The sequence below is a fragment of the Salvia miltiorrhiza genome, chromosome 3, assembly GCF_028751815.1.
Source record: "Salvia miltiorrhiza cultivar Shanhuang (shh) chromosome 3, IMPLAD_Smil_shh, whole genome shotgun sequence".
Taxonomy (NCBI): domain Eukaryota; kingdom Viridiplantae; phylum Streptophyta; class Magnoliopsida; order Lamiales; family Lamiaceae; genus Salvia; species Salvia miltiorrhiza.
In genome coordinates this window covers 24149129-24220374 of record NC_080389.1, presented here as the reverse complement: position 1 = coordinate 24220374, position 71246 = coordinate 24149129, and the positions used below count along the sequence as shown (strand labels likewise).

The 71246-nt window shown below is 40.5% G+C and overlaps 5 protein-coding genes, 3 long non-coding RNA genes and 1 other non-coding gene across 9 annotated transcripts; 3 read left to right on the top strand and 6 right to left on the bottom strand.

Moving 5' to 3' along the window:
• Positions 1-3345: 3345 nt before the first annotated feature.
• On the top strand, positions 3346-6290 carry LOC131015685 (uncharacterized). Its single transcript, XR_009098655.1, has 2 exons — positions 3346-3523; positions 6051-6290. It is a non-coding gene; the product is annotated as an uncharacterized LOC131015685 (long non-coding RNA).
• Positions 6291-21562: 15272 nt separating this feature from the next.
• Positions 21563-21668, bottom strand: LOC131019239 (small nucleolar RNA R71). The gene has a single exon (XR_009100159.1). It is a non-coding gene; the product is annotated as a small nucleolar RNA R71 (small nucleolar RNA).
• A 5812-nt stretch (positions 21669-27480) lies between these two features.
• Positions 27481-29293, top strand: LOC131015684 (uncharacterized). Its single transcript, XR_009098654.1, has 3 exons — positions 27481-27784; positions 28422-28483; positions 29002-29293. It is a non-coding gene; the product is annotated as an uncharacterized LOC131015684 (long non-coding RNA).
• Positions 29294-37241: 7948 nt separating this feature from the next.
• LOC131015683 (uncharacterized) lies at positions 37242-40177 on the top strand. Its single transcript, XR_009098653.1, has 2 exons — positions 37242-37454; positions 39306-40177. It is a non-coding gene; the product is annotated as an uncharacterized LOC131015683 (long non-coding RNA).
• Positions 40178-42999: 2822 nt separating this feature from the next.
• On the bottom strand, positions 43000-44020 carry LOC131015682 (uncharacterized). The gene is made up of 2 exons (XM_057944104.1): positions 43681-44020; positions 43000-43616 (listed from the first exon to the last, which is right to left on the bottom strand). Exons 1-2 carry the CDS (start codon positions 44010-44012, stop codon positions 43019-43021), a joined length of 930 nt encoding a protein of 309 aa, XP_057800087.1. The 5' UTR covers positions 44013-44020; the 3' UTR covers positions 43000-43018.
• A 41-nt stretch (positions 44021-44061) lies between these two features.
• Positions 44062-45287, bottom strand: LOC131018558 (uncharacterized). The gene is made up of 2 exons (XM_057947272.1): positions 44160-45287; positions 44062-44067 (listed from the first exon to the last, which is right to left on the bottom strand). Exons 1-2 carry the CDS (start codon positions 45285-45287, stop codon positions 44062-44064), a joined length of 1134 nt encoding a protein of 377 aa, XP_057803255.1.
• A 2159-nt stretch (positions 45288-47446) lies between these two features.
• LOC131015681 (probable CCR4-associated factor 1 homolog 11) lies at positions 47447-48255 on the bottom strand. Its single transcript, XM_057944102.1, has one exon. The coding sequence runs from the start codon at positions 48238-48240 to the stop codon at positions 47461-47463; it is 780 nt and encodes a 259-aa protein (XP_057800085.1). The 5' UTR covers positions 48241-48255; the 3' UTR covers positions 47447-47460.
• A 3052-nt stretch (positions 48256-51307) lies between these two features.
• LOC131018556 (dynamin-related protein 4C-like) lies at positions 51308-56918 on the bottom strand. Its single transcript, XM_057947271.1, has 3 exons — positions 55621-56918; positions 55074-55538; positions 51308-51628 (listed from the first exon to the last, which is right to left on the bottom strand). Exons 1-3 carry the CDS (start codon positions 56860-56862, stop codon positions 51308-51310), a joined length of 2028 nt encoding a protein of 675 aa, XP_057803254.1. The 5' UTR covers positions 56863-56918.
• Positions 56919-57017: 99 nt separating this feature from the next.
• LOC131018555 (glutathione S-transferase T3-like) lies at positions 57018-58901 on the bottom strand. Its single transcript, XM_057947270.1, has 2 exons — positions 58107-58901; positions 57018-57047 (listed from the first exon to the last, which is right to left on the bottom strand). Exons 1-2 carry the CDS (start codon positions 58899-58901, stop codon positions 57018-57020), a joined length of 825 nt encoding a protein of 274 aa, XP_057803253.1.
• Between the last annotated feature and the right edge of the window lie 12345 nt (positions 58902-71246).

The window sequence follows — 71246 nt, the reverse complement described above, 5'->3', positions numbered from 1 at the left end:
TTATTTTGTTTGGTTTTTTCTTTTTGCTCGAGCTAACGGCGACGACGTCTAACCGGCCGTATAGCTCTTTACTCTTGGCAATCTGGCGACGGCGTCTCACCGGCCTATTGCCTCTGTTCTGTTTTTCGAGGGGCGAGAGCCGGGTTGGTTTCGGGATGATGGTTAGGCCGGAGTTTCGGAAACTCTCCCTTCCGCTCTCTCCCTCTTTTTTTGTCATTTTCTCCTTTCTAGATGGGTACTCTTTTTCCTTTTTACGGTTTTTCCCTCTGGGTTTTCCGTAAAAAGGTTTTAACGAAGCTCGGCCCTTAGTCTGCTTTCTTGTGCTCTCAAGGGTTCCTTAGGTTTTTTCTTTTTCTTTTTTAATAAAATTGCATTTTAATAATTCTTACTTTTCACTTTTTCACCACTCTCAATACTAATTATAACACCTTTTCACCTTTTCACCACTCCCAATACTAATTATAACATATTTTTCTCCATTATCAATACACTTTACCATTTTCCTTAAAACCCGTGCCGTCCCCAAAGAGGAACTTATTTTGGGGACGGAGGGAGTATAATTTTTTAAAATTTTATTTTTTAGCGATAAATATTAGTGAAAATAGGGGAATCTACCCACTTTTATAAGATGTCTTACAAAACTACCCACCCAAGCCCAAAGTCAAAAAGTCTTCGCCTGACATGCTTGGTTTTTTGTAAAAGGTCTCACTCACGTCACTTTCACAATGGATTTGGTTCAAAATCTGATGAAGAGACAATAATTGTCCAACTCACGTCACTTTCACAATGTAATATATACTGTATGTTTCAAAAGTTATAAAAAAATTAGCTTACGTTTGTGTTATAAAAACATTAGTAAGAGGACTAAAAATTTCACTATTATGTATATTATGCAACAAAAAAATATTCTGAAACCAATGGCGTAATTAGCGCCGGAAATTCATAGCCGTGAACAGTAGCCGCTGGTACAAAATATAATCTTTCCGGCTATGAAATTCCGGCGGCTAATTACGCCATTTGTTTCATAATAAATTTTTGTTGCATAATATACATAATAGTGAATTTTTTAGCCTCTTAGTAATGTTATATTATAACATGAATACCTTAATTTGGAGTTTTTATTAATTTTTTTTTATATAGTACAAGAAGTATGCATTGATGTGAAATATGAGAGATACTGAATCTGCAAAAAATTGGATTATAGTGGGGTAATAATACTCACTTTATGCATGATTTAATTGAACATAAAATAATACAGTAAACACATAAAATAATAGGCTATTTTTGAAGAAAACATTTGAAACTCCTGGACTTTGAACAAAACAATATTTTAGAGCTAAAAGAAGATTAGCCGCCAGAACTTGATAGCCGGTTGTACTAGCCGTGTGAAAATTTTCACCCACAGCCAGTGACGCCGGCTACGATTTCGTGGCGGCTAAAATTATTTTTGGGAAAAAAATATCAGTTTGGCAAGAATATTGTAAACGGATCAAAACTGTAAAAATAACAACGATATTGTAGACAGGGGGAGCATGATAAAATCTTATTTCAAAGTCTAATGGAAGAACGAAATAATATACATTTCGAAACTGCTTATCTTTAGAACCCTTGAACAACAACAAAAATTAATGTTTTGTCGCTTAGAAATAATTATCATGTTCTTTAATATAAACTCAAATTAGTTTTAGAGTACTGCTAAACACACATAATATGGGCACACATAATACCCTTGAAAATTTATTACTTAATTTAAATTATTATCATTACTAAACTACCCTTAATTTATTTTTGGAAAGTTCTAAAGATTTTATTATCATTACTAAATATTGGTGTTTAATTTATATGTAAAAAGTTCATTTAGACTTAAACTTGTAATTTGTATGAATTTGATAAATTAAGTTTGAGTTCAACAATTGAGTATGAACTAGGAACTATATGTAACATTAGCCGCCACAAAATGTGTACCTAAGTTGTAGCCGCTACTAGTGAAATAGTAAATGGCTAATTCTCACGGATAGACATTTGTGGCGGCTAATTGTTTTATTTTGGTTTGTTGGACGTTGTTAAAGAATATTCAATTCTAATACTTGTCAAATTCAAACAATAAATCAGACTTACTTAGCAATGACCACTATTTACATGTCACAACAACTATGAGTTGAAATTATGAATGATAATTTGGGAAAATGAACAACTTGTACTAAGAAATTTAGTATATACCATAACAGCACTTGAAATTATTGGATTATGCATGAAACATGTCATTTAAGTTTAATAAACAAATTAGCCGCCACGAAAATGTAATATATACTGTAGCCGCTAGTAGTGAATCTCATGGAGGCTAATCCACACAGCTACATATTGGTGGCGGCTAATTAGTTTATTCATCTTATCTAACAGTTTTATATATTTCACAAGTCATCATGGCAGTAAATATAGATAAGACGATACTAAAATGTAATGTCAAAATGTTGGTGCATCAAAATAGTCATAAGGAAAAAAGCTGTATTTTCTGGCGGCTAAACATTTAGTTATGATTATATAATTCTTAATAATATTTAATAATATAAAATATATTTTTATATTCGGAAAAAAAAGGCTACTATTTTATGGCTAAGACAGTAAAAAAACACCTAATTATCTAAATCTACGATTAATTCTGTAACACCCGGGCTTTTGATGACGTGTTAATTGCTTAAGTTTGAGTAATTAGGGTTTAGATCCCTTGTTTGATTTACTTTGTAAAGAGATGAAGAGTTATATGAAGTTTTGTTGTTATATTTTAAAGATGTTGAGATGTTCTTTTGATGATGTGAGGATGATGTGGGATTTTATATCCGTATTTGAGTTTGAGTATTTGAATAATTCTAGATAACTATTTGAATGAGAACGGTGAACTCGGAAGTGAAATCTGAGTCCGTTAAGACGTTTTTGAAATTTTTGACTTTTTGACGATGAATAGTAAAGTACGGCTATTTCGTCTTTTTGTCGACTTTGAAAATCTTACGTGCACGTCGTCGAGAAATATTCTTAGTTTTTCGATACGAGTCCAATAATGAAAGTTTTTATTTTTGGACGACGAGTGAATAGTAAATCGGGATTTCTCGATAAACGTGTAAATCTCGTTTATCAGAATTTTGAGAACGAGCTTGTATTTTCTATATTTATATAGAATTACGAGTGTAATAAAAGTGAGTAGGAGTTGAGAGGGCGAGTAACGAAGAGTATGGGTAGTTAGTCGTTAAAACGAGACGAGACGAAACGAGATATTTAACGACTAACGGGTTAATATCCTAAATATCTAACCTACCCTACCCCTAACCACCCCTCCAACCGCCCAAACTCACTCACTCACACATATTACACGTTTGTTTCAGCCAAACACTTTTAACTCACACACACAACACCTAAAACACACACTAAACTCACGCATAACACCATTGTTGAGGAGTTGGAGCTTTTGACCTCCGATTTGAGCACCGAGACGAGCGCCGATCATCTTTTCGATCACGTATCTAAGTAGGTAAGATCTCTACCTACGTTTTGATGGTTTTCTTTTCGATTTTCGTCGACGTCGAAAAACGTCGATTCTCGACTTTATTTTGGAACGACGTCGGATCGTCGTGAAATTTTAGTATGTTGTTCTTGGGTAGATGTTGAGCATGTTTAATGAAGGGAGTAAGAACGGAACGAACCGTAGCTATGAAACCCATGAGGGCAGCCCCGTTTTTCACATATTAGCTTGTCTTTCGATTTTTGTTTGATCGTTTTGACTTGATATTTGTGCTTAGGGGTATGCTAGAATCGATATATATTAAATTCGTATTTTTCCAAGCACGAAAATTGTATAAATTTTTGGAGTATGATTATTTAAATTCGTGAAGTTTGAGACGTTGCATAATGAATATTATTGCGTATATGTGTTCTACGATGTCACATGAGCATGCTAATTGATTTACAATTTATGGATGATAATTGTTGAACGAAATTAAAACTGGAATTCTGTCAAAATTTTACAGCAGTTTCAAGCTTATGTTTCGATGAGTTTTCATTGCTTGATGGCTCTGAAATTTTAGTATGTTTATCTATGATATGTGTATTTCGTCGCTGCAAAATTTCATGTCTTTTGGATGATGTTTGGTATTTTAAAGATATTTTGAAAAAATCCTTGACAGAATCTGTCAACTGTTGGTAGACTTCACAAAAACGTTTATATCTATTAATCCATGAAGGATTTTGCATCACCGTTTTTTTTAAACGAAACTAGACTTCAATACTTTTCTAAAAACATAAGATTTCGATTTTTATGACCTCTGAAACAGAGCAGTTTATTATTTCAAAAATGCCCTGTTCTGCTGTCATATTTTTCCAACAGTAAAAGCGTATGAGTTTCATTGTTTATTTGGCAGATCATATGAACGTTTTCTCTTGTGAAATTTTAACCAAATCTTCAAGGATACCTTTAGTTTTGGCTGATTAAATTTGATGGAATTTTATTAAGGTTTGCCTTGGTTTCTAATGGCCTAAACAAAATTGGCAGAAACTGTCAATCTTTGACAGCCTGCACTAAAAGAGCAATATCTCCAAAAACCTTTAACCTTTTTGGTTAACTACCATTTTTAGAGTGAACTACACTTCATGGAGTTTTTGAGATCAATTGGTATGAGAGTTTATGATGATTGAGTTGGTTGTTATGAATTTTTAAAGATGACACAAAAAACAGCAAAACTTTCTAGAAAACAACTTGATTATATTTGTTTTGATGGATGATACGATATGACTAAATGGTGTGAGTTGTGAGAGTTATGATTAACGCACATAAATGTTGGTATCTGACACTCGAACAATTGGTGTCGAGTATAAATGATAGTTTACTGATAAAGAGTTTTGATGATTTTGAATTGTTTGGTTTGCGTTGAAAAGATGTCAAGATGTTAAGTTTTGAGTCGAGAGACGAGTTCACGTAGTGAGATTCACGCGTTGAAATCTCGTGGCTGACATTATATATGAATAGGTCATGTCGAAATTTTTAGTGAAATTAGAATTTGAGCATAGTCAATTCTTGTTGACCTGTGACTCAAATACATACCTAATGGTAAGTTTAACTTTCTAATTGGTTAATTAGACGAGATGAGAGCGAATAGATCTGCTAAGAAAGTGGACTTTTCGATGTGTTAAATATTTCTTTTAATTGAAGCGCTGCTAATTATAACATAAGGATGTTATAATTAATGAGTAATGACGAGAGATAATAATTGTTATATTGATTAACAATCAAGAGAGATGAACATTAGAGATACTAATGTTTCATAAAAGAGATTAGATTATTAATCGAGGTTTCTTTTATAACTTCTCACCAATTCTTCATAACGATGAAGGTCCTTTTGGGAAGTAACGACTTGAGGGAGAGAGTGACGTTACTCATTGATACAGAGACACAACGAGGTGGGCATTACTTTTACTATACGTATATAGAGATCCCCTGCGTGTCGTAGGCCTCTTATACGAATGAATGCATGAGATGATTTAACTGTTAATTTCAGTTTTATATATATCTATCAAATGAGTTTAATGTTACATTTGAGCAAGTTATTTCGTTACAAAATATTTGAGTTAAAGTTATTTCAAGTATTGTCTTGCCATAAAATGTTTAAATTTTAGTATGATATCTATCTGCTTTGGCTTTGCCAATGATGCAATCGAATTCGGGTCCTGAGCAGTTGATAGCTATCCTGCCAGGGCTAGTGTACACCAGTGACCGTGAGTCATCTAGCGGGTTGGCCGGTCAAGTGACCGTGAGAGGTGGCCACCTCTCCGGCACACAGTTTCAGATATGATAGATTACAAAAGAACTTAGTCTGATCAGACGAACTTTAAGAATCACAAATGAACTTAGTAAGCTTGGGCCTTTTTAGCGAAAAACTCCCTTGCTGTACTGATTATGATGGCATGACAATTTATAGTTTTGAAGCATGTATTTTTATACCTAGGCATACGTGCCCACTGAGTGCTTTTGTACTCAGCCCTGCATATGTTTTCTAAATGTGCAGGTTGAGCTGATGTGATGATGGTGCTGCAATGAGCGGAGTCTCCAGGGTTGTTAATAAATAGTTAACCTGTCTAGAATATGTCTTCATACATATGTCTAGCTACTTTCCGCTGCAAGATGTTGTTGATGTTATAGTATGTTATGTCATACTTTGAGTCTTAAGAGAATGGTTGCATATGATGTATAACTTGATTAATGATATTAATTAACTTTTATGCAGTCTTTCATAGACTGTTTTCAATTGAGTATTAATGAATAAAAATGACGAGTTTTATTAAGATGAGTAAGTTTTACGGCTATAAATGACGCCCCTTTTCTTCCCCTTCTTCTTTAACCCCATCCCTAGTCGTGGATCACTCGGCCTAACTATCCCTAGTTAGGGCGGGCTGTGACAAATTCTATACTAAATCTTTTCGATATAACATATATCAAGATAATATTATACAATATTATTTTCCAAATAACATATTATCTAAATGAATTATAGCGAATAATCTAAACATATAGAATAAATATATTATTAATTCAACCAAATAGACAATATTATTTTCGAAACAATTCATATCCTTATTCATATCAAGATAAACTAATATTAATTCAACCAAATTCCGAATTTAAGTATCACCAAATTCCAAATTCCGAATTCCAAGGCATTCATATCAAGATAAACTAATATTAATTCAACCAAATTCTGAATTAATATCAAGATAGCTAATATTAATTCCACACAAATTCCGAATTAATTCAACACAAATTCCTTGGTCAAACATGCCTTCAATTGCCTTGTGAATTTTCCGATAAAGCCGTGTATATCCCCCCAATACTTCTTCCGCGATTCGCGCCTATTGTATAGCCGTACAAATTGTCCAATCACCCTTTAAGTTTATAATTAAAATAAAAAAATAGGTCTTCATGTATAAATAGAAGAAATAGTAGTAAATTAAGGCTACAAAAATACTAATATTCTATAAAATGATATTAATTTTTTTTAAAAAACAATAAACACATTAGCCTCCAGTACTGCGTAGCCCTACGCTGTAGCCGTGAGTAGTTTCTTACCCACGGCTATTTCAGCCGGCTACACATTTCTGGCGGGTAATTTTTTATAGCTCTATTATGTTTTATTGATTCATAATATATGATTTTATAATTTTTTTATCCAACAATTGCTATTATTTTATTTGTTACAATATTAATTCATATTCAATCAAATAAACTAAATAAATTTAGACTTATTGAGTTTATTTGTCAATCTCCTTCTCCTGAATTTACTGCAAAGGCATGAGATTCCCACCCTATAAAGATGCATTATAGCCGTATGAATTGTCAATCACCCTTTAAGTTTATAATTTTTAAAAAAATAGGTCTTCATGTATAAATAGAAGAAATAGTAGTAAATTAAGGCTAAAAAATACTAATATTCTATAAAATGATATTAATTTTTTTTTAAAAAACAATAAACACATTAGCCTCCAGTACTGCGTAGCCGTACGCTGTAGCCGTGAGTAGTTTCTTACCCACGGCTATTTCAGCCGGCTACACATTTCTGGTGGCTAATTTTTTTATGGCTCTATTATGTTTTATTGATTCATAATATATGATTCTATAATTTTTTATCCAACAATTGCTATTATTTTAACGTGTCCTTATTTTTTCGAACTTAAGGCATTTTAGGGTTACAAAGTGACTTAAGTTAGCAAATAATGTCATTTCCTCAGATTTAGAGTCATATTTAACTACCTCTCTTACACATTATCTTACATAATTGTACTTGTGTAAGAAAAGTGTAAGAACTTTTACGGAAAACTATGCAAACCTATCACCATCAATTGCAAAGTGGGTAGTTTTATAAGACAGCTTATATGGGTGAGTAATTTTGTAAGATAAGTAATCAAAGTGGGTACTTTAAATTCCGCCCCTAAATATTAATTAGAGTTCATAATATTAATAGTTTTTTTTTTATTTTAACAACTAATAATTATAAAATAGACAAATTAAGAGTGGTACATGCTAGTACACACTAATTATGGACAAGATGATCTCATCGCTTTTATACTTCCCTCCTTCAAATATTTTCCTTTCTTCTCATCTTGGTCTATCTTTCTAATTTATTTTTAGAAACAATTTCATTAGTTATTACCTTTATAATCTTTATTTTTTTTATAGAACTCATTCACCACTTTTCAAATACACAATTAATTCTTATTAAAACTCATACCACTTTTCGCTAGGAAAATGTTTGAGATACGGTGAGTATTTTACATTTAAAATTACTTGAAGATCAATTATTTAGCACCCTTCATTCTTTGAGATATGAGATGTGAAGTGTAGACTAGGACACAAAACAAAACAAGAATTTGTAAGATAAAAAATGGAGCACGGATTGTGTACCAAAGGTTTTTGACAAGGTCATGGAGTTTATAATTTATTAAGTTAATATTATTATTAATTTAAAATGTTAAAATTTGAGTTAGGTTTCAAAAGTAAGATTATAAAATTAAATGACCAAACACTATTTTTTATTTGGACAATTGGAAATCAAGAGTCATCCTCGAATTGAGATTCAGTGTACCATATTTGATATCTCGTTTGTGGTTCATCTTCAATTTTATTTTTTTCCTTATCATTTTTTTCTCCAGTTTCAACTTTGTGGAGTATCTTTTAATTAATATCTATGATTATTAACTAGGGTTTATTCCATCTAATTAGGGTATACAATTAGTTTTTATCACTTAATTTCACGTTTATTAGCTAATAATATGTTGATAAATTAAAAGATGGTATATAATTTTTTGAAATAAAAGTTACGTATAATTCATAGTATTAATAAATTTTATTTCCATCAGCAATACTTTTAATAATAGCTATAAGAGTGGGAAATAGTGGCACACATTGTGGAACACTGAATTTCACCTTGACCGCTTTAAATCGTTCTTCAATAATTTGTTTTTAATTCTATTCATGATCGTACTCACATCGGCACCCCAAAATGGCCTGACCCTCTCAATCGAGTTGCGATTTGTTGCTTTTGTATAAGGAGGTTCGTCTTTCTTCTCTTCAATCATTTGTTTGTTTTTGTTTTTTTTTTTTTGCAAATTTATTAAATAACGAAAAAAGAATGAGTACAAAGTACAAAATACCTCAGGTATACTGAAGGGGATCAATAATTTGTTTTTAATTATATACATGATTGTGCTCACATCGACACCCCAAAACAATGACCGAGTTAGAAATTTGAATTGGGGTGCAACCAGAGGCGAACACACAGACGGGTGTTTAAGTTCCCCCAAAACATTTTATTTTTTCAAAATTGTCAAATTATTGGTATTTAATTTAATTTAAATTAAATTGTACTCCCTCCGTCCACCAAAGATATGCCACAATTTCCTTTTTCGCCCGTCCACAAAAAATATGTCACATCCATTTTTAGTAGTAGGGTCAACACCATTCCACTCACATTTAAAGTGGGACCCTTACTCCACTATCAACTTCACTCACATTTTATTAAAACCCGCGCTGAAAGAAAAGTGGCATATCTTTGGTGGACGGAGGGAGTATTTTGGAAGACAATGATGAAGGATAGTTTGTTGGTAAGACACTTTTCTTCCAATCAATAGGTTGGGGGTTCGAGTCACCTAAAAGTCTAGAGTGTAAGTGTGTTTTTTCTTTCTTTATTGTTACAATTTTTTTTTATTAAAAAAAGAATTGTATTTTGGAAATTTCAAACTCAAAATTTTGGTAATATAGTCACTAATAAGGATTTTTTCTGCGTGTGGCTTAAGGTGCGATGCGGGTTGAAAACTTGAATAGTGGATAGCGCAGAGAAGATTGAAGTCTGGAGAGGACGTCTGTATAGTGAAGAAGATCTTTTTCTTTATCTTTTTAAGAATGAAGAAAAGTAAACTTGCTCACAAACACAAACAAATTTACATGTGAAGTAAGCAAAAACACCTTATACAAATGAGTTATACATTTTATCAAATAGATTGCATGCACTACGTATGAGATTTAATTTAAATAATGAAAGTGTTGTAGTACCTTATAATTGGATAGAAAAACTCAAGACGACAGGCACTACAAAAAAAAAACGGAGATGCGGCGATAATAAAATTGATTTTCTGACGATAAGATTGAACGGGAAACGTAAGACAATTTAGGGGTTAAACAGCTAATTAAGGGTACACATTTAGTATATTAAGGAGTAATTTTTAAATATTATACTAATAAAGAAATTTACATAATTGATATTCATAATCTAATGGTTGAGACTTAATGTTTGACAATCATTGTGTAAATATTTTAATTCTATGTAGAATACATCTGAATTCACAATGTAAATGTGTGAAATGATGAATTAACCGTAGTTCTTGATGGTCTAAGGATTGAAAATGATTCATGTTACATTGTACAACAATTGTATTTGCTATTTTACTCTTCTCATCTTCCTATATTATATAAAAACTAAATTATTGAAATCGTGTGTGTGTGTGTGTGTCTATATATATATATATATATATATATATATATATATATAGGGATAGGGTGCGGTTATAGTGAGAACCACACTTATCGCGAGAACATAAGAATCATTAAAATCAATGCATCTACTATATAAATTAATGCATTCGCTATTAAATTTAATGCATCCGAAAATAATAAATTTTTTGCTCCCTTCAGGATTCGAACCCAGGATCTGCATTCATCCACCAAGATGATGCATCCACCGTAGATCTTGATGATCGAATGGTTTAAAATAGTTCTCTGTTCTAATTTTATTTAGTGGTTCTTATTTGAACCTCTCCCTATAGGGATATATATATATATATATAGGGAGAGGTTCAAGAAAGAACCATAAATAAAAAAAGAACGGAGAACCATTTTTAGCCATTCGATTATCAAGATCTACGGTGGATGTATCATCTTGTTGGATGAATGCAGATCCTGGGTTCGAATCCTGAAGGGAGCAATTTTTATTATTTTTTTGAGTGCATTAATTTTAACAGCGAATGCATTAATTTTTATAGTGAATGCATTAGATTTGATGGTTCTCACGTTCTCACAAATAATGTAGTTCTCTCTAGAACCACACCCTATATATATATATATATAGGGGAAGGCTAAAATAAAAATCAAAGTTAGACTATAAAATAGGAACCATTTTCAGCCCTTGGATCATCAAGATCTGCGGTTAATTCATCACCTTGTTGGAATAATTTATGGTCCTGAGTTCGAATTCCACAGGTAGCAAAAAATTTAATTTTCATAATTCATACATTTACACAGCGGATTCATGGGTGTTCTACATATAATTCATACATTTTAATTAGTTTATAATTTATAGTCTAAGAGGAGTTTTATGAATAGCTCTCCCCTATATATATATATATAGGGAGAGGTTCAAATAAGAACCACTAATAAAATAAGAACGGAGAACCATTTTAAGCCATTCGATCATCAAGATCTACGGTGGATGCATCATCTTGGTGGATGGATGCAGGTGCTGGGTTCGAATCCTGAAGGGAGCAAAAAAATTATTTTTTTCGGATGCATTAAATTTAATAGCGGATGCATTAATTTGTATAGCAGATGCAGTAATTTTATTGGTTCTTATGTTCTCACGATAATTGTGGTTCTCACTATAACCGCACCCTATATATATATATATATATATATATATATATATATATATATATATATATATATATGAATTGGTTCACTTGAGATTTCTAAATATTTTGAGATTTTGAGATAAGTGAACATATAAGTACATTTTGATGAACTTGTCAATTGATTTTTATGAATGCGCGTTGGTCTGGGGTTGAATCCCTGCAAGTGGCGTATTTTTTTAATAAATTAAATAAATTTATATGTTCATCAGTTATGTTGGTTACGTTCGTTTTTTTTTTTTTTTTTGATTTGATATGTTCATTTATCTCAAAATATTTAAAATCTCAATAGAAGCTAACCTTATATTATTGGGAATTTATAAAATTTGGTTCACTTCTCAAAAAATATTGGTTATGATTTCTTACAAAAAATTGGTTCCACGAACAATCCTCCGAGAGATTGAATTTTTTGAAAAATACATTTGATTATTTATTAATAACAAATATCATATTAAAATAAATATACCACACGAACTAAACTAAATATATAAAAAGTATTATAAATAAATATAGAATAAAAAATATATAAATTGATTATTGATACTGATGTTGTTCGTCCATCGGACGAAAGGTGTAGGAATATTAAACTTAATTAATACTCGATTTGCCCGAAGATCGTCTCTTGGATTATCTTAATTCACCATACATCGATTAAACCTAGCATGCTCCTATTAATTTAAGTGTTGCACCTTGGAGTTTGAAATACCTGAAGAATTCTTAAGAATTCATCAACTCGTCGCTGAACAGGTCAGCCAACTTCAATCCTTCGTTTGAAGCCTCAAACATCCTCCAATCGTATTTTACTCAGAAATACGACTTCTTCCTTTTCGAAAGAGCTTTCCGTGGCCGTCTGTTTCGTCCAAATCCGAGTTCTGTAGAGGAAACTATGGCCGTTCTTCGGAAACTGCCAGAACTTGATTTCCTGCGAAAAATTGACTCCAGCTCAGATACTAAAGCAATCGCATTCCCATCGTTCAATGACCCAGTTATACTAAAGCAAATTTTTAGCATACAATGCGTCTAAAAACCAATCACCTAACACTTTTCCCACTTATATTTAAAGTTTCCTAAGTGGGTGGCCACAATCGCATTCCCATCGTTCAATGACCATTTGCGATAAGTCTTTTGTAAAAAGATTAGTAGGTTTCTCCAATATGTGAGAATTTATTCTATTAGCACATAACCTCGATTTACGAATAATCAAATAACTTGGTACTTACTCTCCATGTGTTTGACCCCTTGTGGTTCTTGGATTCCTTAGAGTTTACAACTGCACTTGAGTTATCACGAAGGTGATCCTCTCACGCAAACTAGAAATCACTATTAGATCCTGGAGATAGTGGTCAAACCAAATGGTTTTACCTCCCAAGGAAAACACATAGCTCGAGGTGATTATTTTTTGTTCCGGTCAGCTTGGAAATCCGAAACCGTATAATCCAAAAAGGACCTAAGCTGTCTAACTGGTAAACTATCCTTATTCTCTAGTCAGGGACTTGAGAATATAATTTACCACAGTTCAGTGTCCTTAACTAGGACTATAGTGATATCTTACAACCATGCTAACTGCATAGAAAATATCAGATCTCGTACATAGCAATCAATACATGAAGCTATTTACTGCGGAAACGTAGAATACTGCCTTGATTTCCTCAACCTCAAAAGGCATCTTAAGACATATGTCTTTAGATAAGGAACGCCATAGCTCAAAGGTTGCAATCCTTTCTTGGCGGTATGTGATATGATCCTCGCCAACAGCTATGCGGAAGTTTTAATAACTTGAATTGAAATAAGATATAAAGTGTGAATATCCCAAAACCCCTGACCTAACCTACGTAGTTTCCTAGAGAACGGATCTCTAGACCCCAACGATGTGATCGGTGCAGCAACTCGGAGACGTTGAATGACACACGGCGAGGGATGATGACCTCGTCGATTCGTCGATAGGTTGAATTCTTGTTTGGAAAATCAAGAAGAATTCGAAACTTGAGAGAGAATAAACTCACTGTAATATTATCAAAATTCAATCGTTTTTCTTTCGTTCCATACAGCCGCCATATATATAGGCAAAATAAAACCCTAATTTAAAGAAGGAAATAATGTAAAAACAAGGAAACTTAAAAATAAGGAAACAAAAGAAACTTGATCAGCAAGTTTTGACAACTCGGGCGAGAACGCCAGCACTGGAAAACGCCCCTCTGGAAACGCCAGCTCTGTAAACGCCCACTCTGGAAACGCCCGCTCCTCTACTCTGGGAATTCTGCTTTGCTCTGGCAATTCCGCTCCTCTGCTCTGGAAAGTCGGCTTCTCTGCTCTGGCAGCTTCGACTTCGCTGCTCGGGCAGACTTGACTTCTCTGCTCGGGCACAGTCGACTTCTCTGCTCTGGCAGTTCGGCTTCTCTGCTCTGGCAGTTCGGCTTCTCTGCTCTGGCAGCTTCGACTTCGCTGCTCGGGCAGACTTGACTTCTCTGCTTGGGCATAGTCGACTTCTCTGCTCTGGCAGTTCGGCTTCTCTGCTTTGGCAGTTCGACTTCAGTTCTGGCATCCTTGGCTCTGGTCTGGCGCGGGATTCATCTCTGCTCTGGCGCGAGCTTGGCTCTATTCGGGCTGCATCATTCTCCTCTTCTTGAAGAGGATTTGTCCTCAAATCCAAGTCGTGAATGCCAATGCCGAGATCAAAAATCAGATCTTCGTTAATTGCAAGAAACGATTGATGGACCCTAGTTGTTCTCTCGTGTCCATCATTCATCTTGCCGGGATCAAAAACCCTATGCTTCGGCTCAAACGCTGAATTTTCTTGAACTTTGATCATGCCGAAATTGTTGTTGAAAATACCTCCATGCCTCTTCTCTCTTCCGAACAGCCATGTAGTTAGCATCAGCGCTGCATTACCAAAGATTTCCCTTACATACTTATCGATGTGGAACGGAACCTTCACCAATTTCATGAGCTTGATATCGCCAATATCATTTTTCCATGGCAGCGTAGGTTGTGGGAACAAGGTCAGTTCCAACTTAATTGCACCATCACAGCGCTGCTCCTTGGCAACATCCTTAGCGTCCAAATTAGATGGAATAGATTCCTCCAGCAACACTTCCTCACGTGGCTCCAACTTATGATGAGACTCATCAACTTTCACATCAACCTCGACTTCCACTTCAATTGTCTTCTCATTTTGCTCCACCGGCTGTTCCTTAGTGTTCACCTCATCCGCTGCCTTTTCGTCGATATCGCATCGCTGCTCTTTTGCAACACCCTGAACTTGTGTCAAAGCCTGTGCTGCCAAGGTAGATTTCTGACGCATATGATGTCCGAATCCCTGGTACATGAACCACGTTGTAACTCGATGGCAACCATCGGAAACTGCCGGATTGCCATGATTTGCTGAATTCACCCCCTCGGTCCGAGACCTAAAGAACTGCTTCTTGTCGTCACGTGGCGGCGCCTCACTTTTCCATTGATTCCCTTTGACAAAGGAACCGCTAGAAAATGGTTGATACTGCCTCCAAGTGCCCCGATTCTCATAGATCCAATCATCCTCATGATCCCTTGCTCCACCTCGCCAACTCTTGCCGCCATAAAATTGTCGACGAGCATTCTCGAAGTCTTCCTCGAAAGATTTTTCTTCTTTCATGAGACCCCTTCGAAAATTTTTCTCCCACTCAAGATATAGGTCTGGATCGTTCCTCCCTTGGAATGGAGGCATGGACAGCTTCCTTGGATACGAAACGCTGCCAAACACCAACTGATAAAACCCTAGAAATTTTGACCCATACGAAACCTGGAAAACTGATACCAGATGATATGATCCTCGCCAACGGCTATGCGGAAGTTTTAATAACTTGAATTGAAATAAGATATAAAGTGTGAATATCCCAAAACCCCTGACCTAACCTACGTAGTTTCCTAGAGAACGGATCTCTAGACCCCAACGATGTGATCGGTGCAGCAACTCGGAGACGTTGAATGACACACGGCGAGGGATGATGACCTCATCGATTCGTCGATAGGTTGAGTTCTTGTTTGGAAAATCAAGAAGAATTCGAAACTTGAGAGAGAATAAACTCACTGTAATATTATCAAAATTCAATCATTTTTCTTTCGTTCCATACAGCCGCCATATATATAGGCAAAATAAAACCCTAATTTAAAGAAGGAAATAAAGTAAAAACAAGGAAACTTAAAAACAAGGAAACAAAAGAAACTTGATCAGCAAGTTTTGACAACTCGGGCGAGAACGCCAGCACTGGAAAACGCCCCTCTGGAAACGCCAGCTTTGTAAACGCCCGCTCTGGAAACGCCCGCTCCTCTACTCTGGGAATTCCGCTCTGCTCTGGCAATTCCGCTCCTCTGCTCTGGAAAGTCGGCTTCTCTGCTCTGGCAGCTTCAACTTCGCTGCTCGGGCAGACTTGACTTCTCTACTCGGGCACAGTCGACTTCTCTGCTCTAGCAGTTCGGCTTCTCTGCTCTGGCAGTTCAGCTTCTCTGCTCTGGCAGCTTCGACTTCGCTGCTCGGGCAGACTTGACTTCTCTGCTCGGGCACAGTCGACTTTTCTGCTCTGGCAGTTCGGCTTCTCTGCTTTGGCAGTTCGACTTTAGTTCTGGCATCCTTGGCTCTGGTCTGGCGCGGGATTCATCTCTGCTCTGGCGCGAGTTTGGCTCTGTTCGGGCTGCATCAGTATGCATACTAAAATGAGTATTCTCAGTATCAATGTAAGACACTCGAGATAAGCCCAACATCTTTTTCTAGTGATCCCTTATAACCTTGATCACAAAGATGTATACTATACCTCCTTAGTCTTTCATATGAAATTGTTCGGATAACCACTACTTTATGTCTGATAATAACTCCATATTGTCGCCAATTAGGAGGGTACTATCTACATAAAATGCAAGGTAAACCACATCACCGATGACACGAGATGCTTCTCTTTCTCCCTCACATAACCTTAAGGTTGCTGCACATAGATGTCCCTACTTCTCCAAGGTAACGGTTTTAGGAAAACATTTGACATCCATTTGCCAAACCTTGATTGTTCAAGTGAGTTGCTATGGGTAAACTGGTCCGAATTCCTGAGCATAAGAAACTGACGAAAGAACATCATCATAAACTATACCATCACACTTGGTATAACCTTTCGCCACCAGTCTAGCTTTAAAAGCTACAACCTTGCTCATTCAGACTTATCATTCTCTTGTATACTCACTTGCAACCTATGGCTTTACTGCCTTCTAGTAGCAAGATTTTCCAGCATACACCCATTTTCTTAATGGATTGCATTACTGAATCCATTGAGGCGTGCCAGGAATAATCATTCTCGTCTCCCACTAATTCCAAGTAGATATCCGGGTCGATTTTCTTATATTCACTATCAGAGACCGAATCTAAAGATTCTCCCAAGAACATAAATCGATCGGCTTGTCCCACAACCCTCACACTAAAATGGAGTTGTGGTGGCACGTATATGTCAACAGTGTGCAGTGTCTTGTGGTACAAACTCTCGCACACTTGGCTTGGGTTATGGAATCGCCTATGTATTGCCTTCAATTTTTTGAAGCACAATATCTGACTTGGATGAATTATTATTCACATAGTCCACTTCTAAGAATCGTTTTTCATTGTTAATAACCACCTTCTGATTCTTTAGCACTAATTGCAAAGATGCATAACTCATTGACTCATCCAATAACACCTAGCGGATGGACTCGAATTTATACGGGGTCGTCCTAGGGCATTAAGGTGACTCAAGTCGTCTCACACGGAAGGCTTAACAGGGCTTCAATTGTGCTACTCACAGGAAACATGAAATAAACCTAAACACACTAATCAGAAGTTGGGTCTGACATTCACTCTCCGATTAACTAATGCGTAATTAAAATAAAGCATATAAAACTAAGTAGACCAAATATAGGAAGCAGATTAAGAACGCAGGAAAACTAATAAACCTAGGGTTCTAAACTAGCAATCTAGAAAGCAATAGTTAATTCAACAATCATAAACAACGATTATCTAGGCGAGATGAAAGAACAAACAATTCATCAAATGAACTCGAAACAACAATAAACGAACATATCTTTCCCTCCACCACACCATCTTATATAGGGATTACATGGTGTAGTAAACTGGGTTGGAATCCCAAACATTGACAATGAATCAGAAAAGATCATTCCTAACACATTATTGGCCCTTTATCCCCTTTGCCATGAATGACCCGGTCTCCATCTTTTCCTCTATACAGGATTCGCAGGTTCCAAATGGTACAACCTGGATTGAATCCAATGTACTATTTAGACATGAGCCTTTGGATCCTGTTAAGATAGATGTGACCTAATCTAGGGTATCAATATATGTGTAAGATCCTCATGAGAGATTAGCCTTAACTTTTCTCTTTCTTTTGTTCGATGATGTAAATGCAATATAAAGGTATTATGCAGACAAGTTATAGTATAAAGAGAGATGTTCAAAATACTAGAATAGACAACTTTGTCATTTCCTATGATAGAGACACCACTATCAAAAATGGCATAATATCCATCTATTCAAACTTTTGGAACATGATAAGGAACTCTAAAAAACTAAACTATGTCTTTAGAACATAAAGACAAGTCTCCAATTGCAACAACCGCGACTCTTGTCGCGTTGCTTATGAAGACAATCATCTCATCACTTTTCAGCTTCCTTGTCAACTTAAAAAGACATGCAAGGTGCAACAATCATGATCAGTTTCTCTCGTTATCCACTACGCACAACTGAGTAGAAAACGAGTTGACATGTCTCAGTTACTACAGCAAGTAAAGTACCTTAATCCTTTGCCTTGAGTATTGAAAGAAAAATTCCTCAATGCTCAATCTTTATCACACCATTACTCCCACTATTTTCCTTGTCTTTCTTGCCCCTTGGACCCTTCTTCTTCCCGTCTTTCGACGAAGAAAATGGCCCTTTTTTGGCAATAACAAGTTCTTGCACATATCTTTCCCACAAGTTCCTTAGCCGTAACTAGAGCATTCAACAACTCAAAAAGAGTATTATCCTTCTTGCTCATAACAGCGTTGAGGCGAAAGTTCTTAATTAAAAGACTCGGTAAGATAGTTCAGGATAATATCGACTTTTGCCTCACCGTCGATACTCCCACTGAGCAAGTCAAGTCCATCAAACAAGTTTGCCATGTGCATGACATGCTCATGCACTGAGCTATGCTCGCTCATAAAAATAACAAGATTACTCTCATCAAATTTAAACGAGTAGCCCAGTCCGACTCTCCGAACGTTTTCTTGAGATTCAGCATGATGCTAAGAGCATGGTCCATGCCCTGATGTTAGAGTTGCAAAATTTGTGACATTATTCTCATAATATAGCATATAACCACATTATTCGTTTTATGTCACCTTTTATGCAATTCATTTTTCCCATCAGTTAACTCATCGTTCGGACAGATAGAACGTGGAGTAATAAGAAGCACAAAATTTGTGCTAGTTCGTGATGAAGATAAACTCCAAAAATGCGTTTCCATATATATATATATATATATATATATAGACCGGTTAAAGATTTTGTGCAAGAATAAATAAACAATAGGAGACATAGACATATCTGAAAGTAAACAATTTAAACATGTAAGAACATGAAGCACATAATTCGTAACAATAATATTGTAACCTTTTGATAAAACAATATTGATTGAAACCTCCAACTGTCACACCCCAATTCTTGAAGGAATAAATACAATCGAGGTGCAACAATTTTATATGAATAACATAAGGAAAAATCCTTATTGAACCCGAATAATAAGATAACAAGTCGGGCTAGTCCCCTTTGGATCACAAGTTTTGTTTCATGCTTCTGACAACCGACATTCATTAGCATAAATCTAGGAGTTAAGAGTCTAAACTCGATCATGGATATTATTTAGTGCTACAGCGGAAGTCTTAATAGGAAGTTGAACCCTAGCCTCAGCTCCGTCCCGTCAGCACCAGCCAGCCAACCTGAAAACATTTGAAAATATTTTTGGGCTAAGTACTAATGTACTTGATTTATGCTTAATTGTTCTAATTTTAGGGGTTTGCATGTGCATATTTTAAAGAGAATCTTCTGGAAATTGGTGCGTTTTATGGTCTATTTTATGCTTTGCAGGAGATTTAGGTTTTCGAGATGAAGAGTGCAAATTTTGGAGAGTTTGGGCTAAGAATCGTGTTTTTGTGCATACTCTGGCATGTAAGAGAAGCAAAGCCCCGCTTGCCAGAGCAGTGAAATGGGAAGCCAGAGAAATGCCCCAGCGCCAGAGGAATCGAAGCGAGCGCGGAAGCGCCAGAGGAATCGAAGCGAGCGCGGAAGAGCCAGAGCGGAAGCCATTCCGCTGGCGAGAGCCGCGATTTCCGCTAGGGTGGAGATTACTTGCTGAGCGTGTCACAACTGGACTTACCTTCCTTTGCACGATTCTATTACTTTCATGGTGATCCATAGAGGTTCGAAGTCTATAAATAGGGCCATACTTTTCATTGAAAAACATTCTCCTTGCCCTAATCTTTAGTCTCCTCTAGGCAGCCAAAGTTTAGGTTTATTGCTTTCATAGTTGTAGTTTCGATTTCTGTTCTAGTTAGTTTAGTTCATAGTTCTTTAAATTCATGTTTTAGATTAATTCCCGTTTAGAGTTGTAATTACGTGACAGATTACTTCTCGAGACGATTTACTGTATTTCTTTAATTAAGTTTATTTATTTGTTTTTAGTTTCTTTCTTTAAATTCTGCAATTTAAATTATGCACTTTAAATCATGCAATTTAGTTTTATGCTCATTAGATTAGAATCTTTTAAATTATAAGTATTTAAATTCCTAGTTAGTATTTAATTTCCAAGTTCTTTTACTTTTATGAGTTTAATTCTTGCCTAGGGTTTAATAGTTTCATGCCTAGATAATTTTAAGATTAAGTTTTTAGTTAAGTTTAAATTACAAGCATTAGTTAATAATTCATTTTTGCCTAGTTAAGTTTAAGTCGCGTTAATTTACTTTCCATGTTTTAGTTTAATCATCCTTAGTTTACTGTTTTCGCGTGACATAATTAATTGCCCTTTAAGATCTTCCTTGAGAGATGACACTGGGTCAACTTATCACTGCTAGGATGTCCTTGTTCTATTGCAAGTCAACTTAGAGGTGTTTCTAGTTGAGTCAAATTTTGGCGCCGTTGCCGGGGAAAGTTTTAGGCGTTTTAGTTGTGTCGTTTTTTTACTAGCTTTATTTAAATTTCTGTTATTTTCATTTTTATCTGTTTCTTCCACCCGGTGCGTTTAATCCCTGTGTTAAGTGTTGTTTATGCAGGGACGCCGTAGTCTAAAAAGAAAACTAACTTCGCCGCTGGATAACACTCGAACATATACCAGAGCAGACGTGTTATACTCTGACTCTGATTCTGAAGCGCACTCTGAAGCCGCAAGCTCTGAATCTGCCGATACAGAGCAGAATACATACGAGGAGAAAGAAGTCATGGCGCAGAATATGGAATACATGGGAGATTTCACCAGGCCGGTGATTGTAGATACCAACACATCGGCAATCGTGCTCCCCACTGCTGTGAGAAACTACAATCTCAAACCCAACGACTCGAATTTGTTGCCGGTGTTCCATGGGATGCCAAGCGAGGATGCTCTTCAATTCATCCAAAATTTTTGCACACAAGTGCAAACGATTCCTCTGCTTAGCCTCACGGAGGACCAACTCAAACTCAAGTGCTTCCCCTATGCACTTAAAGACCGGGCGAGGACGTGGATGCTATCTCTGCCGCCCAACTCTATCACTACATGGGGAGATGCTTGTGAAAAATTTATGCTGAAATACTACCCAGGCCACAAAACGCAGGAACTGAGAACGAGGATAATGGAGTTCACACAAGGAGCGGACGAGCCATTGCATGAAGCATGGGAGAGATATGAAGAACTCATTCGTCAATGCCCTCAACATCAGTTCACCAATGTTATGTTGATGCAGTTCTTCTACGATGGGTTAGTGCAAACTGCCCAATTTATGGTGGATAGCACGGCCGGAGGTAACATAGCTCGGAAGACGGCAACAGAGCTAAAAGAGATTTTCAAGACTTTGGCCGAGAGCTCCCAACAGAAATCAGTCCGTGGGAAGAGAGTTGAGGCCAGCTCTGTAACGCAACAGTTTGAGCTGCAGAAGCAAGTAGCCGATCTTGTGAGACAAGTGGAGCATCTTAAGATAGGTAAGATGGAAACTCCTTCCGTCCCGGCGCAGAATAGCGAGCCTTGTGGTATTTGTGGAGATTTCAGCCATGGAGCTAATGAGTGCCATAGAATGGGAGAGTTTACTGCGGAGGGTGAAGCTGAAGTCTATGCCGCACAAGGATTTCAGAGCTATAATCAAATGCAGAGCAGACCTGGCTTCGTGCAAAACTACAATCAAGGGCAAAACCATAATCAAGGACAGAACTATAATCAAGGGCAGAGTAGACCGCAAAATTATAATCAAGGGCAGAACGTCAATAATGGATGGAGAGGTCAGCAGCCCTGCCCACCGCAACAAAATTTTCCCCAACAATATCCACCGAGGTATCAACAGCAAGGGAATTTTCAACCTTCGCAGCAACACGCTCAGCCCTAGAAGTCATCACTTGAAGATACGTTGCAAGCGTTTATGGAGGTTAGCAAGCAGAGCATGGAGTCTCAGGCTGCCACTATTAAACACCTTGAGACCACCGTAGGGCAACTGTCGGACGCGCTGGACCAGCTACAGCAGCAGCAGAGCCAAACTCATCAAGCGCTAGCTCTGGCGAGGATGCCAGAGCAGATTAGGCTGCCAGCTCTAGCTTGGCAGCCAGAGCAGAGGAAAGAGCCAGCTCTAGCGAGGATGCCAGAGCAGAGGAGAGAGTCAGCTTTGACTCGGCAGCCAGAGCAGAGGAAAAGGACGCCAGAGCAGAGGAGAATACCAGAGTTGATAAGGCCAGAGCAGAAACTTCATAAATCCAATACGCCTTATCAACCACCGAAGCCCAGCCCACCTCTGCCACCATCAAGTGTTGATCCAACCCAACCATTACCAAAGAAAGAAGATCCAGGGAGTTTCATTATTGGTATTGGCTTGGGTCGAGCTGGAGAATTCACGGGCAAGTCAACTTAGAGGTGTTTCTAGTTGAGTCAAATTTTGGCGCCGTTGCCGGGGATGTTAGACTTGGGGGCGGCAGTCAATTTGATGTCGTATGCTATTTTTCAAAAATTGGGCAGGATGAAAGAGGAGCTTAAAAGCACGAAAATAAGACTTCAACTAGCTAATGGGGCATATTGTAGCACTCGTGGTATTTTAAAAGATGTTGAAGTCATGGTGAGAGGAATCACGGTGCTAGCCGATTTCGTGGTGCTCGAGGCAGGGCATGGCATTATAGGAAAGAATGGGCAACTTTTTCTACTTGGTCGGCCTGTTATGGCTACTACCCAAACGCGCATTGATGTGGGTTCTGGAACTTTGAGCATGGCCGGGTTTGGTAGATCGGTAACATTCTCCGTTTTTAATAAAAAGCCTAATATTTCTAGTTCTTCAATGCATATCTGTTCTCTTGTGGAGATTGCTGACCATGAGGACAAAGTAGAAATTTTCAGAGCTAACTGTCTTTCACCAGCTCTACCAAGCGCTCCAGCCCTGACTCTTCCGCCAGCTCTGAAGTTGGACGCCAGAGTAGAAATTCCTCCGCCAGCGCTGACTACTCCAGCTATGCCCATTCCGCCAGCGCTGACTACTCCAGCTCTGCGGCTGGAGGACAGAGCAGAAATTTTACCGCCAGCGCTGACGTGCTCAACTCTGAACAACACATACCAGAATTACGCTAAGGAGAAGCTGATGTGCACCATCCCGGAAGAGGACAAAATTACACAAAATTTTCTTGATAATTTGTAGGATGAGGAGGCCATTGAAGATCAATTTTTGGCCAAGCTTCCACTCGACGTTAATGCCGCTCATGAGGTACCAACTACCGTGAAAGAGGATGCAACCGTTGAGGAAGAACAGGCTGATGTGCTGCCGTGCAAGGATGATACCGTGCTAAGAGTGCAGAGTGCACCACTTTTGGATGAGAAGAAAGAGGAGAGATCTCGACATAGCTCTTGGTTCGAGAGAATGATGAATGCGATGAGCTCTGCTTTCTCATTAAGAGGACCCGCAGCTGAACTGGAGGATGATGTGCTTTCACGAGGACTAATTCAGCTGACGTTTCATAGCGATTTTGGTTAAGGGATCCTCTAAGTCGGGCTGGCGACTCTAACTCTAGCGCTTGGTGGGAGGCAACCCACCGTGGTTTGGTTTTTAGTTTTTGTTTTTCTTGTTCTTTGTTTTCCGTTTTTGTATTGTCTTTCCTAAATTTTGGTTGCTTGCGCGGATACTTTGATGTGGTGTTCATGTTTTGACTTCAGCGCTGCAGTTTCCCTCTGCCATCAGTGCAGCCTCGCCAGCGCGCCTCTGCCATCAGTGCAGCCTCGCCAGCGCGTCTCTGCACTTTTTCCGCGCTGCACCTTTCCACCGCTGCACTTTTCCGCGCTGCACTTCTCCGCGCTGTACTTTTCCGCGCTGCACCTTTCCACCGATGCACTTTTCCGCGCTGCACTTCTCCGCGCTGTACTTTTCCACGCTACACTTCTCCGCGCTGCTCTGCCAGCGCTAATCTGATTCAGCGTGGCCACTCTTCACTCTGCCGCAGACCGCGAATTCCCCTCTTCACCACCTCACACGATGCTTCAGTTTCTCAATGCCGATAATCAGGGACGTATTCTCCACTCTTTTTATTTCTTTTGTGCCCTGAGGACATGGCATGCTTTAAGTGTGGGGGGTGTTTTATTGTGATTATGCTTTCAATTGGGCGAGATTAGTCTTTCTATGCTTAGTTTTTGGTCTCGAATCTTGCTAATTTTTATGAATTTGTGGAAGAGAAGATGGTTTTCGATGAGAATTTAGGGTTTGTGTTTGTTTGGTGGTTATTCTTGTTTTACTCTTGATATATGTTTCTTATTTGTGCGAAGAATTTGAGTTTTGTTGCAACATGATTGTAAGTTAGTAAAACGTGATTTGTCCGGTAGATGCTAGAAGGAGTGTTGTCATTGTGATTGCCTACGATCATATCTTATCTGTGAAAATGTTGGACGAATTGCCAACTTTAAAATTGCCAGCTCTGAAACATCTGGCCTGTTCTGAAATGTGATAGCTCTGAGTCTCTGCTCCTCTAGTCTAACTATGAGCATGGGAAACCACGTGAAAAGACTTTGGATTACATCCAAATGGTTTTTATTTCATGAATTATGGCTCAACTGTCGAAAATCTTAAGCACACAAAGTGTGAAAAATGGTGATATTGATTATAAAGGCGATCACATTAGGGAATTCACTTCTAGCGGAGAATTGGGTCTGATCGAATTGCTTACATTACTCTTTTGTTGCTTCTTAAACTTTGAGTTACTTGCATGATCGAGAGATATGTGTTGATTGTAAAATTTTGAATTCACTTTGAGAACGTTTGGATGGAAATTAGCATTGTTGTAATAAATCTCTTCCTAGGATTCATATGGATTTTGCTTGAGGACAAGCAAAAGGCTAAGTGTGGGGGGGTTGATTTATGCTTAATTGTTCTAATTTTGGGGGTTTGCATGTGCATATTTTAAAGAGAATCTTCTGGAAATTGGTGCGTTTTATGGTCTATTTTATGCTTTGCAGGAGATTTAGGTTTTCGAGATGAAGAGTGCAAATTTTGGAGAGTTTGGGCTAAGAATCGTGTTTTTGTGCATACTTTGGCATTAAGAGAAGCAAAGCCCCGCTTGCCAGAGCAGCGAAATGGGAAGCCAGAGAAATGCCCCAGCGCCAGAGGAATCGAAGCGAGCGCGGAAGCGCCAGAGGAATCAAAGCGAGCGCGGAATCTCATAAATAATTAGGCCCAACCCTCATGGCCCACAATCTCATCTCCTCTCTTAACACATATGCTGATACGATGATACCTCATTTTCTCTCAAAACTCTCTCTCTCTCTTTGAAACTTAACACGCACACACACATCCCAAACCAGACAGCGCCGCCGGCACTCCCTCGTTCCCGGCGAGGAGCGCCGCCTGCGGTCACTCTCCTCCCTCAATCTCTCTCCCATTCTTCCTTCTTTTCTCAAATCTCTGTCTCTCGGTTTCTCACAGAAAACTGTTCAACACACCACAAAATCCATTTCCCCATTTCTCGGCTCTTTCCCTCGGAATCTGCCGCCTCCCTTCTGGAACTCCGGCGAACGACAGATATAAGCCGCGCCGCCCTCACCTCCGGCAACCGCAGCAATGCCACAACCGCCGCCCTCTTTCCCTGCCTAATTCAGCCACCACCGCCCTCTCTCTCTCTCTCTCTCTCTCTTTCTTTTCGGAGTCCGGCAACTGCACAGCCTAGGGCTGCCGCCGTCGATCAAGTTTCCCCCAGACGAACCACAGCAGCTCCTCACCGCAGCCGTCTGTCAACCCACAGCCTGACCTCTGCCCCGACTCAACAGAACACACACACACACCAAGAGTAGTAACTGACTCGAAACCCACACCACAAAACTGAGACTTCCCCACTTTTGTTTTCTCAATTGTAAAAACATTTGATACTTTTGCTTAAACACATAAATGAGAAGATATACAAAGATATATGCATATGTAAAGTTCATTTCTTTATTCAGTCCAGTGGATGGGTTGTTGTGGTGCCTTTGTCTAAAACAAGTCATGAAAAAGGTACATGAAAGTGTAATCCGTAATTTGAAACAACTTAGAATTTGGAGAGTAGAAACCTTGATCGAGAGGGATGCTCAGTTGTTTGTGTGCTGAAATAGGTAAGGGAGATGAGCTTGATGTACATTCTGAAAAAGCTTGCTCCTGAAGTTGAGTTCTTGTAACACCCCGTACTTTTCCTCATGTTGTGAGATAGTGTCTTAACATTATTGGGAGTACTGAGATGTCGAAATACGAGACTACTTTTTTTATGAGCAGATAAGACAGTTTGTCTTTAAATAGAGATATGAGTGGACAAACCAATGATAGAGTTAGAATGATGAGATTTGAGAAATGAGTTGAGATAGAGATGCGGATTGAATTGAGCTGAGATTTTATTTTATTTCCAACTACCGGGAATAGAGTTACCGGATACCGAGTTATCAGAGATTGACTGACCTAGTAAGAAAATAGGAACAATGAGTTGGAAATAGAGTCGAGGAAGAAAGAGTGAGAAAACTTGATAAATAGAGTCGGTCTGAGAGACGTCTAGTTGTTTGTGTCTGCCGACTGCTTTGATGTGATGATATGTGAATTTACGTGACTGATTGATTATGTGATTTTGTTATGTGTGTCATTATGACCAAGTTATTATGATTTTTATTCGAGACTTTAGCACTTGGAATTTTGAATAAGTTTCCAAAGCAAGTGCAGTTTATTTTTACCGAGAAATCGAATGATGCCGGTTTATGAAAATTTTTCCAAGCATAATATTTTTTTTTAATTTATTCTTCCTATGAGGAATATTATAATTGAGTGAGTGCACTAATATTAGTGCTATAATTATTTTATTTGATCACATGAATAATTATACTATGGTACTTTATTAATGAGTAACATTTCCATAGTTATTGTGATTATTAATTGATCACCCTTCTCACATTTTTCTTTAATTTCCCTACCATGTGACTAAATACCACAAATTGCCAAGTGTATTAATTGAGAGAGTGTAGAGATTAGTGAGAGAGTGTAGAGATTAGAGAGAGAAAGATCAAGGCAATTAATGCCCAATATTCACTAAGATTACAAATCTTTCATAAGATTTCCAAATCCATTTCATATCTTGCAAATTTCTCTCTCTCCTTTCCTCCCTAACTTTCGACCACCACCTCTCTCCCTTCTCTCTCACATTTCCACCATTGTCAACCATAGATGTGACCTCCGAAGCTTCACAAAACTATGCCAAACACATAAATCACAATCAAAATCTTACCTAAACACCTCCTATCAACTTGAATCCAAGGAGAACCTTGAAGATTGGCTTCAAGACTAGAGAGAGAAAGTTTGATATTTGGTGTAAACTTGGGTAAGTGATCTCTATATTCATATATTAGACTTGTATGAGATTGTATGTGAATATTCTTGAGAGTTTGAAGCAAGAAAATCACCCCCTTCATTTTTTTAAAATTTTCGATCAAATGGGTCTTCAACCCTTCAAAAAATTTTCTTCTTCTTTCCTTGAATTGGGGTGAGAAAAGTGATCTATGTGATGTTTGGTGATGATTGATGTGTGTTTTGAAAAGCTATGCTTTGAGATGTAAAAATCGGATGAGTTTAGTTTACCCAAAATTGGGAACTTTTGAGTTGATGATTTAAATGATGAATTGATGATGTATATGAGTCCATGAGATGTATATGATGATGATTGATGGAGTAAATTGAGTATATGATGTCAATTGATGATTTTGATATGAGTTAGTTTACTAAAATTAGGGATATTTGTATCTATGCTCTAATTTGTAAATTGATGGAGTATATGTGAGTTTAAAATGAATCCTTAGAAGCCGAGAATACCTAGGGATTAAGTTTTAATGGGTAAATAGACGTTGAGTAAGAAGTTATAGTTAAGATGAGTTTGGATTTAGAGATTGAGTTTCTGACTAAGGTTTGTTGTATCACATGAACCTTCGATGACGATGACGATGTGATGATGACATATGAAGGCCCGAGCGAGACGAAGAAGTAAGTTGCCTGATTTCTTTCCAGGATTAGCAAAGGACTTCAGGTGGGCAATATTTTGAGTATACGTATATCATTCGAGCTTTCTGAAATGATTTAATGATGTTATGAGCTTATCAAATGATTTGAGATAAATGATGTTTGAGAACTGTTTGACTTGCCAATTTTTGATGTTGAGCTTGTATGTTACCCTCTACTGATGAGATGAGACGAATTCGGTCCTGCCACAAGCGGGATTTTGTGCACAGAGGTGACTGCGAGCCGTCTTCGGGTCGGCCGGTCACGGTACTTGAGAGGGAGGCCTACTTCTCAGTACCTTTGATGATGATAAGTTGTAGATGTGGTACATACATGATGAGTACTTTGATAGCGCTATCGTTTCTTTATGATATCATGATTATGAAAACTGCATGCACAGATTCATTTATGCTAACTTTTTTTCTGTGTGTTGCTGAGATGTGACAAGTTTCAAACCTATAGCTCTAAGAGCACCTTTCTTGTTTTTCGGCGTTTGCCCACTAAGTATTATGTACTCACGCCCTGCATGTATTTCTAAATATGCAGACTAAGCGAGGAGCGAGATTGGTCTGGTGCTGGTGGGGAATTGCTGAAGGATGTATTTACTTTATCGTATTTCCATTTTGACGATAAAGTCTTGATGATTGATATACTTTGATTTTCTTTTGAATTTAAGCAATGTACTCACGGTTATATGTCTTCATACATATAATCGGTTCGCCTTTTGCTGCGATACTCTGCATATTATGATTCCTTACGAAAAATGAGCGATACCTGTTTTGTTTTTGTTCGTGAAATTCCTGATAATTAAAAAGTTATAACGACATTGACGATTTTACCCTTGGGTTCATTTATGATGATTTCCTTAACACCTTTTGATGCGAGCTTCCGCTTGATGTTCGACCTATTCTTCTTATCTTTTATTCTTTTAAAAATAGTCGTATCGATACTCGTGCCTCACTATCACTAGTGTCGGGAATCGGGCTGCGACAGGGTGGTATCAGAGCAGGTCATCTGCTCTGAGTCTATTGCTTGACTGAGTTGAACCTTTGATTGCTTTTACTCCTTTAAAATTGAGTACTAGCCTAATTTGAATTCTTATGCTAATTTGAGAGAGTCAGTTCAAAACAGAACCCCAGCACCCCATCTCCTCCAGCTTAACGAGGTAAGAGGTTGATGTTGTTTCTAGTTGCTTTCCTGTTGAGAGCTGAGTTTGATTCACTAATGAGTCATGTATTGTTTTAATGACGAAATTGTTTAAGATGATGAATTCTGATACGAGGCAGTTGATGTGGAATACGAGGGGAGATGTTGAGGCTAGTATAGCCGATGCCCTACCGTACCAAACGAGGATGAAGTCGAGAAGAGGCAGCGATACAGAGACGATATAGTGAGGTGATGCGTCGTTGGTTCAGATCTACTGGACTGAGAGAGGGCGATACTCTTGGAGAGCTTCTAGCGCATTACCACCGTTGTTGGTTGAAGGCTAGTATCCACGGGATAGATGAGGCTGAGGCTATTACTCACCTGATTCCACAGCTGCCACCCGAGTGGCAAGACTGGGCGGCTTCGCTGGTGCCGCAGTATATCAGGAGGACTGAGTTCGGGCGGTTTGTGAGCGCCGATTTTCGTGGTTTCATCGCGACGTTGAGCCACCGCTACCTTGCTTATGGCGAGCCACCTTCACCGCCGTATGGAGAGTCTGAGGGACCAGCCCAGAGAAGGGAGCTTGTTGTTGTGCCCCCACTTCCCGAGGAGCCGTTTCCGATTGCCCCTCTACCCCCAGCTGATCCGATTCCAGTTTCTTTTGAGCTGGATGTTTCAGAGCCGATGGTCTTCGAGGCGTACTCTCCAGTGGTAGAGCATGACCCGTTTGCGTTTCTACCCCTTATTCCTTTTCCCAGCGCTGAGTTACCGCCTTGGGATTTGACACTGGCGACGGCACCTTTGCCATTGCCACCTGTTGAGTCGGCGCAGCCGATTGTTTCTATTGAGCCTCAGATATAGTATGTGCCCTTTGATCCTTATCCGAGGGTTGCCCCGTTGCCTGAGCCGGGCACTTTGGCTTTTCAGACGTATATACACTCGATTTTATATCCACCGTCCCGAGACGCCCAGGAGGGAAGGTCTCGGCCAGTACACCTGGACAGTGAGGAGGAGGACCCGGATGAGGAAACTCCAGAGATGACGGTCGGCCACGGACGGACCCAGCCATTATAGCGTCATATTACTGCCGACGGAGTCGAGACATGGGTACCTGTTCCCGAGGTGCCGATTTATGGTCCTATGATGGACACCGACGTCGAGGATGAGCCGAGCGATGATAGTGTCTACCGACTGATCGACGAGTACGAGAGTCAAGAGTCGGAGCCGAGCGAGGAGACGGAGCCGAGTGAGGAAATGGAAGTTGACGATGCGACGAGCAGGATTTCAGGAGATGACGACTAGCGATCACGTGTATCTAGTAGACGCGAACATATGTATAGATGCATATATGATATATGTATATATATAGGTAGAGAGGCATAGTATATTGTGTACGTACAGATAGTATATATCTATAGGTGCTTAGTACCTATGATGCTTGTATAGCTAGAGCATCATTTTAGTGTTAGGACCTTTGTACATAGGATCCTACTTTTGTAAAAGACCTCGAGTGAGAGGCAATTTTCCCTATATATATATTTACAGAGATGTTGATGATTAGTGAGTTTCACTATCTTTATCAGAGCTTTGAGAATGATGATGATGTTGATGCATGATGATAAATGAGAAATAGAGATTGATGAGAATTATGAACGGTGATAGACGAGAAATAGAGTAGACAAGAATTTTGAGAATTTTGAGATCACAAATGAGATATAGAAGTGAGAAAAAGAGAATTTGTATTTTGTAACGACGAACGGTTAGTTTAGAAGTCGATAGTTATATAACTCTTTTTCCTTTATAGTATACCTCCGAGAAGAAGAGGGAACCGAAGGAACATAAACCGAGAAGAAGATGAAGAAGAGGAGCAGAGAAACCAACTGTTGAGATAATACGACGAGAGTTAGAGATTTCATCGCGATTTATAGACACGACCCTAATAGGACGAATGTATAATGGAGACCTCATGGGATGCATAGATACTATTGACCAATTGTACTTCGCAATAGAGGTACTTTCACCGGGACCGCGCGTATTATCGCTAGAGTAGTCATGAGAGTAGACTTATTGAGTCCCTATCCCGCTTGGTCGTATTTAAATTTTTCTGCATCCATTTGAACTCCAACAGGAGATGAACTATTTGCTATTGAGAAAATTTTTCCAGATCCACTGTGTTTGAGCCTGAGCCGTTTGTGTTGGAAATCCTTACCCCTTGCTTTAACAGTGGACAATTTATTCATTTTCCACTTAGTGGATTGTTTCTACCTCCAGTATTGATTTACTTCTATCATATCATATCTCAGTTTTTATTCTAGATTCTGTTCTAGCTTTTGACCTTACCTTGATTGTAACTTCTTCATTATCCTTGAAATAGCACTGGCTATTATGGAATCATTCCATTACTTGAGCTCGTCTTGTTCAAGATCAGGCATTTCTATTCATCACATCCTATTACCCTACCACATCCGACAAGAGTTAGGAATGTCTAGGTAACTAGGATGGTATAACAAGAAGAATGTTTGGAAGAAACACGATTTATGGGAGCAGCTGTAGAATATAATTATTACGGGACGAGCACGACTGTTTGATTATGGATTTTCTTATATTAGCCAAGTCTGTAGAAAGCTAACCATTTCGAGGATGAGAAGAAGTGATGCTAAGCCAGAATAGACTATAGCAGATTCAAGAAGATCGAGATGATGGGTTAGAGCAGATAATGTTTTCCACGATAGCAGACTGGGATGATGATTAGTATAGAAGTAGCATCGTCGTAATAATAGGGGATGTTTTATTTTCGTTATGCCCCGCAATTAGTAAGAGTTCTCGAAAGAGAAAATTTTCTTATATGTCTATATGACGATGACCAGAGAGTCTCTATGCTTGAGTAGAGTTTTGAGCTGATGTTGCGATGATAGACATGAGATATGTCTTTGACGATGAGTTATGAGAATTAGTTCTAAGGTTGTTATATGTTCCCTTAGACTTTTGTCGAGAAAGAGAAACCGAATAAAGAAAGAAATAGAGTTGATGATATGAGATAAGGCAATAAAACCGTAGCTGAATGCGATCGGCAGTTTCGCGACTTGGTTCGGTATGCCACATATCGAGAAGAGATGAACGAGAAGATGTCAGAATTGTTTCGATCAGGTTTGAGATAAGAGGTACGAGACGATTTAACGAGTCAGAGTGCGGTAATGTGTACTGAAGTATTAAATAGAGCATTTGATATAGAACTGGCAAAGCAGCCAGAGAACGTGATTTGAACTTCAGCACCCCAAACGAGTTGGAGCACTCCAACGTGCAATCCACCTTTTTCTGGACGAGAGCAAGAAGGAAAGAGAAAATGGGATGACCGAAGTCAAGATCCCAAGAAGCCGTGGCAGAGTCAGAATGCGCCACCGCGATATCAGAACTGAGACAAACGGCCTTATGTTGGCCCAACTGCCGCAGAAGCAGTAAACTTTCAAGGACCGCAAGGGTTATCGACTTGTCGAAGAGCAATAAATTACGTCTGAGAGAATGCAAGATGAGACAGAATAGCTGTTACACCTGCGGAAGGGTCGGGCACTACTCGAACCAGTGTCCGAATCGTCAGCAAAGTGGAAGCGGAGGACGACCGAGTCAGTTTCGGCCACAACTCAAAGCAATGGAGGGAATCCTATCGCTACCGCCACTTCTACCACAGCAACAACAGCCAGCCTATCGACCACATCAGTCAAGAAGGCAACCACCAGCCCCGCAGGCGAATCAACCGCATCATCAGAGACTGTTCGCGCTTGAGTAGAAAGCACCAGACAAGAATAGAGGAAATTTGTCAGATATAGGCGAGTTAAATGATGTGCCCATAGTATTTTTGTTCGAAACCGTATGTAGAGCCTGCTCCACAACCTCTACAGAGTAGCCACACTTATAGGCAGAATTACTACGGTTTCATCTGTGTACCCCAACTTAGAATTCGAGTTAAGATCGACTAAGCTCGACGCTAAAAATCTGAGACTGATGCATAGGTGGCACTTGGGCATAAATTTTGGGGAATGGATTGGTTAGATGAAAACCATGCGTAGATACAATGCAAGGAGGGACGAATATCTTTTCAGCCACCTGGCTAAGAACCTACTTCCTTCATTGGTATTGAGAGTAAATGGAAGAAGACGCCGATCATCTCGGCACTGCAAGCAAGAAATCTCTTGCGAAGAAAAGATACAACCGCGTACGTTGTATACCTGAACCAGAGAGACGAATCCAAGGCAAATGTTGATGACGTACCAGATGTGCAAGAGTATAAAGACGTTTTTCCCTGAGACTTTACCAGGATTACCCCAGATCGACAACTCAAGTTTACGATCGATTTAGAGCCGGGCGCAGCACCGACGTCGAAAGCGCCATACAGAATGGCCCCCGCTGAGTTGCAAGAGTTGAAGCTGCAACTACAAGAACTTCTAGATATGGGTTTCATTCGACCCAGTGTTTTCCCGTGGGGAGCACCAGTTCTTTTTGTCAAAAAGAAGGATGGAAGCTTGAGGCGGTGTATCGATAATTGAGAGTTGAACAAAGTGACGTTAAAGAATAAGTATCCGTCACCCTGAATCGATGATCTGTTCGATCAACTACAAGGAGCGAGCACTTTTTCAAAGTTTGACTTGAAAACGGGATACCATCAGCTGAAAATACGATCGGAAGATATTTCCGAAGACGGCATCGCGTATGCAATATGGCATTACTATAAACTCAAAGATGTTTGGAGGAAATGCCTTCCGATTGACGAATGCTCCGGCAGTATTCATGGATCTCATGAATCGCATTTTTCACGAATACTTAGACAAGTTCGTGATAGTCTTTATAGACGATATCCAGATTTACTCGAAGAATAAACGAGAACACGAAGAGCATTTGAGGATTGCGTTAGAGAGATTTCGAGCTGAAAAGCTTTATGCGAAGCTAGTAAATGCGAGTTTTGGCTTGAAGAAATCAATTTTCTCAGCCATGTTGTTTCCGCAAGAGGAATTGACGTAGACCCAGCGAAAGTTCAAGCGGTACAGGAGTGGAGATCGCCAACCACACCGCACGAGATTTGCAGTTTTCTGGGATTAGCAGGGTATTATCGACGTTTTATTGAAGGCTTTTCAAAAATCGCTAAGCCATTGACGCACCTGCTAAAGAAAGAAGTCAAGTTTGTCTGGAGGGACGAATGCGAGCGAAATTTTCAAGAGCTGAAAAAGAGGCTCACTATAGCCCCTGTGTTATCTGTTCTGAAAGCAGATAAAGAGTATGCAGTTTATACTGATGCATCGAAAAATGGTCTAGGATGGGTACTGATGCAAGAGGAAGAGTTATAGCGTATGCTTCGCGACAATTGAGACCACACGAGATGAGTTATCTAACGCATGATTTAGAATTAGCAGCCGTAGTGCATGCTTTGAAGACCTGGAGACACCATTTCTATGGAGCACGGTGTGAGATATACACCGACCATAAAAGTCTCAAATAATTCTTTGAGCAAAAAGATCTGAACGTGCGACAACGAAGATGGCTAGAGTTTGTGAAGGATTACGATTGTGAAATAAATTATCACCCTGAAGAGGCTAACGTTGTAGCTGACGCGTTAAGCAGAAAGAATCAGGGAGAGTAGGGATTTCTCCTTACTCGAGAAGAGAACCTGATCAAGGAATTAGAGAAGATGAATTAGAAGGTAGTGATACCACCACAAACGACAGAAATAGTAATTTCTGCACTGAACGTTACACTTGACTCACGATTGAGAATAGCCACAGCTCAGAGAGAGAGTATGAGAAGATGGAAAGGTTGCGAATAAAGATTCGAACCGAGAGAGTAGAGAATTACCAAAAAGGAGGCAGATAATGCCATTTTGTTTAAGGAAAGAGACTGTGTGTGCCTGATATAGAAGAGCTGAAGAATGAAATTTCGAGCGAAGCTCATGATACCCCTTACACCGCACCTGCGGAAAGTATAAAGATGTGCCAAGACTGAAACGACGCTTTGATAGGGGAATAAGAAGCGAGAGATGGCATCTTTCGTAGAAAGATGTTTGACGTGTTAACACGTGAAGGCGCCACTTTGGCAACCTTATACAATTACACCTATTAGAAACTTCCACAATAGAAGTGGGACCACATAGCCATGAAATGTGGCATTGATTAGCAAAATCGAGAGAAGAAAATCAAACAGTTGAGTAATCACTGATAGATTATTTTGACGTTAGAAACGATGTTTGTATGAGTTTTTCCCTATCTCGGGGAGCATGTTATTTTCGAGTTAACAAGAACTCAAATCGAGATATATATATAGGACCTTATGATGTATTAGATTAAGTAGGCCATGTGGCCTATAAACTAGCGTTGCCTCCGAGCTTCGCGAACGTCCATGACGTTTTCCATGTTTCTCAAATGAGAAAGTACGTGTTTGATCCAAACCACGTCATCCATCAAGAAGAAGTATCCCTAGAACAAGATTTGAGCTATGAAGAGAGACCTGATGCTATGCTGGACCGGAAGATCCAACATTTGAGGAACAAGTCGATTCCTTTGGTGAAAATCCAATGGAGACATCACGGTCAAGAAGAATCAACATGGGAACTTGAAGAGAAGATGAAAGAGAAGTACCCAGAGCTTTTACCCGAAGGTGAATAACTCAAATTTCGGGACGAATTTTTTTTTAAGGGGGGTAGGATGTAACACCCCGTACTTTTCCTCATGTTGTGAGATAGTGTCTTAACACTATTGGGAGTACTGAGATGTCGAAATACGAGACTACTTTTTTTATGAGCAGATAAGACAGTTTGTCTTTAAATAGAGATATGAGTGGACAAACCAATGATAGAGTTAGAATGATGAGATTTGAGAAATGAGTTGAGATAGAGATGCGGATTGAATTGAGCTGAGATTTTATTTTATTTCCAACTACCGGGAATAGAGTTACCGGATACCGAGTTATCAGAGATTGACTGACCTATTAAGAAAATAGGAACAATGAGTTGGAAATAGAGTCGAGGAAGAAAGAGTGAGAAAACTTGATAAATAGAGTCGGTCTGAGAGACGTCTAGTTGTTTGTGTCTGCCGACTGCTTTGATGTGATGATATGTGAATTTACGTGACTGATTGATTATGTGATTTTGTTATGTGTGTCATTATGACCAAGTTATTATGATTTTTATTCGAGACTTTAGCACTTGGAATTTTGAATAAGTTTCCAAAGCAAGTGCAGTTTATTTTTACCGAGAAATCGAATGATGCCGGTTTATGAAAATTTTTCCAAGCATAATATTTTTTTTTTAATTATTCTTCCTATGAGGAATATTATAATTGAGTGAGTGCACTAATATTAGTGCTATAATTATTTTATTTGATCACATGAATAATTATACTATGGTACTTTATTAATGAGTAGCATTTCCATAGTTATTGTGATTATTAATTGATCACCCTTCTCACATTTTTCTTTAATTTCCCTACCATGTGACTAAATACCACAAATTGCCAAGTGTATTAATTGAGAGAGTGTAGAGATTAGAGAGAGAAAGATCAAGGCAATTAATGCCCAATATTCACTAAGATTACAAATCTTTCATAAGATTTCCAAATCCATTTCATATCTTGCAAATTTCTCTCTCTCCTTTCCTCCCTAACTTTCGACCACCGCCTCTCTCCCTTCTCTCTCGCATTTCCACCATTGTCAACCATAGATGAGACCTCCGAAGCTTCACAAAACTATGCCAAACACATAAATCACCATCAAAATCTTACCTAAACACCTCCTATCAACTTGAATCCAAGGAGATCCTTGAAGATTGGCTTCAAGACTAGAGAGAGAAAGTTTGATATTTGGTGTAAACTTGGGTAAGTGATCTCTATATTCATAGATTAGACTTGTATGAGATTGTATGTGAGTATTCTTGAGAGTTTGAAGCAAGAAAATCACCCCCTTCATTTTTCTAAATTTTCGATCAAATGGGTCTTCAACCCTTCAAAAAATTTTCTTCTTCTTTCCTTGAATTGGGGTGAGAAAAGTGATCTATGTGATGTTTGGTGATGATTGATGTGTGTTTTGAAAAGCTATGCTTTGAGATGTAAAAATCGGATGAGTTTAGTTTACCCAAAATTGGGAACTTTTGAGTTGATGATTTAAATGATGAATTGATGATGTATATGAGTCCATGAGATGTATATGATGATGATTGATGGAGTAAATTGAGTATATGATGTCAATTGATGATTTTGATATGAGTTAGTTTACTAAAATTAGGTATATGTGTATCTATGCTCTAATTTGTAAATTGATGGAGTATATGTGAGTTTAAATGATTAAAATTGATAGATATATTATGAGATTAAAGATCCATGTGTGTTTATAAAATTTCAAAGAGTTTAGTTTAATAAAAAATAGGACTTTCTTGTCTATGTATCTATTAAGTGATTTGACTTATGATATATGAAATTGAGCATGATATTAGTGTTTTAATATGTTTGATTAAGTCTATTGTAAGTTAAGTAAAATTTGGACTTAGTTTAGTTTGAATGAGTTTTTGAGTTTTCATATTTGGAGAAGTCAATGAATGATAAAATGAGGTCTAATTGATTTATGATCTTTATGTGAACGTTTGTCATGCTTTTGTTAAGAGTTTGCGTTGATACATGAGTTATCATTAGAGTTTAGTTTGCATGATAAAAAGGGGATTTATATGTGTAAAATGAGTTATATGATGTATGAGGTCATTAATGAGTGTTTGGGTAATTTTGAGCATGAGAATGAAAAGAGAATTGAATTGATGCGTTCGTAGAAACGTTTCCCTTGAGACTTGAGTTAAGATGTAAAAGAGGAGAGTTAATTTGAGTATGATGATTATTGTGTTGTACTTGAATGTTTTTGAGTGCTATAAGTGCTTAAAATGAGCTTTGATTAAGTGTTTTTGATACCCAAACGCCATGAAAATTTTATGGTAAGTATATTTGAGAGTCTTGAGAATACCGATAAAATTTCAAGTCATTTGGACTTCGTTTACTATTTTTATAAAATGTAAAACTAAAACTGCTACGTTCTACCGAATTGTTCGGTGAGTAGCCAATAGAGTCATCTTTTCCAGTAGCTTTCCTTAGCATTATGGAATCAAAATTTTTATGGTTGAGATCTGAGTGTCTTAGCTAAGTACCCACCAAATTTCAGACCTTTTTGACAACGGTTACTATTTTTCAAAAATCAAACTTTTCGGTTGCTAAAAACTGCCGAATATGGTAGACTGTAGTAAAACAGTCATATCTCCTAAAATACTTGGAGTTTTTTATCCTACGTTTTTTTAAATGAAACTAGACTCAAAGAGGTTTCTTTTGGTATAAGTTAAGACTCCAGGGAGTTCTGTAAAGAGTCTGGTGAGGTTCTAAAGTTGAGTCAGTGCAGAGTGAAGTTTGTTTTTGACTTGTCTATGTGTGTTTTTCATATGCTTAAGTGTTTATACTTGTTTATGTGCTTGATTGCTATGAGTTTGAGCCGAGTTGAGAGTTAAGTTGATAATAGGACGTGTGAATCCTTAGAAGCCGAGAATACCTAGGGATTGAGTTTTAATGGGTAAATAGACGTTGAGTAAGAAGTTATAGTTAAGATGAGTTTGGATTTAGAGATTGAGTTTCTCACTAAGGTTTGTTTTATCACATGAACCTTCGATGACGATGACGATGTGATGATGACATATGAAGGCCCGAGCGAGACGAAGAGGTAAGTTGCCTGATTTCTTTCCAGGATTAGCAAAGGACTTCAGGTGGGCAATATTTTGAGTATACGTATATCATTCGAGCTTTCTGAAATGATTTAATGATGTTATGAGCTTATCAAATGATTTGAGATAAATGATGTTTGAGAACTGTTTGAGTTGCCAATTTTTGATGTTGAGCTTGTATGTTACCCTCTACTGATGAGATGAGACGAATTCGGTCCTGCCACAAGCGGGATTTTGTGCACAGAGGTGACTGCGAGCCGTCTTCGGGTCGGCCGGTCACGGTACTTGAGAGGGAGGCCTACTTCTCAGGACCTTTGATGATGATAAGTTGTAGATGTGGTACATACATGATGAGTACTTTGATAGCGCTATCGTTTCTTTATGATATCATGATTATGAAAACTGCATGCACAGATTCATTTACGCTAACTTTTTTTCTGTGTGTTGCTGAGATGTGGCAAGTTTCAAACCTATAGCTCTAAGAGCACCTTTCTTATTTTTCGGCGTTTGCCCACTGAGTATTATGTACTCACGCCCTGCATGTATTTCTAAATATGCAGACTAAGCGAGGAGCGAGATTGGTCTGGTGCTGGTGGGGAATTGCTGAAGGATGTATTTACTTTATCGTATTTCCATTTTGACGATAAAGTCTTGATGATTGATATGCTTTGATTTTCTTTTGAATTTAAGCAATGTACTCACGGTTATATGTCTTCATACATATAATCGGTTCGCCTTTTGCTGCGATACTCTGCATATTATGATTCCTTACGAAAAATGAGCGATACCCGTTTTGTTTTTGTTCGTGAAATTCCTGATAATTAAAAAGTTATAACGACATTGACGATTTTACCCTTGGGTTCATTTATGATGATTTCCTTAACACCTTTTGATGCGAGCTTCCGCTTGATGTTCGACCTATTCTTCTTATCTTTTATTCTTTTAAAAATAGTCGTATCGATACTCGTACCCCACTATCACTAGTGTCGGGAATCGGGCTGCGACAGTTCTCCTTTGTTTTTTTTTTGGAGTGATTTGTGAAGTTATCAAAAGAATTGTGTTGAATGGAGAGATGGAGTCTTGGCTGATGTATAACAATGAATTCGTAGAGGTATGGGGAGTATGTGACTGCCTATGTTCATAGGTGTATGGCTTAAAGTTTAATTGGGGTTGCTTTGAAGTGGTGGTAGTACGTGAGTGATAAGGGGGAAGCATGGTATAAGGTGGTTGATTTGACAATTAAAATCCCTCAGGATTAAATTATCGGGATTGTAATATTTCTTCAGGGTTTGCTAAATGAATAGCTCGTGTAAATGTTAAATGCTCAATTTAAATAAATATGCAATGCATAAGAATTTAAATAAATGAAATTTTATAAAAGTTTTTTTTTGTAAATCATTTGCTGGAATTAAAAATAAATCGTTTCATTTCTCCAGCGTGAATCGTCTCATACTTCTAAGTTCAAAATTTACTCTAAATTTAGCTAGGGAAAAGTGGGGCGTTACACCAACCGCCCAAGGAATCTCATATGCAAGCCACGCGTGTGGACGTTTACACATGAACTCCTCAACCAAACTATTCACCTAGTCATTTAATTTTCATCCATGTTAACTTAACCTTTTGACAAAGGAAATTAATAGGTGGACCTTAACTAGACCATATCATCATCAAGAAGGGACTCCACGGGGAGTTGTACATTGTACTTGATATGATATCTAAGCAATGACCACAATTTGACTTTGACAATTAAATTCTCGAAATTGACATACTCACTCGGACCATGCCGCTTTCAATTTAATTTCTTGGTTATCTTATTTAATTCTATTCTCCAAAGTGCTCGTGAAAATCATACAAGTAAGCCACGCGTGTGGACGTTTACCGCATAACTCCCACTACTTTAATGGATTTAAATATTTTTTATAGAAACCTCATCTGACAAACTTATGAAAGAACAAACATGAAGTAAGCCACGCGTGTGGACGATTACTCACATCGCCAATCACTTTGTCTAGAGACCGCTTGTGGAGGTCTAAAATAATTTTTAAGCACTTTAAAAATTATTAAAACTGCTTAGACTTTTTCTTTCAAAAAGTTTGATTATGCTCAACACATAATCCTAAACATGCTCTTCTAGAACGCAGTAAAACATGCTCGCAGAATTCTAAAACATGCTTAAGAAAATGATAAACCTAGCATGCTTGTCTAAGCGCAGTTAATAAACACATATTAACAAGCAAAGACAGAAACAACATGCAAGGAGCATAATGGATTAACCCCACGACATGCAAAGAACAGAATAAAATGAATAAAATTCTTCGTGACCCATTCGTGGAATCCCAATTCTAATCTATCCCCCATTTCCCCTTCTCCCTCTTTTCCTCTCTCCCTCGGTCTCCCCCTCTGCCGCCGCCACCAGACGGCAGCCAGTCGCCGGAGGCCGGCGACTCTACCTCCCCCTGTCCTCTCCTCAACCTCTCTACCTCTTCCCTCATCTCTTCCTTCACTTGGAGCTCTCTCTCCCCCTCTGCCCCTCTCCTTGCCGCGCCAAGCCGCGGCCGCGCCCCCTTCTCTGGCGACCCATGCCGCCACCTATTCATGCCCGCACCACCACCCCGTCCTTACCTCCTTCTCGCCGACAACAGCAACAGCCACCATCGCCGCCCTCGCGTCGACAGCAGCGCAGCCCAGTCATCTCCTCCCTCTGTCGCGACTGGAAAATCACAGCAGCAGTCAACACGATAGCGCCGCCGCCGCCCCTGCACACGCAGCGGCGTTGATGCTCCGGCGAGCAATCCCTCCCCCAAACTTCATCAATTTTCCTTTTGTCCATCTAGATTTCTAAATCTGAGTTTCTTTCTTGTAAAAATCAGTGAATATGCATTCTATTCCAATTTCTTATGAATTACAAACACTAGATTTAATGATGTGTGTATGTATGATTGGATTTGGAAACAAGATTTCTTGTAGAAAATCTGATTTTGGCAAGAATTGAAAGAAATGATTGATATGTTGAAATAAAATTGCATAAATTTACAAAACAATTAAAATTACCGGTTGATACGTAGTGAAACTGAGAAGGGAACAAAATAGGGATTAAGATGATAGAAGGATGATGGATTGAAATTTAAATAGGGAGTAAGTCGGTTGCTGCCTAAGCATAAAATATGTGGCTGAGAATCTAGGTTGCATAGGTGCGGGGGGCGGGTGCGGGGGCGATACGATTCCAGTGCGGGGATACGAATTTTTCAAAAATGGTAGGGTGCAATTCGTGAAGGATACGTCCGTGTTATATATATATATATATATAACATGGAACATTCAAAGAACTAAATCACAATATAGTTCAAAGTTCAACGATACAATTAAATCAAACAAAAGTTCTTATGTTATCCCATTAGTCAAAAACGAGTTTAACCTCCCAAAATGAAAGAGTAACATTAGAATCTCCTATGCATTGTTACATCAAGGCTGATAAATATGAAAGAGTAAAATTAGAATCTCCTATACAACTCATCATTCGTCACGCCCTACAACTCATCCTTCACGTCCTCATCCTCCTCGTCCACTGCTACATTAAGGCTGTCAACAAACACAAAATAAAAGGAATTACCTAACAACAAAATGCAAAAACTAACTGAAAACAAAATACAATAAAATAATATAGACACTAACTCACCTATTAACATTCCACTTCTAAGAATTACTTGGTCCTTCTCCTTCTCCATCATCACAAAATAATATAGACTCCAACTCAGGTTCATCAAGAGATAGATTAGCAATTCCAAGAATTCCAATATCATCCATGGCATCAAATGCATCCCCTGCCACATCCCACATCTGAGATTCACCTTTCATATATTGTGGAGCTCTTCTTGATAGCAAACGGAGATTGCTATGTACATAGACCAAATCCTCAGCACGTTCTACAGTAATCCGATTTCTTTTTGTAGAGTGGATGAATGAATAAGTACTCCAATTCCTTTCACAGCATGATGAGGAAGAAACTTGACCAAGTAATCTCACAGCAAGAGGTCGAAGATGTGGGGCTCCTATACCATAAGCTACCCACCATTTCAGTGGATCCAACTTCAATCTATCTCGTATAGAATCTTCATCACCAAACTCTTCAAAGCATCCAAAAAAATTAGCAAACTCTAGTGTTACTGCTGTTCGTGTTTCTGCATCAGGAAAAAGACGTTTGATACAATTTTTTGTCATTTTAACAATATCTGCATCGTGATTTGGTGTTTGAAGATACGGATGCTCTTTTATCCAATCCTCTGTAATGCACCTGTAAAAAATTAGAATATTAGTTGTGTTCAAAATATAAAATATCAAATATTTAATAGAATTACCTTGGATTCAAGGAATGAGCCAAGCAATGTAATTGAGTGTTGCTTTTACTCCACCTGTCCTCTAACACGTTGCATACAACATTCCAAAAGCTGGATTCCTCTAAGTCACTCTTCATCTCATGCTCAAAGATAACTCGTTTCACTTTAACTATCATGGTATCCCACATCCCATAAACCAAGTGCAGACAAGGTTTATCCGTATCACAAATTCTCAACATCGAATAAATCGGCTCAGTAAAACGAAGAATATAATCTACTGAATCCCACCAGCCATCATCTAACAATTTTTCTTTCACAATTCTAGCTTTCTCAATGTTATCCTCACGATACATAGACCATTGTTCACTTATTACCATCGATTGCAATTGACATTTCACATCTCTAAACCTTCTCAACATAATAATCATCGAGGCAAATCGAGTTTCAGCAATCACAAGCAATTTAAGTTTAGAAAACTCAGTAAACATGGCAAGTCTCACGGAATGATTCATTATGAAGTTCCTAATCATAACAGCACTAACAGCAATCTCACTTATCCAACGACATTCCGCATATGTGATTTCATTTGACTCGGTATTTTTTGCAGCACAAATATTCTTTAAAGCAAGATTAAGTGTATGCACAACACAAGGAGTCCAAAATACACTAGGATATGCTTGTTCAACTAACATTCCAGCAGCTTTACAAACGGGGGCGTTATCTGTTATAACTTGGACAACATTAGGGACACCAACCTCTGTTATGACATCCTTGATCAAAGTAGCGATAAAAAATTTATCTTTATACTCACCTTGACAGTTTACCGCGCGAATAAACATTGGTCCACCTTCATTTATGGCCATAAAATTGATTAGAGGCCTTCTTTGAGGGTCTGTCCAACCATCACATACTATGGTTACTCCCTTCGACTTCCATGTGCTTTTAGTAGCTTCAAGCAAAGTTTGAAGATGTGACCTCTCATTTTTCAATAACTTGGTTCTTAGAGCATTGTAACCTGGAGGGTTATAACCTGCAACATTACTATTGGCAGCCAAACTGTAAGACTTAATAAAGTGTGGATTTTTAGCGAGGTTAAAAGGAAGCCCAGCTGAGTAGAACATCCTTGCAATCTCACCATCTAATATCTCACGAGCTTGTGCATTGAAAGCTTTTCCTAGAGGACCATCAACAATCTTCCTCTTTTTCAAAGGATCATAACCTTCTAACTTAAATGAGGAGGGCTCTACTTCAGTCATTGTTACAGAAAAAGACCCAACACTATCACAAACTGAGCGAGGCAAAGGTATATCTTTAATTTTAACTGCATCTCTCTTGCTAGAAGCTTGTTCTTCCATTTTTGACATCTCAAGTACATTGGCAACAGTAGCTTTATGGCATATGGTAATTCCCATACCAGAATTTTTCAACAAATGATTCCTCAATCTTGAGTAAGACCCAGTATACACATTTTTACAATACATACATTTAAATTTTGTATTTCCACCCCCTTTACCAATTTTCGATTGCTTCTCTACATATTTCCACAAAGGCCAACAACTAGAACTCTCCTTCTCATTATCATTTTCATTTGTATCACCATCAGCATGAACAGAACTTGAAGAATTCATTTCACAAATGAAGAGCAGAGCAATGGAAGCAGGGGAAGCTAGCAAGGAAGACTTACTGGGAATAATACTCGAATCCAATTCCAAAGAAATCAAACAACACAGAGAGAGGGATGAGAGGCGGGGGTGCTGATCGCTCTGCCGGAGACGACCGGGCGCCGCTGCTATCGTCGCGGGGCGGCGCTTCTATCTGCCGAGCCGTCTGCCGATAGAGAGAGGGATGAGAGGCGTGGCAATGGTGTTGGGCAGCGGCTGGTGGCGGTCGCCGGAGATGGGTGAGAGAGCGAGAGATTGAGAGTGCGAGGGTGAACTGAGAGTGCGAGAGTGAACTGAGAACTGTGAGAGAGCGTGAGAGAGTAGGGCAAAATATTGAGAATTTGAAAAAAATGAAAAATTGCAAAATAGCCCCCAAAAATTGAAGTTTTTCAAATTAACCCCCAGTGCACCCTATTCACACCGGATTCGCGAATTTGACGCACCGGATTCGCGTATCCGAATTTTTTTTTAAAATTTAATGGGGGGATTCGCCACGTGGCGAATCCCGTGCGAATCCCACGCGAATCGCACCCGCACCCGCCCCCTGTGAGTATCCGATACTGCAATGTGCTATTTTTTGGAGAATCCGTGCATTATAGCTGAGAATATATACTTGCCATCCAAGATTACAAAATTTTTATTTAAATACATGGTTGATAAGAAAATCAAATTGTGGCCGGATAGGAAGAAATGGTAATGAATAGTAAAAAAAAGAAATCTATTAAAATGTGGTTCAATTCAAGCCCAGCAAAATAAATAAATGAAGTAATAGATGAGGCCCAATAAGGAGAGATTAATATTTTTGAGCAAAATTTTCTATCTAACTAGGAGCGCGACTAGACATATTCATAAATTCGACTCACAAAAATATATATTAATAACTCGAAACTTTAATAATTTTCAAATAAAAATTGCAAAGGAACTAAACGGTTTTGGGCTGTGACAAAATAAAACCAAGTAAAATGGTTCTTTTGGCACTTATGGAACTAATAGTGCCATAAGTGCCATACGTGCAACAGAAACAAAAATAATAGTATCAAGAAATCATAAATGGATAATCTAAACCCTAAATAGAATATCTAAACCCTACGGGGAAGTGTTTAAAATGGTCCTTTTGGCACTTATGACACTATTAGTGCCATAAGTGCCAACGAAAATCCAAAATAAAATCAAGTAATAAAATGATGCGTATGTCACTTATGGCACCATTAGTGCCATACGCGCAGCGGGCGCTGGCTTTTCCCCGAGAGCACGCAACTCACCCATAAGCTTCCAGCGGTCGAGCAATCACCCCAGCGGCCGAGTAAAAAGGGCAAATTAGGCATACCACCTAATTAATTGTCATATTTTGATGTTTTAATATTAGGGGCCAAAAATTGATTTTCAATCTTCATTATGGCCATTTGACTACATTGTTTCTATCTTAAAATTAGAATTTAAATATTACATAAATGTATTTAATTATGTGTATGAATTATTTATGTATATAAATATATTGATTGTTAATTATTCGTAGTTTTTATGATTTTATATTGATGGTTTTGTGTTATTTACTCAAAACGATATTTGATTTAAATTATTTTCTTTACAATCTATAAATTATTATACATATTTAATTATTATTATTATACAATATTCATTAAAATTAATATTATACTAATTAAATTCATAATATTGTTATTATACACTATTTTAAATCAAACATACTAATTTTAATTAAATTAATATAATTTTTTTGTTACTAATATAATCTAACTCACAAATAATAACATTTGAATATTTTTATATCGTGGCCCGTGCATCGCACGGGAAGACATACTAGTTAAATAAATAATGCAAATTAATTAATTGATTAATTGATCTGAGATTTGGATTGAGATAGACTTTTAAAAAAAAAAAAATTGACTTGGGGGAGTTGGGGAGGGGGAGCAGTGGGGTTTGAACCCGGGACCTCACTGTTCACATACAGGAGGTTGCACCGCTTGGTGTCCCCTTGGATTGAGATAGACTTATACAAAGGGGAAATTAAAATTTACGTAGGAAAATTAAGATAATTAGTTAATGGCTGAGAGATGAGAAAAACAACAAAAATAAATTCTTTTATTAATAAATTTAATGAGTGAAAAAAGAAGAAATTAAATCAACAAGTCAATCCGTACAAACGACAATTGAAAAGGGCCAAGATGGCAGGAGCATAGCAGCAGCCACGGGTGATGAGGAAGCGCAAGAAGAGCTGCATGGTGAGGAGGCTATCGGAGCCGGCCTGGTGGCTCTTGCCGACGGCGCGCTCCACAAACAAAGTCTTGGCGATGGCGTCGAGGCCGCCGTGCAGCGCCATGGAGCGCGCAATGGGCTTCACATCATACACCTGCACCCCCAAATAGCGGCGCAGCAGCATCATGAAGTCGTGGAGATGGTCGGGCAGCGCGGCCCGCGTGAGGATCTTGATGAGGAAGCCGAAGTCGTAGAGGCCGTGGAACGTCACCCAGGCCCGACCCGAGCCGAGCCCGGATTCGAGGAAGTGGGCCGCGAAGGAGCGGGAGTTGATGCCCCTGCGCTTGTTGAGGTCGAAGTTGATGCCCTTGGAGCGGAGGAAGGCGACGGAGTCGGGGTTGTAGTCGTCGTAGTCGGAGTCGAAGTCGCGGAAGTTGAACTCCCAGACGCAGCAGCGGGAGGAGGCGTCGGAGAGGGTGAGGCCGAGTTGGATGATGTTGAGCGCGTCCACATTCTTCTTCATCAAGGCGTACTGTTGGGCGGGGGAGAGGGTAGAGAAGCGGTGCTTCGGGATGTCCAGGCTGAACACGGTGCCCGGAAATTCAGTATCCATGGATGCCAACCTTAAATTCTTGGAGCATTGTTTGATCAAACCAAATTCCGCTTCAAGATTGCTCTGCCACACTTTGCGTATTACTACCGCCATTTTCTTTCTCTTTAATTTTTTGTTTTCTTTTCTTTTCGGATGCTAATGAGTAGTGCTTATATAGATACCCAATACTAATAAGTCCTTTCCTTGCGTGGATTAGGAAACTTTATTATATACATACTTCAACTCCTCTACCAAAGGGATACTATCCTTATTATTATCAAAATATAATTACCAAAAGGATACTATCCTTATTATTATCAAAATATAAAACTCTGCTTATTATACTTAATTCATTTATAATTTATTACTTATTTGTGTGTTAAAACTTAAAAGAACATAACCTGCGCGTGAAATTTGTAAACTTAACTTGTGCCATTTTTTTCAGTAAAGTTTAGAGTTTTGAATTAGACGGTGGGTTTGAGTTCCCACTTAATCTATATTCATATAAGTTAATACACATATAAAAAAATTATTATATCACATGGATTAAATTGCATTATAGTTTTATTTAAAAAATATTTAAATACGATGATCACTTCATAATATTTCTCTTATCTTCTTTGAGGTCGGACAATGTTAGGTTCATTGATGATGAAGATAAAACATCTACAGTACAAGGCACTTGAGTATAAATCATTCTTCTAATCTAAAATATATCAGTGGTGAAGCGTCTAATTACAAATTTCCAAAATTCATAAATTAATAGAGAAAATAATAACCTCGTGTCGAGAAATGAAGAAAATTCATCTGAATTCACAATGTAAATGTGTGAATTTTGAAAATTAAAATTTTCGCTCCCTATGAGATTCAAATCTAGTACCTTAAATTTATCAAACAAAGTGATGAATTAACCGTAGATCATGATGGTCTAAAGATTGAAAATGGTTCATGTTACATTGTACAACAGTTGTATTTGCATTTTTTCTTTTCTCATCTTCCTATATTTGACTCATCCAAAAACACCTAACGGATGGACTCGAATTTATACGAGGTCGTCCTAGGGCGGTAAGGTGACTCAAGTCGTCTCTCAAGGAAGGCTTAGCAGGGCTTCGATTGTGCTACTCACAGGAAACAGGAAAGAAAACCTAAACACTCTAATCGGGTAATTGGGTCTGGCACTCTCTCTTTAATCTAGGCGTAATTTAATAAAGCTTGTAGAATTATCTAGTGCAGAATCAACGGAAAGCATATAAATCTATCTAGGCGGGATGAAAAGGAAGCAGATTAAGAACGCAGGAAACTAGTAAACCTAGGGTTCTAACTAGCGATCTAGAAAGCAATAGTAAATCAACAATCATAAACACTAATTATCTAGGCGAGATAAACGAACAAGCAATTCATCAATTGAGATCGAAGCAACATTAATCTATGCAGAGGAAATAAACTACCATTCAATTCTAAAGAAAACATAAACAGAGTTCTTACAGCGAGAACGATCCGGAAATCCAATCCAACGTAATGCAAATCGACATTAACTTTAATCTAACGAATCAAAAGATGTTTAAGATGTTTCTAACTATTCTAAACTAAGGGAAAACAAGGGAAAAATGTCTAGCAGGCTGCTGGGGTCGGAGCTCCCTAATAAAACCCTAAAAATCGGATTTTATAAGGTGAAACGTAACTGCCGGATTTCGCAAGGGACGGCGGCCGCCGTGGGACGGCGGCGCCGTGGACGGCGGCCGCCGTGGGACGGCGGCGCCGTCCCCCCCTTTCGGCCTTTTCTTTGAATTGTGGGACTTTGGCTGGTAAAAGGCTGGCGGCGCCCGCCGTGAGACGGCGGCGCCGTGGACGGCGGCCGCCGTGGGGCGGCGCCGCCGTGGGAGCCTTTCGCTGATCTTCTCTCCAGGCAATGCACGGCCCGCGCCGTGGGGCCGCGGCCGCCGTCTCTACGGTCATCAACTCCCGAATCCTGCACACGACAGTAGAACACCCAAAAGGTCATCGAGCACGTGAAAAATAGAGCACAAAGGTACGAAGCGAGCTCGAATGCACAGCAGGAAAACTCACAAAATCATCACAAAATAGGGCTAAACAACCCCCCCACACTTAATTCCTTGCTTGTCCTCAAGCAACAATCACAACATCGACAGAAAATCCACCAGCGATTCTTCCCACCAAGCAAACACAACCAATCCAAGTCTTTCAAAATATCAAAGTCCCCAATCGGATGTTCAAAGTTAAGGTTTAAAATGCAACAACAAGATGATACAACTCAATCCGATCAGACCCAATTCTCCGCTAAGGGTGAATTTCCTAATGCAATTTCCTTTACAATCATATCTCATCCTTTTTCACATTCTTACATTTTTTTTTACATTTCACTTTCTCTTTTTTTTGGGGTCAAGTTATTTTTGCTCTCAATAGACGGGCCATAATTCACGAGATTGAACTTTTGGAGGTGATCCAAAATATTCTCGTGTGGTTTCCCATGCTCATAATGAAGCCATTAGAGGAGCAGAGACCCAGATCTATCAAAAACTCAACAACCAACCAAACAATTCAACACAGAGAAAGATATTAGGAAATTGCACTGAAAACACTCCCCCTAGCATCTACCGGACAAATCACGTCAAGAGTTGCTCATCAGGGTGTTGCACCAAAACCTTAAACTAATTACACTTCATTGGGAACAAATCAATCAAGAAAAACGAGGATAACAAACAACCAAGACACAATCCAGAATCGCCAATGAACCACTATCAACATGCGATGCACTTAAAAACAAGTAAGAAAACAGGCAAGGGGACCATTCGCCCAAACACAAGAAAGCCCAAGGACACAACAAGAAGACACCCACAGGATTTACAAATACCAACAAACACCCCCCCCCCCACACTTAAAATCTGGCACTGTCCTCAGTGCAACAAAAAGAGGGGTGAAAGAGGAAACTTCCCTAAATACCAATCCAGTGGTGAGTCTGTAGTGTCCCACGATGTCTGCCTGTCTCTATCCACACAAACTATCATTCCCAAGCACCAACCTGCACAAACACAAGAAACAACAGAAACACAACTCAAACAAAGCAAGAGAAAAACAAGAGCAAAGAATAAAGCAAGAAAAACATGGGTTGCCTCCCATGCAGCGCTAGTTTTAAAGTCGCCAGCCCGACTAAGATGGGTCCTTAACCAAAACCCCATTGAAGCTCCATCTGCCTTAGCATCTTCGTACACATATCTCTTTCGATCGCAGCTGCGGGCCCTCCAGGTGAGCGTTCAACGCTCATATCATAAGATGATCTCCTGTCCACACATTCTTGGGGACCGAGTGGAACTACCTCATCAAACTTCTCTTCTAGTGGCAGGGCAAGCAGAAAGCCCTGCTCTACATCCTCATCCTCTTGCAGCTTATCGATAAACTCCTGCTCAATGTCAGCCCCATCCTGCAGGTTAGCAAGGGATTCCTCCTCAATCTCGTCCTCCTTCTGTAACTGATCAAGGAATTCCTGCACAATATAATCCTCATCCAAAGCATCAAATGTTTCAACATAAGAGCAGATTTGAATTAAGGAAGTGGGGGTAGTGGGTTTTTTATCAAAAACAGAGAAAGTTACCGCTCTACCCGCCCCTACCATATTGACAGTTCCCGTACCCACATCGATGCGAGTACGGGTGGTAGCCATAAAGGGTCGGCCAAGTAGCACGAGATGCCCATTCTCGCCTCTAATCCCTTTTCCCACATCAAGGACGACAAAATCAACCAAGACTCTAATCCCCCTCACAACAACCTCAACATCCTCAACCAGGCCCCGTGGGCTACTAATAGAGCCGTCAGCTAGCTCTATCTTCATATTTGTACATTTCAGCCTTTTATTACCCAATTTTTCGAAAATGTCAAACGGCATCAAATTGACTGCCGCGCCCAAATCAAGCATCCCAAACACCTCTTCAACCCCACCTAAGCTAATATAAAAAATGAAGCTACCTGGATCTCCTTGCTTGGGTGGCGGTTGGTCTAGTGCAACTGTGACGGGTGGCAGTGGCTCACTGGGGCATTGGGTAGCCTTGATTGCTTGCACGGCTTTGCTTCTCCATTTCCCCGTGGTTATTGGGGCATTCTCATTGATTACCGCCACGGCATGAGCTTGATACGGCTGTTGGTCCTGGTTTGGGAACTTCCCAGTTGGCTGCTCTTGCTGCAGCTGATTCAGGGCTCCTGTAAGTTGCCCAACTGTAGTCTCGAGGCGCTTGATGGTAGCACTCTGAGCCTCCATCGCCTGTTTGCTAGCTTGCATGAAAGCTTGCATCTGATCTTCAAATAAGGGGCCTGGAGGTTGGTGCTGCTGAGGTGGGTAGAACTGCTGTTGTTGCTGATATGGGTAATGCTGTGGAGGTCGGAGGAACTGATTGCCTTGGTTTGATCCCGACCCTTGGCCAGGACCTTGGTTTCTCCATCCCGAATTCTGCTCATTTCTCCACCCCGAGTTGGAGTTTTGTTGCCCTTGATTCAAGTTGGTTCTCTGCTCAAATTGAGGCCTCCCCGGATAGCCTTGAGCAGCATAGACCTCTGCTCCTCCTTCAGGTGTGCATTCCCCCATGCGATGGCACGCGTTGGTTCCATGACCAAAATCGCCACATATGCCACATCCTTCTGCTGGTGGCGCGTGAACTGGTGGAGCCTTCACCTGGTTCATCGTGAGGTGTTGTACTTGCCTCATCAGGTCCGCTACTTGCTTCTGAAGCTCATTGTTGGGAGCTACTGCATTGACTTCAACCCTCCTTCCTCTAACTGATTTCTGTTGAGAACTCGCTGCAAGTGTGTTGAAAATCTCCTTGAGCTCATCAGCTGTCTTCCGGGCAATGTTGCCCCCTGCTGTACTGTCCACCATAAACTGTGCCGTCTGAATCAATCCGTCATAGAAGAACTGCATCAACATGACGGGTGCTAACTGGTGCTGTGGGCACTGGCGGAGGAGCTCTTGAAATCTCTCCCAAGCCTCGTGGAGAGGCTCGTCAGCTCCTTGCATGAAATTCATAATTTGGCTCCTAATCTCCTGAGTCTTGTGATTAGGGTAATATTTGAGCATGAACTTCTCACATGCCTCGCTCCACGTGGTTATGGAGTTTGGCGGCAGGGACAGCAACCACGTCCTCGCCCGGTCTTTGAGTGCATAGGGTAAGCACTTGAGTCTCAGCTGATCCTCGGTGAGCTCCAACAGTGGGAAGGTCTGTACTTGTGTGCAGAAGTCCCGGATGAATTGTAGAGCATCCTCACTCGGCATCCCATAAAAGAGCGGTAGCAGGTTTGAATCGTTAGGCTTCAGATTATAATTTCGGACTGCTGCGGGGAGCACTATCGCTGAAGTGTTAGCGTTCCCAATAACCGGCCTGGAGAAATCTCCCATGTACTGCACATTCTGCTCCGCCATGGCTTCGTGGTCAGGATTGGGATGAGCTTCTTCTTCTTCTTCAGAATGCAAAGAAGGTGTATCCTCAACGGCTTCCAGGATGGGATTGGAAGCGATTCTCTCTTCACGGTCTCCCTCTCGAGACTGTGATTCCATAAGGGTTCTCGAACTGAACTCGGACTCCTCCTCCAGGCTAGAAAGGACCTCACGAGGTCGGTGAATGTTGTCGAAGTAAGGTACTAGCTTTCTTTTCAAGCTGCGGCGACCTTGCATACACAACACTAGCAAACCAAATCAAACGCACCGGAGGGAGAAAATAACCAAGTCAAAAGAAATAAACAAAAAATAAACACGGAAAACAATGCAACACAATCAAATGCCTAAAGCCTTCCCCGGCAACGGCGCCAAAATTTGACTCATCCAAAAACACCTAACGGATGGACTCGAATTTATACGAGGTCATCCTAGGGCGGTAAGGTGACTCAAGTCGTCTCTCAAGGATGGCTTAGCAGGGCTTCGATTGTGCTACTCACAGGAAACAGGAAAGAAAACCTAAACACTCTAATCGGGTAATTGGGTCTGGCACTCTCTCTTTAATCTAGGCGTAATTTAATAAAGCTTGTAGAATTATCTAGTGCAGAATCAACGGAAAGCATATAAATCTTTCTAGGCGGGATGAAAAGGAAGCAGATTAAGAACGCAGGAAACTAGTAAACCTAGGGTTCTAACTAGCGATCTAGAAAGCAATAGTAAATCAACAATCATAAACACTAATTATCTAGGCGAGATAAACGAACAAGCAATTCATCAATTGAGATCGAAGCAACATTAATCTATGCAGAGGAAATAAACTACCATTCAATTCTAAAGAAAACATAAACAGAGTTCTTACAGCGAGAACGATCCGGAAATCCAATCCAACGTAATGCAAATCGACATTAACTTTAATCTAACGAATCAAAAGATGTTTAAGATGTTTCTAACTATTCTAAACTAAGGGAAAACAAGGGAAAAATGTCTAGCAGGCTGCTGGGGTCGGAGCTCCCTAATAAAACCCTAAAAATCGGATTTTATAAGGTGAAACGTAACTGCCGGATTTCGCAAGGGACGGCGGCCGCCGTGGGACGGCGGCGCCGTCCCCCCCTTTCGGCCTTTTCTTTGAATTGTGGGACTTTGGCTGGTAAAAGGCTGGCGGCGCCCGCCGTGAGACGGCGGCGCCGTGGACGGCGGCCGCCGTGGGGCGGCGCCGCCGTGGGAGCCTTTCGCTGATCTTCTCTCCAGGCAATGCACGGCCCGCGCCGTGGGGCCGCGGCCGCCGTCTCTCCAGGCGGCGGCCGCCGCCGTGAGCCTGACTCCAAATATTGCTCGAAATGATGCCAAACCGCTCATCAACTCCCGAATCCTGCACACGACAGTAGAACACCCAAAAGGTCATCGAGCACGTGAAAAATAGAGCACAAAGGTACGAAGCGAGCTCGAATGCGCAGCAGGAAAACTCACAAAATCATCACAAAATAGGGCTAAACAATATTATATAAAAAACTAAATTGTTGAGCCTCGGAGCCCTGTTGGGGTCCCCGAGGACCTCCTTGAACTCCTTCTGGTGAGACATGAGCTTGTTCCACGAGGCGGAGTAGTCGGGGTGGCAGGTGTAGTCGCTTACCTTCTCCATCTCCACCATGTCAGTCACCCAAGCCACCGACTTGTGCTTGTTGGTAGCCACCAGATTCTGCGCCGCCTTTCTCGTGGAGGAGAGCAGCTGCGGGTAGTTCTCCACCTTCTGCATCAGCACAGCAACCACCACCTTCTCGATGTAGCTCCACATCTTGTCCAAGAATTCAACTGGTGCCAGTGATATGGCATTCACCTTTCCCTGAAACAGAGTCATGAAAGCAGCCCTGGGTAGAAAATTAGGCAAACCTATGGGTTTGCTCTCCTCCAAAACGCTCATCTCCTTAACAAGGAAGGCAACCTTGGGCTCTTCCGCACCGCCCAGAGATTGCAAATCCTGAAGGTTTTCAACACATGGCTATTAGACTAACATGTTAATCATTACACCAAACAATTTTAGCCGATTTTGCGAATTCTACCTGAGAATATTGGTTGAGCATCTCCGTGAGCCTAGCCGTGCAGTGCATCTCTTTGTCGTTTGGGTACTCGTTGAATTCGCCCCTCAGCATGATCTTCCTGAGCGACTCCTTGGCGGCGCCGAGCACGTGCATGAACGCCGTCATAGCTTCGGCCACGTTGGTCATGTTCCGAGGCAGCTTGTTCAGATTCTCCACGTTCGACGACAGCTTCTCGTTGATCTTTCTCACGATTTCCGGCAGGCATTTGACGATGATCTTTGCCTGCACCTGAACCAGCTTGTGCGCCAGCACGGGGACTCCGACCATGGACTTGCTGATCTTGGAGAGCTGAGGATGCGTGTGGAAAAGAGCAGCCTCCTCAGCACGTGCCTCTTCATATGACTCTTCACCGATGCGGTTCCTCACGCAGATGTAACCGAGGCCGATGTTGACGTCGTCGGACGTCACCTTCTCGAGGAGACCCTCCGGCGATCTATCCGCTTTGGTCACGACGGCGAGAGTCCGCTGCCCTGTTTTGTCGACGCGCTGAGATATCCTGATGGACTCGCACGTGGAGAAATCCACGCTTGCCGATAACACATTCAAAATGATGCTCTCCTCCGGCGTGATGTACTCCATTATGATACCGGAAACCTGCTCGTAGATGTCTTCCGGCTGGCCGTGAACCGGAACTCGAGTGATTCCGGGGAGATCTACCATGGTGAGATCTGGTACGCCCCTCTTCTTCACCACCAGTGTGAGGGGGTGATTGGAGATGCCCTTCCCCTGGCCGGCGATCTCGTCGGTGGCCACCACAATGGCGTGGGCGATGTGATCCTCATCAGTGGGGACTACTTTTCCGTTGAACTCCAGGGAGAGCTCCGGTTGAGGATTCTGATGATTTTGAAGCCTCATAATGAGAGGGACTCTCGTACAAATGCCTTGCCCTCTTGGGAGACTAATTCCGGCGAGGGATTCGAGGACGCTTGATTTTCCCGACGACTGATCGCCGACGACGACGATGGTCGGGAGCTGGATGCCTTCCTGCATGATTTTAAGGTGGCGCAGCCTGTCCACGGCGTCGATCAGTGGGCGGATCCTGTCGTTGTACGACGACACGAGCGGGGCGGAGGAGGCTGTTCCACCACCACCATTGATGCTTACCAGAGCCAAACTTTGCTTAGATTCGTCTGGTTCTTGTTGGCGATGGTGTTCGCGTATCTTCATCGAGGGCAATGGCTCTACTAATGTAGATGATGACATTTCATGTGGAATGGAGAAGTTTGCTGATAGGCAACTGCTTTTTAAGGCCTTCGTCTGTGACCAAGGACGTGATTTCGTGGGATACAACGTCAGTTTAAATTTTTTAACACATCAACTTTATACATATCCCTAAGAGCATCCACGATGCTTGTTGCTTAGAGGGGTGTCTTAGGAGTGGGCCCCACCTAGGACACACTCCTCTCCAATGCATTGTGTCTTAGAGCACCCGCATCGCGGGTCCTCGATGGGGTACTCGAGGAGACCATCGTCCTCGAGGAGGGCGATGCGGCGAGGAGCTCCTCGAGGACTCCTCGAGTTATCGAGTATCCTCGATAGGGTGAAGGAGATGTCGCGTGCAATGCACGCGCCCAATTTAAAAAAAAAAATGAAAAAATCGAAAATTCGAATTTATATACACTTTTTGAGTGCAGCTCCTCGGTCTCCGCACCTTTGACCGACGGATTTAATTTTTTTTTTTTTTTTTTTTTTTTTTAATTTTCCCTTTTTCTTCTTCTTTAAAACACCCATCTTCTTCTTCTTCTCTTCTCCACACCTCTTCTCCTTCTTCCTTCATCCTTCTTCTCTTCACACGTGTTCTTCTCCTACAATTTTCTCCGTCATGGATCCACACAACCCTTTCTACGATCCAAATTGGTGCCCTGATCTCTCCTCCGATTATCATCCCGATATGGGAGGAATCAACTTGGAGGAGAGCCCGCCCGAGGAGGCTATCAAATTTAAATTTTAAATTTTATGTTTAATCCAGTATTTAAATATGCAATTTAAATTATGCAATAAAATTTAAATGAAAAACATAAAATCAAAACTAATATTATCAAGGAGGCTATCAAGGAACCCCAATACAGCACTACCTACTCAATAACACAAACACTATCAAGGAGGCTATCAAGGAGGTCCCAATGCGGATGCTCTTAGGTGGGCGCTTAGATCCTCATTTCCACAAAATTCATATTTCTACACTTTTATTTTTAAAATTCAAATTTCATTAAAATTAAAATTCTACATTACAATAATTTAAATAAAATAAAAAACATAATTAAAATACGATAATAAAATAAAAAATAATATAATTTCCCAATTTAAATAAGCCCTCGACGCTTGAGCACTTCTTGGACTAGGTGGTTGTGCAAGGCCAATTGTGCATCCGTCATACCCGTCGTGTCCTTGTTCAAGAGCTTCATATCCATCTCCTCCCGTTTCATCTCGGCTTGCATTTTTTTTACCTCGGCGATTTCCCCCGTTTTGAGAGCATGCTCCCTCATGCTTTCGGCCACTTTCTCGAGGGCGTCGGAGAACGTCGAACCTCCTCCCGAAGACCCTTCTCCCTTCTTCGCCTTGCCCTTGTCTCGCTTTGCCGCTTTTTGGCCTTGGGGTCTCGCCGTGACACTCGGCTCCAAAGAAGTAGTGGTTGCTCCACCATCGGAGCCCTTCGACTTTTTGGCGGAGTGGACATCCCCGGCTTGCGACGTGAATATTTGGCATTCACGAAGCACTTTCCAAGCTTTGACGTAGGAGAATTGCTTCTTGAAATTTGCCTCGAACATCGTCTGGGCTTGTTGGAAGATTTGATCGTCGCTCATACCACTCCCCCAATTGTCCTTGCAAGTGTTGTAGAAGCCCTCGAAGAATTTTGTCTCCTTTTGGACACGAGCGAAGTGGGACTTGAGATGGTCCGGCTTTCGCGGCGGCGCTCCCGACGTATTGAGCGCGTTGAACTTCTCGACGATTGCTCCCCAATATTGGAGCAACTTTTGGGAGGTCCCCAAAACAGGATTGTGGGTTGCCTCCGCCCACAATATTGCAACGAGCTCGGACTCCTCGCTAGAATATGCAGCGCGGGTGCCCTTGGCTTTCGGCTTCACCTCCTCCGGCTCTTCTTGAACGTTGGCGTTCGCTGTCGGCGTAGGAACATTTCCCGTAGCCAAGACATTGGAGGCTTGTGAAAATGGAGCAAACCCCATCATTCGAAGCCTCGTTCCGCCTTGTTGCTCGAGGTATTCATCGAATTCACGATCCATCTTTGGAAATGTAGAAGAGAGAATTGTTTTTGGGAGAGAATTGTAGTTGAAGATGTTGGTGAATTTGAAATAGTGGAAGAGTGGTATTTATAGAAGGGGAAAAAAAGAAAAAAAAATTAAATTCAAAATAACCGTTGAAATCAACGGTCGATTTAAAAAAAAAAAAAAATATATATATATATATATATATCAAACGGTCGAATTAATTCAAAAATTAATGATTTTTGTTTTTTTTTAAAAAAAAAATTGGGCGCGTCCGAAGGACGCGCCATACTCTCTCCTCGCTCGCCCCGGGTCCAGGCTTCGACCTCGCCTCGCATCTGGCCGCGTCTCCAGCGCGCAGCCGTCTCCTTCGACGCGGGTCGATCCCGCCTTCGCAACTCGCGCTGCAGTTGCTCTAAGTTACCAGTCAAATCATCCAACTATCTAAAATTTTTAATACTCCCTTTGTCCATGAAAGAACTTCCTAGGAGGGAGTGGCACGAGTTTTAAGAAAAAATATTATTTAGTGTATTAAAAGTGGATAAAAGGTAATTGAGTGTATTGGGAGTGGTGAAAAGGTGTTATAATTAATACTGAGAGTTGTGAAAAATGAAAAGTAAGAGGATTATAAGTGGTGGGGTATAGTCCAAAAATAGGTAGGAAGCTCTTTTGCGGACGTCCCAAAAAAAAAAAGATATGAAGTTTTTTTCGTGGACGGAGGGAGTATCTAATTAATCTCTTTCTTCTTTCAGATCTATATCTATATATAATATATAAAAAAATGAGCTTGACGTAAATTTTTTCCCATCAAATTTATTTTTCTTTATTTTATATTTTTTATTTTTTATTTTGATTCTTTGTTAAAATCATCAACTTTGATTCATAAAAAAAATATTCAATGTTAAATTAAAGATAATGACAAGATCTTTAATTTGATATATGAAATTTTTTTATTAATGTTTAAAGTCACAAAACCACTCACTCTGTCCACAATTTAAAGCCCCACTTTGATGTGGACACGGAGACTAAGAAAGCTGAAAAATGTGATGTGGATGAAATATAAGGGTAGTTGACTAAAGTGATAAAGATAGTTGACTAAAGTGATAAAAGTGTTGTAAGTGGGTCCATTAGTGGCAAAAGGTAGTAAATATAAGAAAAGAAGAAGATTAAAATAGTACAAAAAGCAGAATAAGGCCCCGTTTGATAGGTATATTAGGATATGCCAAGATAATTTAAATCAAGATAAATGTCGTAGATAATGAGTGATAAATATCGTATATTTGTGTTTGATAATTAAGATATAATCTCCGAGATAACTAATATTTTTGTTTGATAGATAATATATAACTCAAGATTAAATTTAACAATTATTCCAAAAAAAAAAAGATAAAATTAACAGATTACATTTTTGCCCTTAATTTAAGAAATCAAAAGAAAAAAAAAATAAATTAACTATTGACAAAACGTGTCAAATGTCCCCAACCCCCACCCCCTTTATTGAAACACGTATGCCCCCACCCCAACCCCCTAACAAAATACTTTTCCTTCTAAGGCTCACCGCTCATCGCCCCATCCCACCCAAAATCTTTCTTCTTCTCAGGCTCACCCCTCATGGTCGCCGCCTCCCCCACCCCCCAACACAATCCTTCTTCTTCGCAGGCTCGCCTCTCCTACCCCTCCCCCTTCCTTTTTTTGAAGTATACAAAAAGTATTTATTGAAGTTCCGTTGACTTCACCGCCCCCAATATTTCCGTCGACTCCACTGGCCCCCATCGCTCTGCCGCTCCCCAACACGTCTCCCCCCACCCACTTTCTTCCCCAAGCAAAATATATCGGTGAATAGAGGAAAAATGCACTCTGCCACCCCAATAGGTGAAAACCGCCCCGCAACACTCCGCTGTCGCTCCAACACTTCCATCTCCTAATTGCAGTTCAGATCTCAATCGTCGAACAATCGTAAGTGCACGAAGAAGAAAAAGCTCTGTTGTTCCAGTTGCGAAGAACACAAAAAAAATTCATGAGAGTATTCCTTCTTTCGTTTTTGAAGTTGGGTTGAGGGGGATAAATTTGTCAATCAGAAAATTAATACTTGTTACTGTGCAAATCAGTATTATTGAACTGGGGGTGAGCGGTGGATGTAATTTCTAAGAGAAACAGTGATTTTGGTGCGGCCTTTGCCTTTATTGCGGGTCGGGTGTATTATTTGTAAAGCCTATCAAACAGACGAAAATGGTGAGAAATATAAAGTATCTCACCTAATATACCCTATCAAACATGGCCTAAGGCTTTAATTTGTGGACAAAAAATTAAGAGCAAGTAGGGCTTTAAATTGTGGACGGATGGAGTATTTTTTTGCTCTCTCTCCTCTCTCATGTATCCTCTCCTCTCTCCTATCTTCTTTTATTTAAATGTCACGCTTCTTCTTCATCTTTTTTTTTCTATTTTTATTTTATTTTTCATTTTTTTGTTTGAAATTATTTTTAATATTTTCTATTTATATTTTTTCTATTATAATAGTTTAATGCAACTAAAAAGATTAAATTTATATTTGTTTATTTTAGAACTCTTTAACTTAAAATAAAATTTTAAAGGTGAAATTTATATTAATATAAATTTGTAGATAAATAATTATAATTATATATATATATATATATATATATCTTCAAAATAGAATTTCAAATATGATTTAGATTTATTAAATTTTCATAATATGTTTTTGTATGAATTTTTAATATATTAATATTAACATATCTAGATTGACCATTGACAATTACATATCTATTAAGCAACTCATTGGAAAATCATTATGGTGAAGCACAGAATCACCAGCACCTAAACTAGAAACTAGAAAGCAATAAACGGCACAAGGATTTACGTGGTTCGGCCATCAAAGACCTACATCCACGGGAGGTTCTTCGTTGGTTTTCACTATAGCTCAAGAATGTTTACATTTTACAAGTGTGTTGCTTGAATGAGTTGATCCCCCATGCTAATGCTAAAGCTCCTATTTATAGTTGTGAGAATGAACCCTAAAGGCCTTAGGCCCATGAACTCTAATAGTTGGATTTAAGCCCTTTAATGATCTTGATTTGACCCATCTACGCTGTCCTTTGTTGGTGAAGCGGGTAACTCCGGCTCCAGTAAGACCAGCTCTGCGCTCTGGCTGTGCTGCTGTTCTACGCTGTTGTGCTGCGATGCTGTGCTGCGGTGCCGTGCTCCTGTGCTGCGGTGCTGTGCTGCGGTGCCGTGCTGCGGTGCCGTGCTGCGGTGCTGTGCTGCGGTGCCGTGCTGCGGTGCTGTGCTGCGGTGCCGTGCTCCGGCTGCGCAGTTATGCTGCGCTGTTCTGGTCCGCGCTGCTCTGGTCTGGCTGAGCAGCTCTGTACTTGGGTCAAGGCTGATTGACTCTTTGTACTCATTTGTTAGCAAGTCTTTTAGTTAAACCTGCGCTGGTTAGTTTAAATAATAATAACAATAATCATAACAAGGTAAAATAAGCTTGGACTACGAAGCACAAAGCTAATGAGTATTCCAGTCCTCATCAGCTACTCCCCCCTTGGTCTAGTTGAACAGCGTTCTCTTTGTTCAACTAGTGGTGTGTGTTGTGAAGTCAGCGTTGTGCTGCTCTCCCGTGTCAATTAAGCATATATAATTCCCTGCAACTTATTAGATAAAAATTGTTAATCTTTACGAAACAATGGTGACAAAATATTTTCAGCGTTGTAAGTGAACTAAGATGAAAAAGATAGTAATGTTTCCTTTTGATTCGTCGAGCATCATTAAAGATGACAAAGGGCTTAGATAACCTGTGCTGAGAAGACTCAAGTGATATGCGCTGAGATAACAGAGGTAGCTGCACTGAGAAGACCGTGCTGACTGCGCTGCACTAACTGCGCTAACAACCCCGTGCTGACTGCACTGAGATAGCAACAAGGGAGCGAGGCGACGCTAGCTGCGCTGCCGAGCAGAGAGGTGGCGCTGACTGCGCTGCCGAGCGGAGAGGCGGTGCTGCGTCGAGGCACATGGCTGCGCTGCCGAGCAGAGAGGCGGCGCTGCGTCGAGGCACACGGCTGCGCTGCCGAGCAGAGAGGCGGCGCTGCGTCGAGAAGACTTTGTGAAACATTGGTGGTACTCCCCCGCAGAGCGGCCCTCAAGATGGTACACCCTTAAGATGGAACACAGATGGTACACCCCCGCAGAGCGGCCCTCAAGATGGTACACCCTTAAGATGGAACACAGATGGTACACCCCCGCAGAGCGGCCCTCAAGATGGTACACCCTTAAGATGGAATACAGATGGTACACCCCCCGCAGAGCGGCCCTCAAGATGGTACACCCTTAAGATGGAATACAGATGGTACACCCCCGCAGAGCGGCCCTCAAGATGGTACACCCTTAAGATGGAACACAGATGGTACACCCCCGCAGAGCGGCCCTCAAGATGGTACACCCTTAAGATGGAACACAGATGGTACACCCCCGCAGAGCGGCCCTCAAGATGGTACACCCTTAAGATGGAATACAGATGGTACACCCCCGCAGAGCGGCCCTCAAGATGGTACACCCTTAAGATGGAATACAGATGGTACACCCCCGCAGAGCGGCCCTCAAGATGGTACACCCTTAAGATGGAACACATATGGTACACCCCCGCAGAGCGGCCCTCAAGATGGTACACCCTTAAGATGGAACACAGATGGTACACCCCCGCAGAGCGGCCCTCAAGATGGTACACCCCTGTCTAACTTTCGCGGCTTACGATATTCCTGCGCGGAGCATAGACAATCAAGATGGTACACCCCTGTCTAACTTTCGCGGCTTACGATATTCCTGCGCGGAGCATAGACAATCTAAACTGACAACGGCTCGAACATTCTGCGCTGAAAACTACTGAGATAGCTGAGATAGCTGCTCTGAGATATCTACGCTGAGATATTTGCCCTGACTGCGCTGAGGTAGCTGCGCTGAGGTAGCTGCCCTCGAAGACTACCATACTGCGCTGACCTTGAGGACTACCACCATGTCCGCGCCGAATCAATTTTAGCTTATCCCCGAAGACCACCGCCTGCGCTGCCCTCCAAGGCCCCCGCCTGCGCTGCCCTCCAAGATTATCACCTTGTGCTGACCTCAAAGGCCCCCGCCTGCGCTGCACTCTTCAACAATGTCATCTTTGTCAATCCGCATTTGAGGGCTATATCAAGAGTGTCCGAACTGCGCTGTATCCCATCTCACGTCGAAGAAGCTTCACGTGATTCAAAACGCGATGCACAGGTCGCATGATCCTCGCATTCATCAACGAACAATCACAATTAGCTTTCCAACTTCATAACATATTCTCATATGAATAAGAAATAAATTTTAAATCATCATTTATTTGGTCCTGTCCGAATTTAGGAGTTGAATTCTACCACAACAAGATATCAGCAATAATACTAATTACATTTCTTTTACCCCATCCATAAGCCATCTTCACAAGAAAATGTGCTGCAAATTTATTTGAATCCCAAGTTAAGAAATTACAATTCCATCAACTTACTAAGTACCCAAAGTAAAGTGAGAGATAGTCGCACAATCCCAAATTCAGTTATTGAATTTTAAATGCAATATCCAATGAATAATCCCAATAAAATTGAACACAACATCAACCCCAAAATAAAAATAACAGATTGCTCGTCACTATGATAAATTGATAGAGTCACTCTGAACGTGCCAATTGGTTTGACCCACGCTGCCCTGCATTCAAGATGACTGCGCTGCCCTTCTGTGTATCTTCGAACTTGCGCTTCCCTTTACTCGAAACAGCTGCGCTGCCCTTTTGATCTCACTTTCTTCGTGAGAATTTTGTCTGCGCTGAAGTTGTGTTTATTATCCTGAGAAACATCTGCTGCCAGAGCACTTGCATCGACTGCCTGCGCTGCCTCTGTATCTTCGCCGAGAACTTGGTCAGGGCGGCTACGCCAATCATTTGAACTTGATCGGGGTGCCAAAGGAGAGGGGAGAACCCGAGCTGGCTGCGCAGCTTAATAACGGAGGAGAGGGAGACCCGGAGCTGGCTGCGCAGCTTAACGACGGAAGAGAGGGAGGACCCGAGCTGGCTGCGCAGCTTGACGACGGAAGAGAAGGACGACCCGATCTGGCTGCGCAGCTTAACAACGGGGGAGAGGGAGAACCGGAGCTGGCTGCGCAGCTTAATAAAAGAGGAGATGTCTTCGTGCCGAACCCTGCTGTGTTCCCGAGCTGTGAATCAGCGCAGTTGTGAACCCCTAACCGCGAACTTGATGGACATTGAGCAAATCGTCGATTTCTTGGATGACCGGTTGGCGTTTCCAGTTGATAATTCCCTTAAGCAATCAAGCTGTACTCGATATAGTGGTATTAACATGCCCTTGCAAAAAATCAAACAAAAGCACAGGAAGTCATAAGCAAAGTAAGCGAATGAAATTCGGGGACTGCTCTGGTCATGGCATGAATCAAGAAAATCTCAAATGAAAGTGAAAATATTCCCTGTCAAATTTTAACAGAAATAAGTCGGGAACGATGCGGATAAAAGAAATCTCAACAGATCATGCATAAACGTCAACATTTAGACCATAAACCATGAATAAGATCACTGGATAAAAGACATCCCAATGTCCTTGTGCGATGCTACATCAGCGCAGTAGCGAATTGACGAAGTGCCCACTTGCGTTCTTCGAACCTGCGCTGCCCTCTTGATACTCCAATTTCTCTTGGAGACCACCGCCTGCGCTGCCCTCTCGAGGATCTAGTTTCCCTTGAAGAATATCTGCATCCTCGGATCAGAAAGTGGAAGTGCAACAGCATTGTCTTGATCTCGCGCGACATTATTGATCTCTTTCCAAAGCAACGTCAGCATCCATTTCAGTGCAGTTGATAATAATAAAATACAGCGTTGAAGATCAAAAACTTCTTCCCGGGGTGAGTCATAACATCCATCGTTTGTGGGCCGTCTTGTCTTCGCTGTTTTAGCATCCACGATATTTCGCCTGGCAGCACTGTAGCATCCACAACTTGACATTCATATGTAAAGTGCACCATAGATTGCACCCATCAGCTCTGCTCCAGGAGAAGCTTCAGGGCGGAGCCGTGAGAAAATAATAATTGCCCGCCAGCGCGGGAATCCCTTTGTCGGGTATGATGTTTTCAGCAACAAATGATGGACATTTAAAGCGCCATGGCTCTCTTCAGCACCTGTTAACTCCACGATCCCCCCACCGTCTTGGCCTGTGGGCTGCGCAGCTCCAGTTGGTCTCGCCTGCGCAGGCAAAAGGCACACATTTGCAGGAATTTCTTGAAAAATGATCCTGCGCTAGAAATACATAGAGATATATAGCAGCAGATTTTCTTTGATTCTTTCTAATTTAGGCTGCACGACGCTTGAATTATATCTCCATTCTAAAACCAAAATTGGCAGATGATATTCCTGCTCCCAAGCAGCCTTGTATGTGACGTCGAGCACTCATTTAAAGCATCTCATATCATCCTGCCCCCTAAGATTACCGTACTGCGCTGCCCTCGAGGATTACCGCCATGCCTGCGCTGCCCTTTTGTGTGTCGATAAGCCATCCGTTTGTCGCTCCTGCGCTGAGCTATGGACTGAGTAACGATGATCTCCGTCCCACCTGTACAGATTCAGATGCCCTACTGCTCCGATAACAATGAACCTCTCGAAATTGAATTAATGCAGCAATGCCTTAGATTAAGAGTTGTATCAGCGCTGGAGTCCCCTAAACACTGAAACAATGCAACGATACTTGGATTAAAAGCCCATTCCTCCATCAAACAAGCTCACATACAATAAACATAATAAAAACAGAGCCAAAATAATGAAATTATTCCCATTAGCAATCCCAAAATCAGAGCGGAAACATAAAGAGATCAATCCTGAAATTAAAGCAAAAACCATAATGTCATCAGCCCCAACATTAAAGATAATGCCGAAAGACTCACAAACAAAGTCAATCCAATTTTGTAATATTCGAGTTAGAGCAAGGAAATCAAAGTAGCTTCCCTTCATTCTTTTTCTCGCAATTTGGAATTAACAGCAAGCAGCGATCGATCAGTATAGACTTTTCGCGCAGGCCTCTCTGGAAGCAGAGTGTTATTCTCGATCCTCGAGTGACATTTCAGCGCTGCACTGGCTCGGTATCTTCACCGAGAATTTGATCAGGGTGGCTGAGCAGATCACTTACAGCGGTGATTGCTCACCGATCTTGAGATTTCCAAGATCCCTCATTCTTCCCCTTTTCGTTTTTCCCTATCAAATTAAAACCCTCGCCAGTGCGATTCTGAAGGAAATCGGCCTGGTTCCAACAAGGATCGAGGCGATGCGGAGCTTCGATGCCTTGTGGTGGGCGAGAAGACAGAGAATGTTGCCCTCCCCCCAAGTCAGAGCACCATCGGAGCTTCTACAAAAGAGAGAGCATGATTAGCAGCAGAGACGAAACTTAATAGAGAGAAATAGAGAAATGGCCATGGCTGTGGGAGCTTTTCCCCGGAGCTGCGCCAGAGTTCAGGTGCCAAGAGTTCAGAAATGTTGGCCGCTTCAGGCGGCACGGCGAAGGCCGCTAGAGTTTTCTTCCCTGACGTCGCTCAGCATATTACTGATACGCAATAGCAAGCCCTCAATAAACAAATCGCTGGTTCAATTCTGTCTTTTTCCCGGCGTGATTTGAGATGGAAATTACCCCAGATAATTACCGGATAATTACCCCAGATTATTATGAGCGGAACACCAATATCTTACTGATTACCCATAAGCTTCATGCCCCTACAATCCGAGAGAAGGCTCGTTGTGTTTTACTCTCTCCTCGTCGTTTCTATTTCTTCACGAGGCCTGGACTGAATTCATCCCTGGCCCGAATCCTTGCCCACCGTGAGTCAGCGCAGCTGGAACCTCAACCCACGAATCATCCATCATAGAGCAGAGCAGCTCCATGTTCATATTTCGCCCAGTCAGAGCAGAGAAGTGCCCGTCACGAGCAGAGAAGTGCCCCTCAGAGCAGAGAAGTGCCCGTCACGAGCAGAGAAGTGCCCGTCGTGCGCGGCTCCTACACGGCGACAGTGGTATAGGCGGAGGCGGGCTCCAGTTTTGCCCTGATTTTGTGAATCTTCGGTGGAGATGAGATGCAGTATGGTGGATCTGGTTTTGATCCGTCAGAGATTTCCCAGATCCCTCATTCTTCCCCTTTTCATTTTTCCTGAGAAATACAGAGAAATTTCACAAGCAATGTAAGTTCAACAAAATTGAAGGACTCATTCACGCATGAAATAGATTAAGAAAATTGCTAATAGGTAAAAATCTCCCCTGCCAGATTAAATAAACCCTTCGACGGAGCGATTCTGGCAGATATCAGTGTCATTCCGGCAGGGATCGGTGAGATGCTGAGCTTCAACATCTTATCGGCTGGTCTCTTTCGTTGAATCGACGGCGACGATGCACGGCGGCGACGCGCATTTCTTGTGCGGCGGTGGTGCGCTGCCCCTACTCGAGAGCATGAATCTCTGTCGTAAGAAAATGGATTTTGCAGCAACCTTATTTTTTTTTTTTCTTCAGAAATTTTTTCGATTCGCAATTAGACCAAGACCCCCAAAACATTATATGAAAATATGAGGAACTAGATCGGAAATAAAACCCCCAAAATAATCTGGAAACCCCCCGATCCAAACCCCAATCAATCCCCTCATTTTTTTTTCTTCGGTGAACAGTGACAAACAGTAACCTAAATCCCCAATTTCCCAAATTTTTTCTATGAACAGTAATCTAGCTTCAATGAACCTCACGCCTTAGCTCGATTTTCCCACAGACGGCGCCAGTTGGTGAAGCACAGAATCACCAACACCTAAACTAGAAACTAGAAAGCAATAAACGGCACAAGGATTTACGTGGTTCGGCCATCAAAGACCTACATCCACGGGAGGTTCTTCGTTGGTTTTCACTATAGCTCAAGAATGTTTACATTTTACAAGTGTGTTGCTTGAATGAGTTGATCCCCCATGCTAATGCTAAAGCTCCTATTTATAGTTGTGAGAATGAACCCTAAAGGCCTTAGGCCCATGAACTCTAATAGTTGGATTTAAGCCCTTTAATGATCTTGATTTGACCCATCTACGCTGTCCTTTGTTGGTGAAGCGGGTAACTCCGGCTCCAGTAAGACCAGCTCTGCGCTCTGGCTGTGCTGCTGTTCTACGCTGTTGTGCTGCGATGCTGTGCTGCGGTGCCGTGCTCCTGTGCTGCGGTGCTGTGCTGCGGTGCCGTGCTGCGGTGCCGTGCTGCGGTGCTGTGCTGCGGTGCCGTGCTGCGGTGCTGTGCTGCGGTGCCGTGCTCCGGCTGCGCAGTTATGCTGCGCTGTTCTGGTCCGCGCTGCTCTGGTCTGGCTGAGCAGCTCTGTACTTGGGTCAAGGCTGATTGACTCTTTGTACTCATTTGTTAGCAAGTCTTTTAGTTAAACCTGCGCTGGTTAGTTTAAATAATAATAACAATAATCATAACAAGGTAAAATAAGCTTGGACTACGAAGCACAAAGCTAATGAGTATTCCAGTCCTCATCACATTAGTTGGAGAAGCATTATTGATTCTCTTTAAAAATAAAAAATAAGGGTGCGTTCTCTCTGGTTGTAAATTTATCATGGAAAAAATAAGGATAAGCAAAATTTCACCCTTTAAATCCTTCATTTCTTTTCCCACATTTCCTACTTGACCATTACTCATTCCTCATTTACACTACAAAGGAGGGATAATATTATCCCTCCAAAAATGGTGTGATAATATTATCCCTCCTTTGTAGTGTAAATGAGGAATGAGTAATGGTCAAGTAGGAAATGTGGAAAAAGAAAGGAAGAATTTAAAGGGTGAAAATTTGTTTATCCTTCCTTTTCCCATGATAAATTTACAACCAAAGAGAACGCACCCTAAAAGTAAATTGAAAAGTTTAATTTTGAAGTAGCACGTCTATTTAAATTTACTGAAATCATATACATTTTATTTTTGAAAATGAAGACATGTATTTCATGTTCAACTCTTTATTTTTTGACTTGCCCATTGGTAACAAATATTTATCTGTAAAATAATACAAATAAAAAATTTGATGTATATAAAAATAATTATTGTCATGTTTATTCAAATTACCTGGCATGTATACACTAACGATTTCAAATAATATTTTCTTATTAAAATTGAAATCCAACTAAAATAATGCAACTTCATCATCCAATATTATAAAATAACTTAATAAATTAATCAATTTTATTTACAAAAAAAAAATCATGTAATTATTTGGATGTTGCATAGGAACTTTATTTTAAAATTTGTATTTAAGTAAAATGACCGCATAAATATGATATAAATATCCATTCAAAAAAGGGTAAATTGCATGAAAATACCCCACTTTAATCCAAATTTGATTTTTTGACAATCTTTTTTTTGTTGCAAAAATTTCAACGAGCTTTCAATTTGTTGCAATGTCCGACCCGTTAAATTTTTCGGCCAAAGTTGGCAGCCGGAATGCCAACGTGGCATTAAAAATCCAAATCACACCCACCCTCCCCTCCCACGTCACCCACCTCTCTCTCTTCCCCCTCTCTCCTTGTCGGTTCTCTCTCTCTCTTCCCCCATCCGCAGCAACAGCCGCCGCCCCAAATTCCCAACAACTCGCCGGACTTCCTCCCTCCACCGCCCCAGATACCCAACAACCCTCTCTCCTCTGTTCCTCTCTCCTCTATTTATCTCTTCCTCAATCGCTCCTTCTTCCTCCCTTTGTTTCTCGCCTACAGCGCGCACACACACACACACAAAAATTCAGAGTCCCGCCGCCGCCGCGTCTTTGTAATTTTAGCAAGAGAGAAAGCCCTAGCCCTGAGGGTGGTCGCGATTTGGGGGTGGCGAGCCCTAGATCTGAGGGTCGCGCGATTTGGGGGTGGCGAGCACTAGATCTGAGAGTGGCGAGCCTAGACCTAGGTCCGCGATTTGGGGTTGGTTCGCCTAGACCAAGATCCGCCCAGCCAGCCACCGCCCCACGCGGCGGCGTTTCCTTTCTCGGAGGCGGCAGCATCGCTACCTATCTCTGCTTCTCTCTCCCTTCCCGAGTCCGGCACGAAGCTCTCCTCTTCTCCCTTGCTTAGATCTCTCTTGAACAAATCCAACCCAACTTCTTGTGATTTGGTTTGCAATTTTCAATTTGGGATCTGCGATGCGCGATGTGCGATTTGGGATTTATTTATGTTCATTTGCGATCTGCTTTGCGATATGATTTATTTCATTTCTTGTGATTTGGATTTGTTCATTTGCGATTTGATTTGCAATTTGGGATCTGGTTTGCGATTTCGTCGCCGTCGTCGGCGGCCGTTCAT

Excerpts from the sequence above, each read along its gene's own strand:
- LOC131015682 (XM_057944104.1), bottom strand. The coding sequence starts at position 44,012 with ATGTATCGTGAGGATAACATTGAGAAAGCTAGAATTGTGAAAGAAAAA. Across the intron at positions 43,617-43,680 it reads GCTCATTCCTTGAATCCAAG|GTGCATTACAGAGGATTGGA; the intron begins GTAATTCTATTA and ends AATTTTTTACAG.
- LOC131018558 (XM_057947272.1), bottom strand. The coding sequence starts at position 45,287 with ATGAATTCTTCAAGTTCTGTTCATGCTGATGGTGATACAAATGAAAAT.
- LOC131015681 (XM_057944102.1), bottom strand. The coding sequence starts at position 48,240 with ATGGCGGTAGTAATACGCAAAGTGTGGCAGAGCAATCTTGAAGCGGAA.
- LOC131018556 (XM_057947271.1), bottom strand. The coding sequence starts at position 56,862 with ATGTCATCATCTACATTAGTAGAGCCATTGCCCTCGATGAAGATACGC. Across the intron at positions 55,539-55,620 it reads TGCTCAACCAATATTCTCAG|GATTTGCAATCTCTGGGCGG; the intron begins GTAGAATTCGCA and ends GAAAACCTTCAG. Across the intron at positions 51,629-55,073 it reads CTCCGAGGCTCAACAATTTA|GAATTCCTTGATCAGTTACA; the intron begins GTTTTTTATATA and ends TATATTGTGCAG.
- LOC131018555 (XM_057947270.1), bottom strand. The coding sequence starts at position 58,901 with ATGGATCGTGAATTCGATGAATACCTCGAGCAACAAGGCGGAACGAGG. Across the intron at positions 57,048-58,106 it reads AAACGGGGGAAATCGCCGAG|GTGGGGCCCACTCCTAAGAC; the intron begins GTAAAAAAAATG and ends AGTGTGTCCTAG.